At 59.0% G+C, this 69,394-nt stretch overlaps 1 protein-coding gene and 1 long non-coding RNA gene across 9 annotated transcripts; one reads left to right on the forward strand and one right to left on the reverse strand.

The window, feature by feature from the left end:
- Nucleotides 1–439: 439 nt before the first annotated feature.
- On the reverse strand, nt 440–45,006 carry SLC38A10 (solute carrier family 38 member 10). 8 transcript variants are annotated; one of them, XM_023244287.2, is made up of 17 exons: nt 44,624–45,005; nt 40,016–40,133; nt 35,335–35,380; nt 34,483–34,576; nt 34,123–34,266; nt 32,776–32,900; nt 29,876–29,978; nt 28,776–28,958; nt 24,847–24,955; nt 23,667–23,773; nt 12,459–12,615; nt 7,056–7,223; nt 6,298–6,753; nt 5,542–5,658; nt 4,354–4,377; nt 2,127–2,288; nt 440–1,905 (listed from the first exon to the last, which is right to left on the reverse strand). In XM_023244287.2, the coding sequence occupies exons 1-17, from the start codon at nt 44,720–44,722 to the stop codon at nt 851–853; spliced, it is 3,267 nt and encodes a 1,088-aa protein (XP_023100055.1). In that variant the 5' UTR covers nt 44,723–45,005; the 3' UTR covers nt 440–850. The 8 variants fall into 8 exon arrangements, with proteins under 8 accessions (XP_023100055.1, XP_023100057.1, XP_023100054.1 ...); XM_023244289.2 differs by having other exon boundaries at nt 6,439–6,753; nt 24,847–24,958; nt 44,624–45,004; XM_023244286.2 differs by having other exon boundaries at nt 24,847–24,958; nt 44,624–45,004.
- A 94-nt stretch (nt 45,007–45,100) lies between these two features.
- LOC102899128 lies at nt 45,101–47,525 on the forward strand. Its single transcript, XR_002738162.2, has 2 exons — nt 45,101–45,352; nt 46,959–47,525. It is a non-coding gene; the product is annotated as an uncharacterized LOC102899128 (long non-coding RNA).
- The last annotated feature ends 21,869 nt before the right edge of the window (nt 47,526–69,394 follow it).

Genomic DNA, 69,394 nt, shown 5'->3' on the forward strand with positions numbered 1-69,394 from the left:
CTGAGCTTGAAGGTGGGCAGCCCACCGCACGTGCCAGTCACACCTGCCCCCCGACCAGCCTCCGAAAAGCCGGGGGCAGCCTTGGGCTTCCGTTGCCTGAAAGTCTCCCCCAAACACCACCCCGCCTGCTCACAGGGTCTTTCCGGGGCTGCGTGGGGTCCAGTTTCCGTGTCACCCGTGAGGTCTGGTCAACAGGGGTTCTCCGGCCGCCTGTTGCAGCTCTGCGCTGGCCACAGGGGCTCCTCGACGCCAGCCCCGCTAACCAGACGTCGCGCCGTTGGTTATGTTTAAAACCACTTTCTGGTTTGGGAAACCGCAGGGACTGGAGCACGCAGAGCAGAGCTCGAAGGGGCAGGGGCAGGTGTGCACCCGGGCAGCTCTCTGACCCCGTGGGCAGCCCAGCCCCGTGCCCGGTGCCCCACAGACACGAAGCAGCGTCCACTGAGCAGCCAGGCGGTGGCAGTGTGTATTAGGGTTTTCCACAACACTCAGAACATCGCGTGAACAATGAACAGAGCAACTGGAGTCGGGCAGACGGGGGGCTCTCGCTCTCCCCGAGCCCCTGTCGGGGCTGTGGTCCCCAGCCGGCCTCTCTCGAGGCCCCAACCGGACGCTGCATCGTCGGAGTCTTGGCGAGTGGCTGTTTTTCCTCGAGGCCGCAGCGAGCTCAGTCACTTGGACAAGAGGCGGGATAGCACAGGCACAAGCTGTCTGGAAACGAGGCCGCAGTGAGAGGTCTTTCAGACTCCCACCCAGGGTGTCAACTCTGGAACTCCGCACCCACCCCACGTGGTCCCGGTGTGGCTGGGTGACACCAGCCAGCCAGGAGGACGGTGGCCATCAGGGGTGCTCAGGGATCCTCCAGGGCCTCAGCCAGCTGCTTAATCTGGCGACCATGGACCACCCGCAAAGCACCCCCTGCAGCCTGGCGGAGCTGGGTCTCTAGGGCACTCCGGAGATCGTTGACCTGCACATCCGGGAGAGGGTTGAAGCTGATGATGACCCTGTCCTTCGGGGCTGGGGCTCCCCCTGCCCCGGGAGCCACATCCCGCCGTCTCCTCCGAAGGTCAGAACCAGCCTGGACTTTCAGGTCTCGGTTGGGTTTGGCGTAGTCTGGCTTCTGGGCCCCGGGGATGGCTGGTTTGGGCCCAAGATCTGGGTCTGGCCTCTGCTCAGGTTCTTGGACGGCAGCGTCCTCCCCCTGAGCAGGCACACGGTCCCCGCCAGGGGCCTCCCTTCTGGCCTCCAGGTGACCGCCCTGCTGCCCAGCCTGACCCAGTGCGGAAACAGCCCGGTGCCCCAGCTGCCGGGTCTCGGCCTGGGCCCGGGGGGCCGCTCCTCCGGGCTTGCTGGCCAGGCCTGCAGGCCCCTGGTCTCGGATGACTGGCTGCGACCTCACACGCGGGTCCCTTATCTCCCTCGCCTCCAGCGCATCTGCCTCCTTCCGAACCCCGGCACCAGTGGCTGCCACCTCTTTTCTGGATTTCCTCCTTTCGCGGGAGCCTCCGCCAAAAACGTCCTGACCCTGCTCCGGGAACTCGCCGGCGACGAGCTTCTCTGGGCTCCTGGGCGCCTCAGCAGGGCCCGGCACGGGCACCCGCTCCCGCATGCCGGCGCCCGCTGCCTCAGGCACGACGCCCGGCCGGCCCTCCCTCGGCTCAGCCGGGGCAGCCCGGGGCTCCGCGTCGGCCGCGCCAGGAGGACCGGCCGGAGCTCTGCCCGCGGCCCCCACGGGCTCCTCTGCGGAGCGCTGGCCGTGCCCCTGGGGCGGAGCAGGGGGTCGCCCCGGAGCTCCGAGCGCGGCTTCCAAAGGCTGTTGGGGGGGGTGCTCCACGGTCTCCTCACCGGGGGCCTCCAGCTCCTTCCCCCTGGGCACGGCCACTCCAGGCTCGGGCGGCACTTCAGCTGCAAATGAAGGAGGCCACCGGTTTGGCTACAGAAGTGAGGAGCCGCTGACGAAGGGACTGGAAAGGAGAACTGGCCAGCGGAGCCGTGTCAAGAAACACAAGCCCCCAGGGGGACTCCAGGCCCCGGAGCCAGGCGCCCAGCCACACGGGGACGCCGGGAGACACTGCCGGCATCCTGCGTCCGGGGACCACCCCCTTCCCGCTCCGGCCCCGACTTGCCCTCCTCGCCGTCCTGCCTCTGCTGGTGGATCTCCTTGTGCTGCTCCTCGATCACCGCCAGCAGCTTCTCCTGCTGGTCCAGCAGCCGCTTCTGCTGCACCTGCTGCTCCTTGATCACCTGCAGCAGGACGGCATGGTCCAGCATCTCCGCCCGGCCAGCTTCTGTTGGGAGAACGCGCGGTGAGAGCCGGCCCCGCTGCACGGGGGCTGTGCCGGCCGGAGGGGAGTGCGAGACGTGCGGCCACACCACCGGGTCGCCTGCGGGGACACACCCCAGCACACCCTGCACCGGTGCCGGTGCCGGTGCCGGCTCACGTGGGCCTGTGGTTTAGCCACGCCCGGCGGGGTCCCGGCTGCTTCGATTGTCACTTGCTGGGAATAAAGGCTGAGAAAAGCCCAGAGAAGGTTCTGGGCCACGATGGCAGTGACGGTGGCCTTCTGGGCTGGGTGATTTAAACTGCAGACTGTTCTACAGAAACAATACTAATTCTCTAAGCGTCCGCCAAGTTGAGAACTTCAGAAACAAACAGAATTTGGGGCTCCCGGGGGGCTCAGTCAGTTAAGTGTCCGACGTCAGCTCGGGTCATGATCTCACGGTTTGTGGGTTCAAACCCTGCATCGGGCTCTGTGCTGACAGCTCAGGGCCTGGAGCCTGCTTCAGACTCTGCGTCTCCCTCTCTCCCTGCCCCTCCCCCGCTTGTGCGCTGTGTCTGTCTCTCAAAAATAAAGATTTAAAAAAAAAAAAAAGGCAAACAATTGCCTTCCTTTCCAGCAGGGACCAGACCTGCGACCTGACGGACCAGAGGCCGGCTGCTGGCGCACAGGGGTCCCGACGCTGCCCCTGCCTGCCGCTCTGGAGACGGGCTGCAGGCCGGCCCTAGAGGAGTGCCAGGCTGGAATGGGAGGAGGCCAGAGCAGCAGGTGCGTGTAAGAGGGCCCGCCGTGCTCTCTTTGTACCACCAACGCATAACAAGGGCCCGGGAAGAGGCCTGGAGTCCGCGCGCCAGGCAGCCACCGGCGGGCACACGGGAGCTCGTGTCCGCTACGAATGCTTTGGCGCTGGGTCAGCTTTTCGCAGCAAGCAGCCACAGCTTATGCGACTTCTACAACACGCGTGTCTCTACAGAGGAGACACGTGGAAGATGATGTGAGCGGTTAGAGCCGGTCGGGGGGAAAGTTCGGAACGAAGAAAAACGTTCTGTGGGTGGTCATGCAAACATTCCGACCAGGCCCCACAGCCGGGCACACGCAGATGTGCTGGCCCGTCCTCCCCAATGGTGACCTGTGACGTGCTACAATAGCACGGGGTTGGCCTCCTCCCAGGGGCCGCAGTGGCCTTCCCCCAGAGGCCAATGAGGAGTATGCTGAGCCAGACCCTCAGGGAGGACAGGAGGACCAGGTGACACAGAAGGCAGGGCCAGGCAGAGGACAGGGCCCCTCAGCAGCCCCCGCTCCCCAGGCGCCCATCCAGACACCCTAAGGTCATGAAGACGCCTGCCCGAGCCACATTCCATAGACCGACGCGGGGCTCCACACGCCCCGTTTGCGTGAAGGAAGTACTCCGCGCCATCTCCACTGGGCTCTAGACCAGCCACCTGAGCCGTGGGCCTCGCTGTCACCCTGGGTACCTGTGGCTCATGGCCACATCATGGTCAACGGTACAAGGACAGCCTCACATGCTGCCCAAACCGCCCGTCCGCAGTGCTGGAGGAGGCAGGCCCCATCCTTCGCGGCCCCTCGGGGGACCGGACGGATGCTGGAAGAGGAGTGAGGTGACCCCATGTCATGTCCAGCCAGAAGCAACACACAGGGCAGACGTGAACCGGAGTGGTGGCAGGCCGTGCCCACAGGCCGAGCCCGGCCCCGGGGACCACAGGGACTGGCCTCACAGATGCAACGTAACAGACATGCAGACAGAGTCACACGGGGCCATGCACGCGGCAGGAGTTACACGTGGGCCCCGTCCTCAGGGGACGCCGGAAGCAAATGGCACTTACAGACAGCACCCACTGCCCTCCAGGGCCGGGCCGTTTGTGAAAAGCCGTGACTTGGGGCACCAGGGGGACCCCAGCTAAGGGGCTGGGGCCAAGCCCGGGGGACAGGCTATGTGTGTGGCTCCCGGGGTCTGGCTGTTACGGGCAGCCTGCCCGTGGCATCTCTGTTCCTGCAGCTTTAACACCCTCCGCAAGCAGGCTTTCTATCAGGACGCGCTCCTCTGGGTTCATACCTGCTACTATCTTTTTGATTTCAGCTGTTCATCCCATTGAGAGGCGTACGGAAGAAAGGCAGAATAGGAAACTGTGAAAATTCTCTTTTCAGAAAGAAAAAAAAAAATCAAAAGAATCAAACAGGTTTAGGCAATAGATTATAAGGACCGGAATCAATAAACACAGGGAGACTAAAACCAAAGACAAAGCAACACGTGTGAAACTCCGAAAGCACCCCCCGAACTCCAGTGCCTCTTGGTTCGGGCGTCTGGCTATTCAGAGGTTCAGCAGACATTCCCAGGCTCAGTGCTTGGAGCTGGCTGACCCCACGAGACCCGCTGGGAAGCAGCTGGGGCGGGGGGGGGGGGGGGGGGGAGGCGAGGCATGTGTACCAGGAGCTGCCCCCAGTGCTGCTCCAGCGAGATCCCCGCGCAGACCCCGGGAGCACAGGGAGAAATGTCCTCGCAGGGCTCACGGGGGCCACGCCTCAGACAAAGTCGGTGAGGCCAGGGCTGTGTTCTCACCGGGCGAGCACATGCACAGAGGGCCCCTGGTCACCAGGAGATTGCGAGCCGGGAAGGCTGCCCCCACCCACGCTACAGAGGCAGTGTCCAACGGGGAGGGGCCGCTAGGAGGGGGTCACCCCCAAAGAGGCTCGAAGGTCGAAAGGGAGATGAACCGCCGGAGGAAAGCAAGACAGACTCTTGTTTTGGGACAGGTGCCAGTCTTCACTGCGGGTGGCACAGATCTCCCCCTGAGCCAAGGGCAACAACAGCCCCCTGCCCAAGTGGGTCACGGGGAAGACACATCCTGAACACGAGCAGCGTCTGGGCGCTCAAACTCGCCTACGCCTGGCGGCGCTCGTCACTACACGCGCGTAGCTGCTTTCAAGGAGCTACAAATGGGAACGGAGGACCGTGTGACAGGGCGACAGATGTTCTCTTAAGGGGAGAAAGAGACGTAAAAAACCGTGCCTCGGGAGGGGCCGGAGAGAAAGCTGCTGGTGGGGAGGGGGTGGTTCGAGTCTCTCCTCAGGGGGACACCAGGAAGTACCGAGGTGGGGGATGGGCTGGGGACGCCTCGAAAGGACCCCCCAGGAGGACAGGCACCGGCTGCGGCTCCTTCTCCGTCATCGCCGTGGGTCTGGGAGGGAGGGGCAGACGTCGCGGGGCCCCAGGGAGGATGCGGCAAGAAAGCGAAGGCCTTACCCTCCAGTTTGCTGCCAGCATGGCCTCCGCCCTGGCCCTCCGCGTTCCTCTGTTCTCGCAGCTCTGCCTGCGGCCCAGGCTCGGGGGCCAGCTTCACCGGGAGGGGAACCTTCCCACCTGCACACACGAAGATTCTGGAGGTTTGCAGAGAGTTCAGAGGGAAGCGGCAGGCGGGTGGGGAGGGGGTGGAGGCAGAGGGCGGCAGAGGAGGGACAAGGAGGGGAGCTGCTTCCGAAAACCCCCCTCCACGCGGCCCCTCTGTCAGCAGGCTCATACCCAACCTGCCGATCACCGGGGAAGTCGTAAAAACATATTTAACAGGCTCACGGGCTCGTGGCAGCGAGCCAGCGTTAACCACCTTCACCAATTAACATGCGAGAACCGTCCCAAGCAGCACTCAGACGGCACTTAACAACGTGGTACCTGTCAAGCGCTCCCCGCCCGTCCCCCGTGTGTGCCCACACACCCAGGCACAGCGCGGCACCTGACATCTAGTGGTCCGGCAGACAGCTGTGTGACAGATACCACGGTAGCTGTCAAGCCACCAGACTCCCAGGTTCCCCAACAGCTGCTGAAGGGGCCGCTACGCTCACTTACTGACATGCCGGTCTCGGGACCCGGGCAAGAGAGTAGGGACTAGTGACGACAATCAGTCCCCACGGCCCCGCCCCAGCCCCCCTCCCCCCCAGCGGGGCCGACGGCACGGGAGCCTCTCGAGGGAGAGGAGTGTGCCGAGACAAGCCCACTGACACCCACCGGGCTGACTCTTCTCCGCCAGCTCGCCCGCCGCCCCTGCAGCCCGGCCTGGCAGCGGGATCCCGCCTGCTCGCTCCCCTGCGCCCGCCGCCGGGGCGTCCTGCCCCTCGGGGAGCACGGCCTGGGGCCCCGGACGCGGACCCCTGTCTCCTGGCCCCCGGTCCTCCTTCGCAGGCTCGACGGCTGGCTGGCCATTTTCTTCTGGAACCTTCTGGGGCTCTCTGGGGAGACCACCTGCTGCCTCCAAGCCCTGGTCCTGTCTGGGTCTCTCTCTTTCTGAATCTGGCAGAGGTGGTGCCATCTGAGCCTTGCCGCCCACAGCCTTTTCATCCAGGTGCTTGGACGGACGCTCCTTCTCCTCTGCTTCTTCTTGGTCCTCCCCCTCGTCCACCACCACCTTGTCATGAGGGACGGGGGGCTCGTGGCGGTGGGCCTCGCCCATCGGGAGCACAGCGCCTGGAAGGAAACGGGTGTGTCGAGGAGCAGGCGGGGGAGGGTGGTCTCCATCCTGGGGGTGGGGGTGGGGGTGGGGGTGGGGAGTGAGTTCTAGTGCCCGACGGTGGCACACGGGCTGGCAAGCGCCACCTTTTACGGATCGGACTTTTGTCCAAGCGCTGATATTCCTCCTGGAAAACTACAAAAGGGGCCCGGCTGCTGTGGCCAGGGGAGGAACAGCCACTTGGATCAAAGAAGGAAGGAGGCCGAAAGGACCAGAAGGGAGGCAGGCCCCTCCCCCGCCCTGCCGGCGCGCACCCCACCTTGGCCGGGGCGGTCCAGCTGCACCTCCTCCTGTTTGTTCTTGGCATCCTCCCTCTGGGGCACGTTCACAGGGCCCTTAATCTGGGCCTGCTCCGTCTCCTCTTTGTTATTCGGCAGCTTCGGCTTGTCTCGGCCGTCCTCGGCCACGTCCACCAGCGGGTTCTGGCCTGTAAGCACGGCGCAGCTAATTGAGCAGGGTTTCCACATGGCCACACCGCCAACAGGCACGGGAACCGGGCGGTTTTCCCTAGATTGTAAGTAATCACATTTCCTGGCCGAATGGCAGAGCCTCAGCAGTTATCTTTCTCTTGCTCCTTCGTTAGCAGCTAAGTAGCACAGAAAGCCGTCATTTTTCCCGTGTATTCGTAACAAAAATAGGTCAAGATGCAATTTACACCTAACTGGGTGCAGAAGAGCAACACTCCACGTAACGCTGGCCGTCACCACCAGATGGCAGCACGAGCCCGCGCTTCACCGGCATCGGCCCAGGGTCCCCCTTTCTCTGGAACCACCACCCTGCCCTAACTCAAGCCCTTGCGGCAGGCCAGCACGGAAACGGGAGATGCTTAGGGAGGCCGATGTGCCATCTGTCAACGTCGTACTGCAGACGGTGAAAATTAGCGTCCAAGGAAGATGAGGGCAAGCAGCAGAGCCTGGGAAGCGGCACCCCGGCCCGGCCTGAGTGCCGCGGCCTGTCCCCACACAGCCGTCCTGAGCCACAGCCCACCTGCACAGCAACCGCGGGGCCCACACGCCGGGGCCAAAACGGAGCCTCTTAGGAAATGGTCTCCACTGAAAACGTTAGGCAAATGTGGCAGAAACTAAACACCCTGGGAAAAGAAACTTCAAAAAAACCCAAAAAACCCGCCATGTCACCCTCTGCTCCCCAACTCGTCCTCTGCGGGCAGCAGTGCCGCTGGCCTGAGCAGGGTTGGGGGGAGGCAAGGCGGGGAGGCTGGGGTCACAGCAATCCTGTTCAGACGGGGCCCGGCCTCTCCCCAAGGAAATTACCCAGGCCGACCCAATGTGCCAGCCAGGGGAGGCACGCTCACACAACAACTTGGGATAGCGCCCTCACCAAACTGGGGCCCTGCCAGGTGGCGGGGGCGAGCCGGCAGGAAGCAGACTCCGAACTCTACAGTTTAACCAAGTGGCTGATAACAGTAAGCTTGTGAAGTCGCCTGGGCAGGTGAAAATGTTCTGGTCGCCGGCACACAATTAACCCCTTCCCGGGGCCCCATGCTCCAACAGGAACCGCCAATAAATCAAGGTGTCTGACCAGTGGATTACAGAGCTAAGAGAAAAGGCCAGGAGAGGAAGGAAAAACACGGGAAAGCAGAGAAAACTGCCGTGCTAGCACGGGACCGAGCAGCCTGTGCGTGGTCCTGTCTCAGCAGGGAACAAGGTGAGTCCGCCACGAGAGCAGGGAGGGCCTGGCGTGGTCTGGGCCGAGGGGAGCCCTGTGTGGGCACCCCCCCGCCAGCTGCTGGCCTGACCCCCGGCATCACTGTCCACAGCAACAACCAGTCCTTCCTCACCTAGAACGGGGCTCTTCGTAGGGCACAGCTTGCCAGCCACGCCTCCTGGCGCAGCAAACAAACCCTCGGATTCAGTGACTGAAAAGCAGCCCGTGCTCACCAGTCTGCTGGGGCCGCACACACAGGAAATGGCCCAGTGAGCAGAGAGGCACCTTGGCTTCTCCAGCGACCCCGTCACTCAGCCTCAGGGTCGTGGCTCCCGGTTACCAGCGACCACTGACGACCCAGGAAAATCCCGTGTCTGTGCCTCATGCTGCCCGGGGCGGGGGCGGGCTGGTTCTCAGGGGCCTTGTGCCACACTTAGAACTGCGCCGCCTGGTGGCAGGGACCCGCGCACCCTCCTGACTGTGCTGCGGGCTGGGGGCGCCCCAAGACAGGCCGACAGACGGTTACCCGTCCGACTTTCCTTTCCAGCGTCCAGCATAGGCATCGAGTCCGTGATTCTGGCTCAGTGAGCTGGACGCCAGGAGCTCCCGGAACTGTGCCCTGGGCTCTGTGTTTGGAATCGGGGACACAGTCTGGGGGGGCCCAGCCCCCAGAGCAGCCCTGCCCCCTGCCCCCAGGAAGTCTGCACTCGAGGACCAGGGACTGGGGGTGCCTCCTTGTTGGCTCTCCCCTCCAGAACCCCGTTCTGAGTTGGGGTACACGCTGCTGATCACCGGCATCACAGGCCTCTCTCCGGGCACTCAGTGGTCAGGATGGAAGGCAATCACCTCAGACCATCAAGCACCAAAGTAACTGGACCTTTCCAATCACACCCGAGTCCACAGACATGGGGTCCCTGTCAACTGGAGGGGAACCCTGATTCAGGACACGCACAGGACCCCGGGACCACGTACTCATAAAGCAAGAGCAGCTGCCTGACGGTGCTTGAGGAAGCCGGGCCCCGCTTTTAGGGAACTTTCTGGTGACCGGTTGCCAGCGCTCCTTGGAAACACCTGCCTGGACGTTGCTGTGAGCGGCTTAGCAAGCGCTTCTGTCTGAACCGCACTGTCCTGGACTTGACCGCGTCGCGATGACGGCCTTCTCCCGCCTTCCCAAGGGTGCAAGAACCACCATGGGCCCGGTTCTCCCGGGAGAGCAGCTGGAGGGGGGACTCCGAGGGCAGGTCCAGGTCGCTCAGGGCCGCACACCGGGGGCAGTGCCCTCCCTGCCCCACGGGTCCCCCCTGAACCTGGCACAGCGGGGCTGGCGGAGTTATCTCACTGCACACTGCCGTGTCCCACTGCGGGCAGAAACCATGGGGGCAGCACAGCGGCCGGGACCCGGGAGAGCCGAGGTGGGGCCCCGCTGCCCTTGCTGAGAGAAGGCAGACGCGTGTGGAGCCACGTCCCCCTCACACGCACTGGCATCTGTCACAGAGTGCACGCGCTTTTGCGCCTGTGTGCAGGGGCGAGTCCTCGGGCGACAGGGTGTGGGGCGAGGGGGCCCGGTGGCGAGCTGCCACTCGGGCCGGCGGTCATCACCCTCTGCTGCCTGAGTCCACAGGCACGGCCACCGTGTGGCCCGCGCTCCGGCCCAACACCCGCAGGGCCCGTCCTGGCCCTTCTTGTTCCTCCCCCACAGAGCAGAAGCCAGCCGTGCCCCCGCAGGGCGCTGGCGGGGACAGTGTGGGCCAAGGGGGCTCTGACACATACACAGTGGGGACGCGGGGCGGGGAGGGAACGCTGGGAGGGGAAAGAGGAGAGGGGACGTGGTGCATTCAGAGGAGGGAGCCAAACAAGTTACAGAACCCGACCTGCCCAGCCAGACCCTCTAGGGTGCCATCAGATAGAGGAGATAAATGGCCTAATTAGCCTTTTTAACAGATAATTGCCTCACGGGAATCAGCAACCTCGTTCCTCCACACTCGCTGTTTGCCACACCTGCGCGTCCGGGGCTCTGCTCCCCAGGGGTGCCCGGCCATGGGTGCCGGTTACGTGTGTCCCCAGCAGGGTCAGGACCGCCATCATCTGTCCCGGGGCCCGCTTGGGGCTCTAAGGAAAGCCAGCACCATTCTGGCCTCTCCAACATCAAAGAGACGAATAAAACCCCACTCCGGCTGACGGGCAGAAGTCCGACAGGGTGTGCACACGGACGGGGCAGGCCCCGCGGTCCCAGCTCTGCTTCAACGAGGCAACCCATCAATTACGGGGGAGGCCGGGGCGAGAAAAACGGAGAACGCGCTAAAAACAAACGGCATGTGGTTCCAAGGGGGGCCATGTGTTTCGTTACAGCCTCGTGGAAGAAATGGAAACCAGATGTGCCCTCGGCGGGCTCCAGGTGAGCCAAGGGCCCACAGCCCGCCTCCATGACAGGACGCAGCTGCTGACACAGGCCGTGGACTACGGCGGCCACGGGGACAGGCAGCCGAGTGCTGACGGATGCTGGAAAACCCACAGCCGGCTGAGATGGGGACACCGGTGCCCGAGTCCAGTTCTGCCAGGATCATCCCCAAAGCACACAAGATGCCTGGCGGTGAGAGACCCGGCGGGCTGTCAGCGTGGCAGGTGCAGGCCACCCACTTCCCTCTTCAAGTGGACTTTCTCCATCCAAACTGCCCAACCCGTGCAACTCAGGGTGGGACGCTCAGGCAGCTTCCGACCACCCTGATTTGTTTCCCTGGCAAACGCTGCCATTCTCAGGGTCCTCTCCGCAGGGATCCCAGAAGGGGAATCTTTCCGCCGGCCCTCGCCACCCCAAGAAGGCAGAAGAGAGCAGAGCCGGATCCTCTGAGCCGCAGGACGGACTGTTCACTCCCGTAGGGGAGTCTGTGGGCTGCACTGACGCAGCCAGGGGCTCTCAAGGCCAGAGACAGACACGGCAACACATCCAAGGGCCGTGTGCCTTCAACTGCTGGCAATTCTCTCGCCAGCCCTTTGGGACCTTCTCTTTTATCAGTCACGGTAGGTGGGGAGACCGGGGCTCCCACCTAGGGCAGGCACTCCTTAGCTATCAGCGTCAACAGACACCTGAAACCCACGAGCAAACAGCCTCCCCTAGGGGGCCTCCTCCCGAGGGGTAAGCCTGGCAGGCAGCCTGGCGAATCTCAATCCAAGTGGGGGTCTCTTTGCAGGGGAGGGGAGTCAGACACGCACAGGCGCACTGCTAGCGCGGATGCATACAACTGTCATCAGAGCAGGAGCCCCCAGAGTGAACGCTACCACAGAAGCACAGCCCACCGGTGCCCAAGCCTGACGCCCCGCAGGGCCACCGCTGGGGGTGAGGGCCCAGCACGGAGGAGGTCCTCCCCGCACGCCTCCCAGCTTTGCCTGGAAGGACCACAGGCTCAAAGAAACCTCTTCTCTTCCAACCGACTCCGGACACAATGGACCCCCTTCTGTACCCTGGAAAGTCACGCTCAGAAACCACCCTGCACCCCACGGGCACGGCCACAGGTGGGGTGACAGAGCCACAGCCCAGCGGGCCTTCCGAGGCCGGCCCACGGATGTAGCAGGCCGCGTGGGTCATCACCCATCGACGTCAGGGCGGAGGCGGGAGTGCCGAGAGCAATGCGGAACATCAAACAAAGCCAAGGGCGTTGCTGACTTTGTCCAGGCAAAACCTGGCTCGAACCCTACAAACTCACAACAGAGCAAGCAAATGTGGTCACACCCACTCATCCGCTTACCTGTGGGCGCACCGAATGGTGGGCAAGGAGATCTCAACCCTGCTGTCTGCTGCCCACCATCTGCCATCTGTCCCCTGGCAAGCAGGTGGCCGTACCCTGCCCTGGAAGCCCCCCGCCCCACTTATCACCCCAACAGGACAGGGGCAGGTGAGACAACCTGGAAAGCGCCTTCTGCACACCGCGACCCTGAGGTGATGCCGCCAGGGTGCCCCGAGGAGGCTGCGGGGCCGTGTGCGCCCCTGGGAGCCGCCTACCTGGGAGCCGGGCTGCCTCTGCCTTTATGATGCCCTCGGCCTCTTCCAGCCGGCCGGCCGGGGCTTCCTCGGCCAAGTCCACGGGGGCCTCCTCGCTCACGGACAGGGTAGTGTGTGTGCTGACCACCAGGATGCCCAGGCCAACCCAGAGCACCACCTGGACGAGACAAAGACCCGAGAGCAAAAGGGGTCAGGCAGTTCCTGCGGCCCTGCCCTGCGCAGGGGAGGAGGGGGCGAGTGGGCACAGCACACAGCAAGAGGGGCTGGGGAGCACAGGGCACACGGGCCATGGTCCCGCCAGCCTGCCGGCCACTCATGCCGGCCGCTGGGAGACGGTGGCTCCTAACTGGTGAATGCGACCGAATCGTCAGCGAAACCGGCTTGAGCCATGTTGGCGGTGGGGGGAGGGAGGGCTGGGGGCCGCGGGAGGGCAGCTTGAGGGCGGCCTGCAGACAGCCGACCCCCAAGCCGGACCCGTGCACCGGTGGCTGCAGAGGTCAGGCCCCGCACCGACTCGAAGGGGCCCCCTGCGCCTCCCACCCTTCACCCAACGGCCTTGCAGAGGGCCCAGGCCCCTGGGGGCCCGGCTCCGCACAGCCCGGGTGCGATCGTCCGCCTCCAGCGTCACCCACTGAGCTGGACGAGCCCAGGGCCGCTGGCACAGACAGAGAGAAAGCCATGGAAGCGGCGGCTCCGCGACCTCTTCACAGAGGAGGGTGCCATCGGGGCCGCCCAGGGAGCGGTGCTGGAGGCGCTGCCGACCGCCGGGGGGGCCTCGTCCCCGACCCCGTCCCTCCCGTGAAGGAGCCGCGGCTCATCACAGACGCTGCCCTCAGTAATTCAGTACGACAAACCCCACATTATATAAGGCCGTCTCCTCCTGCAGCTATTTTAAGACGCGCACACGTCGGACCAGCGCTGCGTTATTTGTGCCGCCACAGCAGTGGATGCTGCTATTTCTGCCCTGCCTGCGCCCGGCCCACCAGGCTCTCCCCGGGGAGCAGGAACTCTGGTCCCGCAGAGTCCGCAGGGGAGGAGCCCGTGGGGCGACCTGCCCCAGGAGCCAGGGAGAGCCTGCCACTCACCTGCACGCACTCTGAGCCTCAGAACTCAATACCTTTTTCTGAAGGGCACGTCCGTCGACTCTAAAATGTATCCGTTCAGAATAACCAGTGAGCCTTTCTGGGTCCAACACAGCTGGAGAAGGGGCGGTCCCAGGAGGAAAGGCCCCCACTCACAAGGCTGGGCGAGAGCGACGGGAGAGCCTCCAGGACAGGTCCACCTCTGCCCCGCTGCTCCAAACACCCTGCTGGTTCGGCGCTCACACAGGCCAAGTGCAGGCCATGCTTCCGAGGTCGGCTGTGGCTCGGGGGGGGCCTATGGATTCCCAGAGCCCCCCAGAAGCGACCCCCCACCCACCTGCCACAGTCAGGTGCAGTGGGGCTACCCGAGGTACGTGCAAGACCTGGGAGGCAGGAGAAGCCATCTGCGGACCGGGGTCAAGAGGGCCTGACCGTGACCTCCCTCCCCCCACCCCCGCCAAGTATGCTCATACCCTGCTTGAGCATGCTCAGTTTTAGCACACGACATCTTTCCGGGAAGGTAAGATTCGTGGAGCAAAGATGGTGTCCAGAGATGACCAAAGTCATTTCCCCCGTGACTCTGAAGGACTTACTGTAACACTCTGCTTTCTAGGCTTAAAAGACAAATACCCCACACAAGATAAAAAACATGGGCGCCTGGGTGGCTCAGTCGATTAAGTTTCCCACTTCGGCTCAGGTCGTGATCTCACAGTTCGGCTTGTGAGTTCAGGCCTCCCGTCGGGTTCTGTGCCGACAGCTCGGAGCCTGGAGCCTGCTTCGGATTCTAGGTCTCCGTCTCTCTCTTCCCTTCCCCCATTTGCACTCTCTCTCTCTCTCTCAAAAATAAATAAGCAGTAAAAAAATTTTTTGGGGGGGGCACCTGGGTGGCTCAGTAAGTTGAGCATCCAGCTCTCGGTTTCGGCTCAGGTCACGATCTCATGGTTTCGTGAGTTCGAGCCCCACGTCGGGCTCTGCGCTGATGGTGCAGAGCCTGCTTGGGATTCTCTCTCTCCCTCTCTCTCCCTCCCTCCCCTGCTCACTCTGTCTCTCTCAAAATGAATAAATAAAAAAACTTAAAAAAAAATAAAAAAAAATTTTTATTGAAAAAGATAAAAACCAAAAACATAAAAATAAAAATAAAAATAAAAATAAAAATAAAAATAAAAATAAAAATAAAAATAAAAATAAAAATAAAAAACGTCAACTCCACCAGTACCGGGAGACAGCCGAGCTTCCCAAAGAAGACTGGCAGGTGACAACTTAAGGTTGCTTTATAAAGGAGGGCCTGCATGGGACCAAGAGGTTCCAGAGAACAAGCTCAGCTCCACTGGGTCCCAAGCAGACGCCTGCCCCGGCCACCGGCCTGGACGTCCCAAGTCCCCCCCTCGTAGGACATGGCCCAAAGCTCCACCCATGCTCCCCACCCAGGGGCAGTCCCTGCGCCTCCTTCACCGAGACCCCGCCTGTCTCCTGACACACCTGGTTTGCACGCCAGCCCCGGGCCCTGCGGGGCACTCGCCAGCCGACTGCTGTCCCCAGCGTGAGCAGCCCGCGGGACCAACCAGAGGCTCTGTGAGGAGCCGCACGTCTCAGCTCTCTACCCTCACCTTTCCTCTGGAGAAACACCACAGACCCACAGAAGCCCCGGGGCAGGGAAGTCAGAGCCGCTCCCGCTTCGGGGAAGCCGCGAGATTAATGGCACACGGGTGCCAGTGAGGACACTGGGGGACCACACCGGACACCAGGCAAGTTTTGGTCCACAGGGTGATGGCTCACATGGTGACCAGACTGCCATCTGCGAGCAGGAACGTTGGAGGCAAGAGTCGGCCGGAGCCAAGGAAGGAGCAGGAACACGGCCACACGACGGTGCCGGGCGCCCCAGGTGGGCCGGGCACTGGGAAAGGGCACAGGTGCCGCCCAAGTCCCCCGAGGCAGCCGTGACAAGTACGTGCTGACCACAGGCCCACGAGCACAGCCTGGAACTCTACGAGGCCCAGGGCTCCCGGGGCCTTTGGAGGCTGGATACGGAATGTGCAAACAGGAATGATGGCGGGTGCTCTAAAGTCCCGGATAAGGGGCCCTGCTCCTGGAGGAAGGAGCCGAGCTCTGTGCCATCCGGGCCAGGAGCGGAGAGACAGGGAGCAGCGGTGTAGGGGTGCACGGCCTAAGATGGGAGTAGGGAGTTCCAGTCCCTGGAGCTCAGCCTCAGCCTCAGCCCGGAAGCCCCAAGCCCAGCCCCTTCCGGGTCTAGCCCTGTGTGCGTCCAACAGGATAAGGCTCACAAGTGTGCCCAGTGGACCAGCCTTCTGACTTCACAGTCCCCCTGCCGGACCACCAGGAGGAGACAGACACAATACATTCTGAGGGCTTGGGGCGTCTGGGTGGCTCAGTTGGTTAAGCGTCTGACTTCAGCTCAGGTCTGATCGATCTCACTGTTTGTGAGTTCGAGCCCCGCATCCGGCTCTGTGCTGACAGCTCAGAGACTGGAGCCTGCTTTGGATTCTGTGCCTCCCTCTCTCTCTGCCCCTCGCCCACTCGCACTCTGTCTCTCCCTTTCAAAAATAAACAAACATTAAAGAAAAATAAAAAAAAAAAAAAAAAAAAAAAAAGACATTCTGAGGGCTTGGCCCAGGCTTGGCAACACCAGGGGCTTGGCCTGGGGGCCACACGTGACATGATGTCCCGGAGCACCCCTCAAGCCGTGACCTGTAACCTCCAGATCTGCTGAGGTCCCGGACTCAGAGAGAAAGGCACCCAGGGGCACAGAAAAGGTTCCCTTTCGCTTCGCACACGGAAGCCTATGTGAACAACACACAGGCTCAAATTGTGCACCTCAACAATGAACACACACCTGGAGACGGGCTCGGGCCAGCCTGCGGCCACACGCCCTGGTTCTGGTCTCCAGGTCAGCACGGCCAGTGTCTGACCGGCACTCCGGCCCCAGCCCACAGACCCCAGCCGGAGGGTCTCCAGTGTCAGGCTCCGGTCGAGGTCAGCAGGCAACGTGGGGTGACTCACTAGAATCCAAGACTCGGTGTGCATTGACTCACTCGCGCCCTTCCAGGAGCACAGAGCCAACCTTCAGGCCCTGCCTGGGTCAGCTGCTTCCGCTGGGCGCCCGGAGAACGGCTGCACCGGTGAGCTGCACAGGCCGTGCCCTGGGCGCCCGCAGAACCTCTGCTCTCTTCCGGGGGCCCCTCCCATGGCTCCTGAGCCCCCTGCTGGCTTCCAGGACGCAGCGCGCCAATTCCAGAACCCTCCACCTAGGTCAGGACCGGACAGACAGTCTAATGTAGTCTCTGATTCTCAAGATAAAGAATGAATGCACTATGGCAGATAATGTTCCTTTTCGATTCACTAAGGGCTCATGGTGTTTGCACAGTCCTTGCTCCTCCTTCCAGAATGTTTCTCAGGACACTCCTTCTTTTGGGACTTTCTGCAGCCCCGCCCCGACACACCCATCACCCACGCACCCCCAGTCCAGCTCCTGTCCAGGCCGGTGTCCAGGGACAAGCACTGTTGTGTCAAGGAGCACTCAGGTGGGCTGGGGAGAGTGGACCCTGGGCCTGATGCCCAGTCTGTGCCTTTGACAGGAGCAGCACCTGGAGCTCCTGGGACAGAAAGGAGGCGGGAGCCAAGCAGGTGCCCCCAGGGCCCCAGGTCTATGCGCACCGACCTCCAGCCACATTTCCAAGTGTGTCCCTTGGGAGATGTTTTCCTCAACATGTGAAAGCTACATGTTCAGAAATAAAACGCAAACAAAAGGCAGCAACAGGTGAAAGGTAGGCCACGGTCAGATGGTCCACTCCAGAACTGACTTGTGATACAACTCACCAGGGCACTAAGTCAGAGGGAGAAACTTAACCACCTTCTCCACAAATGGTTAATACAATTCAATGTGCTCTCTAGATTTAAAAAACCATACCCTCCCCTACTTGCTGGCTCTCTCTCTCTCTCTCTCTCTGTCTCTCTCTCCCTCTCTCTCAAAAATAAATAAACATTAAAAAAAAATTTATCATGATCTCACAGTTCGTGGGTTCAAGCAGCACATCAGGCTCTGTGCTGACAGCCCAGAGCCTGGAGCCTGCTTGGGATCCTGTCTCCCTCTCTCTGTGCCCCTCCCCTACTTGCTCTCTTTCTCTCTCAAAACTAACTAAATATATAGATGTTAAAAAAATTAAAAAAACACAGTAAAGCAGGCACAGAGAGGGGCTTCTCCGCCACGATTCCGTGTGTGTTTATGTAGGTGTATGTGCAGAGGTGTGTGAATGTATGGAATTCTCCATGCACGAAGCCACAGACAGCACCAGGCTCATGGGTTAAAGACCAGGAGCTGTCCCCGCTGAGTGAGGAGGCCCCTCCCACTGCCACTCCTCCCACTGCCAGCCCCTCCCACTGCCAGCACCACGGCCAGAGGGGCAGGACACGCACACGAGGAAAGAGAAGTCGTAACCCCTGGAAAGGAGGAGGTGAGATTATCAGAGACCCTGTACGGTGGGTAAAGAGCTGACATGTGAAGGAGACAGGCCCCTACACACAAGCAGGGAGAAGAGCTTTTGCAGAAAAGCAGATCCCGGTGGCACAGACGCACGGGACAGCCTGGGAGAGGCGGACAGGACACCACACCCTAGGAAGCCCAGGAAGGCTGCTCCGTACACACTGCAGATCAGCTAGAGCGGAAAGATGGCACTTTCCAAATTAACCTACAGTTTCAGTGAATTCCAACTCGACCAAAAACCAAAAAGCTGGATTTAGTTTTGTTAAGAGTCAGATCGGCTAATTCGAACATTCATATGGAAAATGCACAGGCGAGCACATCCAGAAATGTCATTAATAAGAGTGAGGACAAGAGATCAGAACTAAAACGTTTCCAGGGCAGGGTGCCTAGCTGGCTCAGTCAGGAGGCCAGGGGGGTGGGCATGTGACTCTTGATCTCAGGGTGGTTGAGTTCAAGCCCCACACTGGGTGTAGGATTACTAAAAATAAATACGCCTTAAAAAAAATAGTTGGATCCAAATTTTAAAAAAAGTCTCCAGAACGATGCGTCACAGTGCAGGGGCCCCTGCGCTACCACGGGCCATGGCAGCAAGCAGCGTGGACGGCTGCACGACAGGGCAGGCCAGAGGTACTTTTTTTTTTGTTTTTAAAAATTTTTTAATGTTTATTTATTTTTGAGAAATAGAGAGTGCGCGCGCACATGAGAGGCGGAAGGGCAGAAAGAGAAGGAGACACAGAATCCGAAGCAGGCTCCAGGCTCTGAGCTGTCAGCACAGAGCCCGACATGGGGCTCAAACTCACAGACCATGAGATCATGACCTGAGCCGAAGTGGGAGGCTTAACTGACTGAGCCACGCAGGCACCCCCACCAGCGGTACCTTTGAATGCAAGTCCCACGTGAGGCCCATGCACACGCAAGCATCTACACACGTGGGAGCAGTAACATGGCACGTCGGGGACAGAGCGACAGCTAATGAGTCGGCTTCGCTTCTTACCCCAAAATAAGACACAGATGATCAAAGATTCAAAGGGGAAAAAAAAGAAGTCATGACAGTACTAGAACCGAGGAAAAGAATTTTTAAAAATCATACTGAGAGGTGGGCCTTTCTAACAATGACTTTTTTCCCTTATAAGAGTCTGAGGGACTAAAACTCTGGGACTCGATGAAGGAAAAAACGTGTGCAATCTGGCAGTCATGGGCTAGTTAATTCCCAGAACTCACTAAAATCACTGAGTTGAAGATAGCGGCAGACAACCTGGGCCACTGAGACTGCCCGTGAGGATGGAGGCCAGCACAGAGGCCCCGGCTCCTCCCGACCCGTGGCACTGAGCACCAGGCAAGAGAGCAGCAGCCTGGAGCTGGCACAGCATGCAAGGCAGGCACCAGGGGCTAGGGGTGTGGGCGCTCCAGCATCCAGAACTCAATCGCCACCATCCTTGGAGAAGGGCACCCACACCCCGTGTGCAGTTCTCCCCAAGGCACATGCCAGCTACCAGCTACGCAGAGAGGCGCAAGGAGCACCTGCCAAGAAAATCAAAGCTAAGCAGAGAATTTAGCAGTGTGAGGGCGATGGCGTTGAACTGAGACCCTGGAAGGGCTGTGCCCTAGGAGTGAGGCAAACCACAAACAGACTCACCTCAACTGAATACAGGCCTCCTGCCCATCCTCTGTCTGCTGGAAGGCAGCATCTTTCAGAATCTCTACCAGTTCTCAAACAGAAACTACCAAGCACACCAGAAGACAGGACCAAGTGACAGAAAACCAAGAGGCTGCAAAGGATCAATATAAATAACACTGACAACTTAAAACAGTAATGGTATCTTGTGATGTTTAAAATATATATGTAATTAAAATACACATAAAAAAAGAAGTTTTAAAACTAAAATACACAAAAACAACAGCACCAAAGACTAAAGGAAGATAAACAGAGGCAAAATATCATGGGATACGGTCTTATCCGGGAAATGGTAAAAATAATTTATAGCCAACTCTAAGATCCATATTAAACTGCCTTGTATAACCATTAGAACAGAAACGTGCAACTCCAGCTAAGAGAAAAATAAAAAGGTGAATACTTAAGGGGCGCCTGGGTGGCTCAGTCAGTTAAGCGGCTGACTTTGGCTCAGGTCATGATCTCGCAGTCTGTGAGTTCGAGCCCCACGTCGGACTCTGTGCTGACAGCTCAGAGCCTGGAGCCTGTTTCAGATTCTATGTCTCTCTCTCTCTCTGACCCTCCCCCGTTCATGCTCTGTCTCTCTCTGTCTCAAAAATAAAATAAAAACGTTAAAAAACAAAAATTTTAAAAAAAGATGAATACTTATCCAAAAGTCAGCAAGAAAGAAACAAACAAAAAAAGAACAGATAGGACGAATAAAAAACAAAGAGTAAGACGGAAGTTTTAATCCCCCCAAAATCAGTAATTATATTCCCTATAAAAAAATCTTGGGGTGCCTGAGTTCAGTCGGTTAAGCATCCGACTTCAGCTCAGGTCATGATCTCATGGTTTGTAGGTTCGAGCCCTGCCTCAGGCTCTGTGCTGACAGCTTGGAGCCTGGCGCCTGCTTCGGATTCTGTGTCTCCCTTCCTCTCTGCCCCTCCCCTGCTCATACTCTGTCTCTCTCTGTCTCTCAAAGATAAATAAATGTTAAAAAAAAAAAAAATCTTACCCTTTTTTTTAATCTTAAATACTCTTATTAACAAACTGGATAAAAACAAAACACTACAAAAGCCAACTACATGCTGTTATCTAAGACATACCACAAATATAAAAAGCATAGAGAGATCAAAAAAGGATAGAAAACTATACTGTGTAAATATTAATCCAAAGCAAAGTCAAGTTAGTCACGCTATATCAGACAAGACCAACTTTAAGGACAGAAGCAGTCCCAAAGATAAAAAGAGACATTTCACAGGAAAAAGGGTTAGTTGGGTTTAAAAAAAAAAATGTTAAATGTTTGTTTATTTTTAAGAGCACAAACAGGGGAGGGGCAGAGACAGAGGGGGGACGGAGGATCCCAAGCAGGCTCTGCACTGACAGCAGAGAGCCCAACGCGGGGCTCGAACTCATGAACCTCAAGATCATGACCTGAGCTGAAGCTGGTTGCTCAACTGACTAAGCCACCCAGGCGCCCCAAAAAGGGTTAGTTTTAACAAGAAACAACCAGCCTAAAACGATATGCTCCTAATAACATAGCTTCAAGATAAAGAGCAAAGACTGATACACCTAAAAGGATAAATAAACAAACCTACAATTACAGCCTGACTTGTCCTATCTTTCCCCTAACTGATACACGAGGTCAAAAAACGAGCAAGACCATGTAAGATCTGAAAATCGCAGTTAGTAAACGGTCTAACCACCCACAGGCCCTGAGCATCCACTGGAGAAGACCACGTGCTGGGACACAAAACAAGCCTCAGAAATGTCAAAGCGCTGAAATTCAAGTTCTTCAGCGTATGTTCTCCAACCACAAGGGGATCGTGCTTGAAAACAGTAGTACAAAAGGTTACCGGGAACCCCAAAGGTCTGGAAATCTAAAGAGAAACCGTGGGCAAAGAAGACAGAACGAAAATGAGGAAACAGAGGGTGCAATCAGCTAGAAGCCCTCACCCTACCTCCCCATCCGTTCCAGACAGAGTGTGCATCTGAATGTGAATGATAAAAGCTTCCAGAGTCTAACCCGGGAGGCTATCCGTAGGACCCTGCAGTGGGCAAACGTTTCTAAAACAGCACATAAAAAGCACCCAGCAAAAGAAGGGTGACAAACTGAAGTACACTAAAATGAAGAACAGCTGTTGGTCAAAAGGTATCATGAAGGAAGTGGAAAGGTCGCCAAGAGCGAAAACATCGGCAGTAGGTATTTCTGAAAAAAGATTTAGATCCGGAATCTTCTACGAACTTCCACAAAATCATTAAGAGAAAGACAGCACGCCTGGGTGGCTCAGTCGGTTAAGCATCCAACCTCAGCTCAGGTCGTGATCTCACGGTTCGTGAGCTCGAGCCCTGCTTCCGGCTCTGCACTCTCTCTCCCTCTCTCTCTGCCCTTCATGGGATTCTCTCTCTCTCTCCCCCTATGTCCCTTGTGCCACTCTTTCTTTTTCTCTCTAAAATAAATAAACTAAATTAAATTTTTAAAATTAAAAAACAAAAAGACTGTTTATAAAAAGAAAGACCAACAACCCACTAGCTGAAACGGGACAAGACGTGAAAGGCAGTCACAGAGGCTCCCACGGCGGACATGCCCATGTGAGGGGGCTCAACACCACTAGTCATCTGGGAACTGCAAATTTGTTTTTTAATTTTTTTGATGTTTACTTATTTTTGAGAGAGAGAGAGACAGAATGCGAGTGGGTTGGGGCAGAAAGAGAGGGAGGCACAGAATCCGAAGCAGGCTCCAGGCTCCGAGCTGTCAGCACAGAGCCCGACGCGGAGCTCGAACTCACAAACTGTGAGATCGTGACCTGAGCCAAAGTTGGTCGCTCAACTGACTGAGCCACGCAGACGCCCCATGGGAACTGCAAATTAAAAGCCAGACGAGGTGCCACCGCACAGCCCTCGGAAGGACTAGCATCTGTGACCAGGACAGCAGATGCAGAAGCAACTGGAATTCTAATGTGGGGCCAGAAGACCACTTTTGGAAAACCGGCAGAAGTTTGGCAAAAGCTGCCGAAGCTGGGGGGACTTAAGCCCGGGACCCGCTACCCCTGCCTCAGTGAATCACCGACGTGCTGCACGCACATCACAGAAGAGTCTCGTGGAGGGCCCCACCGTCTGCCCTGGGGGAACCATGTGATGTCACGCAGCAAGAAGAGGCAAGCTGCCCGACCCCGCGGCGACACAGCTGGCCGCAGATGTGACGCTTGGGTAAGGAGGCCAGACGTACACAAACACGCATTGTTAGACTCCATTTACCCCAACTCGAAGACAGGTGAAGTTTTTCCAAGAGATCAGAAGACAGACGAGCAGTAACCTTTGGAGGGGAAACTGTGAGGCACCCCAGGGAGCCTTCGAGTGCTGGAATGTTCTAAACCTGCCATGGACGGTGGCTCTGTGGCTGGGTTCACTTAGCAAAGGGTCAGGCTGTGTGCAGAGAATTAGGGGCTCTGCTGTATGCATAGTACACGGTACTCCTGAAACAGTCACCAAACCACACCGGGGGGGGAAGAACTCAGCAAGCCCCTACCAGGTTGGCAAGAGGCAAGTCTATCCCAGCACTCGGGCACACACACAGTCGTCACAGTTGTCTCCACGCAGCAGAGGGCACCCCATCACGCGGTCCAGGGAGACAGCGGGGGCGCCGTGGCGGGGGGCGGGGGGAAGGGGGGAGCTGGGGGATGGGTGTGAAGCGTGCAGCGCACACGCACTCACGGAAGCGCCACTCACCGTCCAGACACACGGTCGCACAAAAGCACTTCAGTATTCGGCCCTCGGCTGAGGAAGCTGGTGCGCGACACACACACCTGGCCCCCGGGAACCTCCCCACGTCCGCATGGCAGCGGTGTGGCCTGACCCTGTGCCTCCTGCACCATCCGGACCAAGGACCTCGCCTCCTGAGAAGCCCTCGTGGGACAGCACGACCCCCCGCCTCGCCCCGAGCCCAGACCCAGCCCGTGGGGCCGAGCCACACTCACCTGGGAGGAAAGGGCGTTCTTGTGGATTTTCTTATGGATCAGAGCCGGACAAATGAAGCAGATGAGGCTTCCCATCGTGGCGCCCGTGAGGCCCAGGATCGTCTCCACTGTGAACAGGAAGCAACAGGGAGGGGTGAGGGCCAGCGGCTCCGGCGAGGGACCAAATGAAAGCTCTCGGCAGGCCCAGGCGATCAAGCCCCTTGCCACGAGGCCCCTCCACGCACGCCTCCAGAACACGAGTGGGAGCGGAGGCACCCCTCCCGTGCCCACAGCCACAGTGAAGGGGACGCCGTCCGAGGCTACAGGGGGGCACGGCGTGGGGCCGGCGGCCCCAGGAGAACCAGAGGCCAAGAGGCCACGCCTTCCCGGCCGTGGAGTCTCAGCCTAGCTCCATGCTCCCTGCACCTCAGTTCCTGGCCAGTGAAATGGGGCCAACGCGGCTCCCTCCCTCGACCGTGTGGGCCTTGGCGAGGCAGGAGCGGGCGTCTCCCCGTAGGGTCCGGCCCAAAGCGAGCCCCGAGCGCACCACCCTGATTCCTCCCAGAGCACGTGGGCGTCCAGCAGGGGCTTCTCGGATGGCTCATCTTAAATCACCACCCCCTCCGCCCCGCTCGGCGAGAGACGGAGCAGGACGGGTCCTCGGACGTGTGTGGAAGCCAGGACGCGTGGGGTGCGGACGCCTGGCCGGTTACCTGGGGGGAGCGCACGCAGGCCCCGCCGGGTATCTGATGGCAGGAAGCTCTGCGTGTCCGGGAGAACGCGTTTGAGAGCTCAGACCCCGCTCGGGTCCTCCCTCGGTGATGTGTCATCAAAACCGGGAGTCAAGAGCACAGGAGCTGCCATAGCCCCTCGTTTTCACAAACCGGCCCCGCGTCCCCGCACCTCCGTCTCCACCCAGGGCTCAAGTGCTCAGGTTTCTGCATGTGCTTGTGGTTCCCTGACGCTGAGACGTTCGTCCCACGCTTTTCTTGGGGTGCCAAAGATTCACTGAGGGTGTCTAGACTGTTCTAGGACACCAGGGAGGTGGCATGAGACTCTGGGAGGTGTCCTGGTTGAATGAGACTCCAGGCAGGGACGGCTCCAGGGTCCCTACGCGTAACACAGGGACGCAGGAGGACGGGGGACAGGCAGAGGGCCGGCAGGAGATCGGGCCCCGAAGCAGCCTCCCCCCCCCACTCACCGTTTGGGATCATGATTCCACCGACCATGGTTCCAAAGACGACAGAGAGGGTGAGCGCTTTAAACCGCAGAGGGGGCATGTACCCCCCAGCGGTAAAGGTGCCATCTTTCTGCTGGGTGAAAGAAAACAAAAACAAAGGTTTCAAGATGACTGATCTCCTCCCCGCACTCCAGCCAGGACGCCCTCACAGGGCCCTGCCTTGTGCCGCCAACGGGCGAGGGCGAGGACGAGGCCGCCAGCCGCGCTCCAGACGCGGCACCGCCCGGCTCGGCAACGTGACTGGGAACCGGAAACCCAAACCGGTGAGACGCCAGGAAGGCACAGGCTGCGCCTCACGTCCGGCGGGGAAGGGAAAGCGGAGAACTCCGTTTCTCGACACGTGAGCGGCAGATCCTTCCGTCTTCCTTTAGAGCAACCCGCGGGAGAGACGGAGAACAGCGCCGCGTGGTAGCAGCACGGACACCAGAGCCCAGCCCCAGCCCCGCGCACACCGGCTGATGGCCTCAGAGCGCAGCGGGAGCCCCGGGGCGCCCACTCCCGGCACACCCTCGTGCCACCCGGTGCCACCCACTGTCCCTTCCAGGCGCTGGACACGCAGCCCGAGAGGAAGGAAAGGACGCCGCGCAGCGTAACCAAGGCCCGTGCACCAGAGCAGCGCTGGGCACACAGGAGGGGCTGACCGCGGTTCCCGTTCGTGGGCTGGGAAACACCCCTCCGGGGGAGCCTCAGAACCTTCCATAACCAGAAGTTCAAAGCACCCGATTTCCAGAATAGACCTTGACGCAGGCGGCTTTCTTAGGACGGCCGCAGCCCGAGTTTCTGAGCGGCTTAGGAGGACGGCTCGCACCTGGTCTGGCGGGGGGGTAGTGTTAGGGCTACCCCTCTGGACCCGAGAACTCCTGCCTAGAAACCTACCCGGTACTCCAAGATGAGGGGGGGAAGGGGAAGCTCCATGTGCGGAGGAGGTCGAGACAGAGTCACCCCCGAGAGGTCACGCGTGAACGCCCCGCAACGACCGGAGCACCCACAAGAGCTGGGACCCAGAGCAAGGGCGGGGAGGTGCTTGGGGACACGTTGGAGCCACGCACTCGCAGACGGAGTGCACTCAGGGAAGGACTCTAAAGAGACACACACTTGCCACGTCATCTGTGGGAGGACGGAGAGACACAGATGAAGTCTCTTTCTTCATTTTTAAAATTTTAATTTTTTATTTTAGAGAGAGAGAGAGAGAACATGCAAGTGGGGGGAGGGGCAGAGGGAGAGAGAGAATCTTTTTAATTATTTATTTGTCTTTATTTTGGGGGGGGGGCGTGAGCACAAGCCAGTGAGAAGGAGAAAGAGAATCTCAAACAGGGTCTGTGCTCAGCATGGAGCCCAACGTGGGGCTCGATCCCACGACCCTGGGATACTGACCTGAACCGAAATCAAGAGTGGGATGCTCAACCGACTGAGCCACCCAGCCACCTGAGTTTTTTTCCTTGATTTACTATTTCTTCTAATGCCACTATGGATTTTACTTCTTAAACGATAAAAATTGGGGTGCCTGGCTGGCTTAGCCGGTTAAGTGTCCAACTTTGGCTCAGGTCATGATCTCACTGCTCGTGGATTCGAGCCCCGCAACAGGCTCTGTGCTGACAGCTGGGAGCCTGGAGCCTGCTTCGGATTCTGTGTCTCCCTCTCTCTCTGCTCCTCTCCCGCTCATGCTCTGTCTCTCTCTCAAAATAAACGTTAAAAAAAATAACGTAAGCGATAAAAATGCATTATATACAGAGGCACAAATGCCGCTCATACACTAAGCGTGTGTTGGCAACAGACCGTGAAAGATGGACGCGAGCAACTCACAGTGCAGAGGTGGGGCGGGGAGCCGACCCAGCCACCACCCCCAAGGGACAAAGTGCGACGTCATGCCATGCCTGGCGCCCAGGTACCCGAACGACGGGGGGTGAGGGGGACAAACTGGAGGTGGAAGGACAGCCAGTCCTTCAGGACTCAGCCTCTGCCACGAGGTGCCGTCTCTGGTGGCACCACCGGTGGGGGCGGGGGGTTGGGGGGTGGCCGCCTCGAGCGCATGCCAACCACGTGGACAGCAGGCCCCACTCTAGCTCTTCTGGAGGCCCCGGCAGCCCACCTACCCAATCTGGCTACTGGACCCCCCGTCTCCTGGAGTTCAAGACCCCAAACTCCCCACCTGCCCCGCGGCCTCAGCAGTTCACGTGGAACTCGTGCAGCCACCAGGAGTCCTGGCTGACACCGCAGACCGGACTCAAGGACCTCAGGCCAGAGTCACAAGACACGGCCGCGGAAAGAAGCTGCGAAAGAAGCCGCGAGGCTGTGGGCTCCCGAGAAGGACGGGGACTCCCACAACTTGGGGCACGAACTGTGACACAGACCTTCTGTTTTTGACTTGGCAACACAGAGCCGAGAGAAACTTCCAGTTCCAACCCATGCATGGGAAAATGTCTCATAAAGGGCTAAGCAGGGCCCTGAGTGCACACGTGAAAGTGAACGAAACTCAGCCTCTTCTGGAAGCTTCTGTCAAACTGCTGAAACTTCAAGTTCCGCCAGCACGGAGAGCACCGGGCGCCGACCCCAGTGCCGACCTGGCCATCGTCACAAAGTGGCTCTTCCACGTTCCCACACATTTCACAGCTTCAAGGGCCCAGTTTCCTGCTGCATCGCTGTTTTGGGGATGACAGCAGGGGACCGTATAGTCACGGGAGCGGGCCTTCGCTGCCCAGACACTCTCCACGCGCCCCACGTGAACAGACCCCTTCGTTCCAGCTCTTCTCTCCAAAGTTGGCTTAAAAAAGTAATAATAATAATAATAATCCCAAGATGCCTGGTCGCTCAGTCGTTTGAGCGTCCAACTTCGGCTCAGGTCATGATCTCCCGGTTGGTGGGTTTGAGCCCCACATCAGGCTCTGTGCTGACAGCTTGGAGCCCAGAGCCTGCTTCAGATTCTGTGTCTCCCTCTCTCTCTGCTCCTACCCCACTCACGCTCTCTCTCAAAAATGAATAAACATTTGGGGTGCCTGGGTGGCTCAGTCGGTTAAGTGTCTGACTTTGGCTCAGGTCATGATGTCATGGTTCGTGGGTTTAAGCCCCACATCGGGCTTTCTGCTGCCAGCACAGAGCCTGCTTTGGATCCTCTGTTCCCTGCTCTCTCTGCCCCTGCCCTGCTTGTGCTCTCTCAAAATAAGTAAACCTAAAAATTGGTTTTTTTAATTAAAAAAAAAAAAAGAATAAACATTAAAGAAATTCCGAGGTGCCTAGTGGCTCAGTTAGTTGAGTGCTGACTCTTGATTTCAGCTCAGGTCACGATCTCACAGTTCGCAGGATAGAGCCCTGGTCGGGCTCGGTGCTCACAGCACACGCCTGCATAGGATTCTTTCTCCTGCTCTCTCTGCCCCTCTCCTGTGCACGCGTGTGCCTCCCTCTCAAAATAAACATATAAAATATATAAAAAATTATTTTTTAATTAAGATAAGTCCCTATAAAAGATTTCACTTTAATCAAAGCTTTTCCATTTTTTTAATTTAATTTTTTTTGAGAGAGAGAGCAGGCACACGTGCAAATACATGAGCTGGGGGGAGGGAGGGGGTGGGGAGGGAGAGAGAGAGAGAGGGAGGGAGGGAAGGAGGGAAGGAGGGAGGGAATCTCTAGCAGGTTCCACGCTCAGCGTGGAGCCCAATGCAGGGCTCGATGCCATGACCTGGGACCATGGCCCAAGCTGAAATCGAGGGTCAGACGCTCAACCACCTGACCCACCCGGGTGTCCCAAAGCTTTTCCATTTTCAACTAGGAAAAGCTCCCCCTACCACCACCCAGAAAAGAAAAGACCCACCAAGAGCCAACAAAAGAGAACACGATTCAGACCAGGAAAGCATTTCCCCGGCCAAGTGCGGTCCGAAGGGCCTCGAGAGCCTCACCTGCTGCTCGAAGAGCAGTGTGTTCAAGGCCTGTCGGCACGGCAGGATCATCATGGGGAAGCCCACGGCCACCGACATCATGAAGCCCACGCGCATCATCTCCGTCACCAGGTTGGAGGGAAAGTGCATCAGCACGTTGCCCGCGGTGGCCTCGGTGAAGCTCACGTAGCCGAAGAAGCCCACCTGTGGGAGGACAGCAGCGGAGGGCGGGCGGTGGGGCCGTGCTCCCCACCCCCGGAGGCGGCCACGGGCCCCTGCACAAGCAGCTCCGGCAAGCCCACGGCGCACGTCGGACTCTGGCTCGCAAACCGCCCCCCCGCCCCCGCCCCGCGACCGGAAGGCTCAATTCTGCCGAGGCTCCGGGAGCTTCCCGCGGGGACAGCAGGCACCGGGGAAGCGGAGCCGCCCCAGCGGAAGGAAGCCTCCGGACGCCCCGCAGGCCCCGCACGGCGGCCGGTGTTCATCTGGCGCAAAACCCAAACCCGGGAGCCGTGGGGCACACCGTGCTCGCCCGAGGACGGACACCGCGTGGACGACAATCCGTGTGGACCATCCGCAGAAACCGACACGACGCAGAGGCCGCGAGGCTCGGGGAAACGAGCTGGGATCTCGGCACAGCGATGATTTTGTGTGCGATGCGAAAACCAGAACAAATGGGAACACTAGGAAGTGTGGAAAAAAATCCACCAAAATGTCAACTGTAACGGCACCTGGGGGCTGGAACCGGAGGTTATTTTCTTCCTCCGCGATCTTACGCTTTCTAGTTTCTGTTAACAGACACGCCCCCTTCCACAGCTGACTGGCAACGGTCTCGGAGAAGTCGAAGGAGCCTCCCAGCCAGTGCGACCTGGGAACGGTCCGTGCCCAAAGCCCCCCGGAACAGGAGCGACGGCAGCGCCGCCCAGGGCAGAGCGGCCTCGCGGGTGGCCGTGGAGCCGAGCTGAGGGGGTCTGTCCCGTGGCCACCGGGCACTGGGTGGGAAAGGAACAAAGGGCAAGCCTGGTGGCGGGTGGGGGGGACGGGGGGATGGGGGGGAAGGGGCCGAGAGCCAAGTCCGTTCCTGACGTGGGAGACGGGAGAGGGCGCGAAAGGGCTCCTACCGTGACGTAGAAGGTGGTGACCACGTTGAGGGAGGAGGCGAATATAGAGCTCATGGTTTTCACCGACGGCTCGTCCAGGCTGTCGTAGGTGGGCAGAACCTGGCTGTATAAACGCAAGCCACTTCAACAAGCAGATTCCAGAGAGACACGCCCCGTGGCTCCCTAGTTCCCAGGTCCGAGGTCGAGTCTCCGGCACCTTCCAACCGCACCCGCCACCACAGTAAGTCGGGGCCGCGGCTGACCACGGTTTGGACGGCGGACTGCAGACACTTGCACCCGGAGCGCCCCCCCCCCACCGCCAACGAGCTCTCTGTAAACATTTCACAAGTGCCACAGGACGAAAGGCCATCTGTCCTGCTGGAGCAGGAGTGTGGCCCCTGTGCGGAGTGCTGGGCTGCGCTGGAGAGCACGCGCCCGCAGGGGAAGCAGGAAGCGGTTCAGGGCACTGCCGTCAAAAGAACAGAAAGTTAAACAAACATAAGCGGGGCCGGGCCGCCTGCCCTCGCCTCAGTGCCGGTGACCGGAGCCGGTCCAAGGGCCAGGAGAGCAGAGCTGCTGGGTGTGAGGGGGACTCGTCCGGGCTCCGTGCGAACAGAGAGTCACTGAGGGAAGCAGGTGGGGAGAGGCGGTGGGGGGGGGGGGTGCCAGGGAGGTCTGTGTGTGGCCCCAGGAGGGGAGGCTGCAGGGCGGGGGGGGGGGGGCGTCCAGACAAGGCGGCAGGGATGGAACTGTCCTGGGGGTGAATGACGGAGAGGCGGCCACCCTCCATCCCATGCACTGTGGCGTAAGGATGGGGGCAAGGGGGCCACGGCCAGCGGTCACGAATGCAGGATGCCAGCTGGCAGGGGTGCGTCGGGACACAGAAGATCGTCGCCAATGAATGGACAAGCAGAACCGTCAGTGGAGCCAACCCCCCAAACCACCTTCAAGAAAGCGAGAGGAAACGTCACCGAAAAGCCAGCGGAAACCAGCGGGAAGGCCCGGCTGGAGTGCACCGTCCCGTCAGGGCACCCACGGTGGGCAGGGGCACGCTGTACAGCCGCCTTCCCCTCCGCCCGGCTGCACGTGCCGTGCAGCCCACCCACATGGCAGAGGACACGCGGGGGCCACCACACAAACGTCTCGGCGCCGAGCGGGCGAGTGCTGACTCGGGGGAGCGGGGTCAGACCCCCGGACGGGGACCTCCCTTCCGCGGCCCCCGGCACACACCAGGAGCTGCAGGGACTGTGCGGAGGGGCTTGTGCCCGGCACGTGGGCACCAGCAGGTGTGGGAAGGCCAAGGCGGTGGCCCCCTCTGATCCCGCCTGTGCCCCAGAAGCCCCTGGCAGTGGGAGCCACAGACACCCACGGCGCCCCACCTCGGCCCTCCACAGAGCACCGAGACCGCCCGCCCCGCCAAGCGGCCTCCACGGGCACCGGGCCTCTCTGTGCTCAGTGTTCTCTCGGCTGCTTCTCCGGGCCCCGGAGCCTAGTGGTGCTGCACCAAGTACTCATTACTGTGAAGTAAGACCAGAAAGGGCCAGACAGCAAGGGCCAAGCACAGACCTGGCCCGTCCCTGCAATAAGGAGACGAGTCACACAGCAAGGGCCTGGTGGTCCCCTAGCGGTCACCTGGCAATGGCGGGCAGGGGCCCCCGTCCTGCACGCGCTCTGGTGCACAGACGCAGTGAGAGGGGAGAGCTCTATCTCTGCCCTTGGCAGATGCGCGTGTTATTAAGGATGGGGACGTCGGCAGATTGGTCACGCCGAGCTCTAAAAGCGCCATGGACCCCCCCGCCCCCCAACAGCCGCTCACTGCGGAGAATGTGGGCGTATCTACAGGCCGCCGCCCTCTGCAAGCAGCAGAACAAGATGGGGGCCCACAACCCTTCCAGAACCTATAATCTGACCTAAGAACCAAACCCAAAGGATGTGCGCCGGCTGCTACGTGGCCATCACCAAAAAGCCCAACCACGGGTTTATTTTTTAAAAAGCAAACTCACAGACAAAAAGGACAACCGGTAACTAGGTACGCGGTAAGAGAACGTAACTTCTGTCACCGATTATAATGGGGACATTAAACAGCAAGAGTGGAGCACGTTCTGGTGGGAAACCGAGCTGCCAAGAGAGACAGCAAGCGGGAAGTGACGATTTGGATCCCGCATGTGGGTGTAAACACAGCAGCACGAGCAAATCTATCTGCCACGTTAGTTTACGATTGGCACAATACATGCCCAGCGGAGCTACGGGGGGGTGGGGGTGGGGGGCTGCTCCGCCAGCCCCCCACCCCCGCCCCCCCACCCGTGCACTGATGGTCTTTTCCCGTCCGTGCCGGATTTACGCCTCTCTTTCGAGCGGGTTACCGTTCCGACCGGGCATGAATCACTGGCTCTTGTCATCCGGGGAGGACGGTAATGCTGCTGGAATTCTGGAAATCGCCTGATCTGCATTCACAGAGCCCCGCGTGCCAGAGAGAAAGCACGCTCGCGCACGCGCACACCCCTCCGAAGGCGCCCCGGCGGCAGTCGGAAGTCAATGTTTGTGCAATTTCCTTTTAAATATTCTCACACGAACAGCTCAGTTTTGGCAAAATGCTTGGGACTGTGTGAATCAGATGGTTTTGGGCTGTTCTGTGTTGCCCACAGCCAACTCTTCGGGGAGGGGGGTGGCGAACTGGGCACTGTCCCCAGTGCTGCCAGCAGCACGTCTCAGGAATGAAGTCGAGTTCCCTCTCGATAAAAATACACACAGCTCTCTCCCTCAACTTGGAGGGGGGACAAGTCACAGCGAAACGAGGCATTACAAGCTGGTGGCCCGCGTCACCGATTACAGAGAGCAGACGACGCCCACTTCCTGCATCGGACCCCCGCCCCACGAAACACGCTGGCGCCTGGGGCCCCTTGGGAGCGGACGGCACTTACGACTGGCAGGCGAAGGACATGCCGAAGATGGGGATACAGCGGAAGACGCCCTCCCAGCGCACGTAGCTGACCCGCTGCAGCCACTGCCCGCCGAACAGGCCGTGCTTGAGGGAGGACAGCACGATCTGCACGAGGACAAGAAGGGAGGGCTCAGGACACACGGACGACCGGGACGGGCCCCGGGACCCCCGGGGCCTCGGCCACGTGCTCCCCTGCAGCAAGAGCTGACACTGCCGGCCGGGGCCCGGGGTTCCCAGCCCGCTGCCCCCCGCTGGGCCACGGGCTAGACGCACGCAGCCACCAGGAGCTCTCGCTGCAGGATCCTCCTGGGCCTCCGGGCGGCTGCCTGCACTGGGGACTCGGCACAGACAGGACACGGCGAGGCCCAGATGGTCCCCGCAAACTGGGCAGGTCCCTCCTTTTTTTTTTTGTTTGTTTGTTTTTAAAGTAAGTCCTACACCCAACACGGGGCTCGAACTCACAACCCGGAGATCGAGAGCCGCACGTTCCACCAACTGAGGCAGCCGAGTGCCACCCCCGACCCAAACAAACCTGGGGCTCCTGGGTGGCTCAGTCAGTCAAGTGTTTGACTCTTGATTTCGGCTCAGGTCGTGGTCTCAGGGGTTCATGAGTTTGAACCCCATATTGGGCTCTGTGCTGACAGCACGGAACCTGCTTGAGATTCTTTCTCTTTCCCTCTCTGTCCCTCCCCCGCTTGTTCTCTCTCTCTCTCAAATAAACAAATTTTAAAAAAGAATAAAAGACAAACACATAGAGGACAGGGCTGTCTGGAGAGCAGGGGCGACCATCACCGCACTGGCCGCACCCCCCCCCCCCCCCCCCAGCGCTCGGAGTCCCGAGGAAAACCCACTGCAGTATTTCCACCCCGTTCACTCAGGAGCGGGCGCTTCTGACCTTCGCTGTGAACGGGCAGGTCTGGGGCTCGGCTCCCAGGGGCCTCCGGGCACTCATAGGAAAGGAGCATTCTAGGCGTGAGCTCCACACCGGACCCCCCAGAGCTGGCCGGCTGTACACGTTCATCGAGAAAACAACTTGCCCCTCGTGACTAAACACTGGCGCCAAGACTCCCGATCCCCAGCTACACAGAAAGTGTCTTTCCGTAAAACGAGAAGCATCTACACTTTGTCTCCTGGGGAGTCGGCCGCGCCCCCCCGCCCTGGAAGACTCCCCTCCCCCGCCGTCGATGGCCCCCGAGGCCAGGCGGCCCGTGTGCCCCACCGGGGCTCACGAGGATAACTCCAACACCTCCCGGCTGCCAACCACGTTCCCGTCGTCCCCAGAAGGCGGCGGGGGGCCAGCCCGGAGCCTCGGGCGGCCTCCACTCACCACGAACATGAACACGGTGTAGAAGATGAGGGCCATGGCGCTGAAGGACTGGATGGAGGCCATCATGTTCCTCTGCAGGCTGAGTGGGAGCACGATGCACAGGGACACCGCAAAGAGCAGGAACACGCGGAAGGTGCCGGTCACCTGGGGGGAGCCGAGCATGCCGGGAAGGCCTCGCCCCGGGGGACCCCCAGCGTCACGAACCTGCGAGCCTGGAACCAACCCTGGCCCATCCCGCCTGCCCTCCCGTCCGCACGGGGCTGAGCAGCGGCCCCACGGGGGCGCCACGCGGAACCGCCACAGGAGCGGCCACGGACCCTCCAGGGTACCTCCAGGGTACCGGGCCCGGGCGTGTCTTACCTGAAACCCGAACAGCCGAGCAAAGAAGTTGGACCCCAAGTCGCCAATCACAACGTAGAAGGCCATGCAGGTCCCCAGCATCAGCCCGATCATGCTGCGGAGAACGCGGTGGGGTTGAGAGGGCACCATCCTAGCAGGAGGCCAGGGGTCGAGCCCCGGGAGTCCCCGCCGATCACGGCTGGCCGGCGACCGCCCGGAGCCGGGCCCCATGGGAGATGCGGTGCCCAGCGTTCACCGGTCTGCGGGGCTGGGGGGCGCAGTGCGCTCTATCCCACGCGACGAACACCGAGCAACTAAACTTCTCTCCCCACGGGGGGCTGCACACACTTTCCGGAGCTACCAAAACGCCCCGCGATGCTACTCAAGTTAAAAGAACAATCGACTGCTTTCAAAGAGACTCGTTCTTCCGCGTTCACGATTCCCTGATTTAGAAGTCTAAAGGGGCAATTTCCCGGCAACTTTTTCTTCTCACAAAACTTCACTCCAAAGGGAGAAAGATAGGACATTTCCAATCTGATGCCGCCTTGAGGCGACAGCGTGCGGGGCTGGGGGCGCAGGGGCTTCGGGAGGGGTGCCGAGGAAGGGGCCCCAGCTAAGCGAGCGCCGCTGTGCTCTGTGTTCTGAGCTGTCCGGTCCTGAGGCTTAAGTAAGACTTTCACCCTCGACTCTAATCATTTTAAGAGAACACTAACTTGAACTCTCAACTCATTAGTAAGCGACACCTCAGAACAGGGTAGCCTTCTAAACCAACGCACGTCTGAGGCACGTGGCTCACGCAGCAGCCGTCCCCGGCTTCTCAGCACGGGCGACGGAGGGCAGCGGGCGTCAGGTCGGCGAGGCCGCTCCACCTACCTGGTCTCCACCAGCATCTTCCCGGCTTTCCCGTAGGCGTGCAGCGCTAGGGCGGAAACAGAGAGTCAGCTCCCGGCCAAGAACACGAAAAGCGCGCCACCAAAAGCGCCTCTAAAAACGAGGTGAGGACGGCCACGTGACAAGGACCCACGGTCTGGAGTTTCACGGGTGTGAGGAGAGCGTGCTAGGATTTTGGGTCCGTGCTGCTTCCGGTCTACCATCAAGGACAGCACAGGAAAAAGAACAAAGCAAAGGAAAGACACAGGCAGTTGACTTTTCTCATTCAAAACAAAACAAAACAAAACAAAACAAAACAAAGGAAAGGAAAGCTGTCCCTGCAAAGTGGCAGTCTCCCACACGCAGCCCTGAAGGAGGCCGGCCCGGACCCGAGGCTGCAGGTGCACACGGGCGGGGGAAGGGCGGGGACAGGGCGGACAGTGCCAGGCGACCCCGCTTCCCCGTCACCCCAGGGCGCCGGTTCTCCAGGCTCACGCCAAAGGGACCTGGTTCAGGGCTCTTATGTTCACTCTCTGTGATTTCAGAAGAAAACTCTGAGAATCCTTTCTGGTGGGGCACTTTGGGTGGGAGGGGACAAGAGGTCTCAGGCCTGCCCCTTTTCAGGATGGTGAACAGCGTGTCCCACGGTGGAGGGGAGTTGCCTGTCCTTCCTTCTTGGCAACAGAATGGCTTTGAGCCGACGAGAGGTTAAGAGCTGGCTCCACAAGGCCCTTCCCAGGACTGAACAGCGGTCCGGGAACCCCGCATCCCCCGCCGCCCAGGCAAGTCCCCATCCCCTAGGGGCAACCGGAGAGGGGGTGTGAGCGCACAGCCCAGCTTCCTGCTCCGAGGGACTCAGAGAGCAGGAAACATGCAGGCCAGTTGGTGTCAATGAGTCCAAACAGCACTCGTCCCTTTTAAAAAAATGACTTCGGAAGAGGCACAGGGCTGCCAAGAGCAAGGGAGCTTGGCACAGGCGACACAAGCTACGACGAGCGGGCCTCCCTGGTTTGTCGACTCCCCGCCGGAGACTCAAGGCCAAGCTGAGGCCTTCACGAACGAAGGACTCCAGACGGCAGCCAGTAGCTGAAGGTCTGCTGTCACCAAAGGGAGGTGCTCCAAGGCCCCCAAGGACGGCCGGCAGGCAGCACAGCCCTGGACGTGACCCGGAACTCAGTGCCCCGCAGAGGTGGCCCCGTTCCTGGCCCTCCCAGTCCTTCTCCTTCTGCACAAGGAGGTGGAATGTCTACAGCATACTCCAAATGCTCAGAGCAGCTGCCAGAAAAAATTCCAGGACGCGCCCGCAGCCTGGACAGCAAGAAAATGGAAGGTACTCTAGGAAGCAGAGGAGCACGGTGGGAGGTGACCCTCTTCACCCAGACACTCAGAACGACATCCTGACCGGGCCATCCCAGTTCCCGGCCTCCCCACTCACTCCTTTCCTTACCTACCCCGCCCCTACTTCAAGTGCAGATCTCTCAGCAACCTCCAACCCGGAGTCTCAAACAGAAATGCCCAGCAGCCCCCAAGCCCCAGCCTCCCGCCTGGCACGGTGCTTGGAAGGGCAGAGGGGGCGCAGGACTGCCCCTCAAGGGTGGAACCACAGCGCCAGACCGGCCCCATTGGGCTGGCAGGCGTCCACAAGAGGGTTTCTGAGCAAGTCCCATCTGGTCTGGGTGTGGACCAGAGCTAAGCCAGGCCGTTCCCCCCCTCACCCCGCCCCCGCCGGTGATGGGCACTCTGCAGCTAACAGGCCGGGCCTCATGGGGACAAGCAGTAGGCATGGCCCCGTACCAGCCTAACCAGTGCACTCGTGCGGAGCTAGGACTGGTGCCGGGAGGCTCTCCCAGTCCTTCCCTGGGAGACAGGGTGGCGGCTCCTCCTAGGAGCCCAAGGCCCTGAGGCTGCCACGGACACAGAGCTCTCAGACCACCGGGCTCAGTGCGGGAGCTCTCTCCGCCAGCTGTCCAAAGCCTCCTCTGGACCACCGCCCAGCATCAGCAGGGCAGAGGAGGTGATGCGCACCAAACTGTGCCGTTCAAGACAGGACGGCGACCGCAACCCGGCCATCCCCAGAGCCGGGCCTCGGACTGCATTTGATTCCCCAATGCCACCTGCACAGAGGACGATAAAACATTTGTTGCATAAATGAGGGTGTAGAGACCCCTGGGCATCAGGAGGCTTGGCTTTATAGCCCTCGTGCCCAAGCCACGTACCCACACGTGTGGGTCACACATCTGAAGACAGGCAGGGAGAAAACTGGCCGGACAGGCCCCCTGCAGGCCCCACCCGGGCCCCGGAGCGGGCAGCAGGCTGACCAGGCCCCCGGGAGGTCGGACGACGAGACCACGGACACAGCACCAAAGCATCTGGTGCTCACAACTGAGAGCTCGGAAGCACCGGCCACACGCCACAGGTCGGGGTGCGGGCTCAGGGTGGCCTCACGGGGGCGGAGGCCACTGGAGGAGGCGGACTGGCCCGCAGGTCTGTCTTCTGAAGGCAAGGTTTAGAAAAGTCTACGTGAAGCAGGCTACACAGGGCGAGGAAGCAGGAGGTAAGAAGTGGAGGAGATTCGCCAACACGGCCCGTGAGCAGCCAACGCCACAAACACACAGAAGTAACAAGAGCAAAAACCGGCCGGCGCTCTAGTTCCCGGCCAGCCGAGCTCCCTGTCCAGCAGCCACCTGCACACAGGTCACAGGGAGGGGGCAGCACGTGACCACCGCGGGGGATCACCACACTGCAAAACCATCGTAGACTCACGTCTGGGCGAGGCAGACATACCCTTGAAAACGGCCCGTATGCGCCCCCCCCCCCCCCCCGCCAACAGCCGTGGAGCATTAGTGCCTCAAACGGCCTATTTGTTTGAGCTTCGCCCCCGCCCCAGCCCTGCAAGGTCTCCAGGTCTGGCCGAAGGCCATCTGTCCACGTCCCTGTCCCCCACGGCTGCCCGACGCCCACGGACCCAGTGGACGATGCACACCGGGGCCAGGAGGTCTGCTGACAGAGACGGTCCATCCTGACCCCGTGGCACCAGGATGTGGGGCGCCTCCTCGAGGGCCACCCTCTCCAGCCGTGGCGCAAGCTCTCACGTCTCTTCCCGGAGGCGGAGGATGGAGAGAAAGACCCTTCAGTAGGTCTCCGCCCAGGTGTGGGTCCGAGAGACACTCTTCTCCTGTCGAGGACTCCTCTCTGAGTGGCGGGATCTCTGTTTCTGGGAGACAGGGCCAGGCCCGAGGCTGGACACCAGGCGGCCGAGGCCGCAGGCGGGAGCTCACCCAACTGAGCCACTTTGCTGAATGAAAGACACCACCCACAACCGAAGACCAGTGGTGGTTTGGGGCCTCTTCTGCTTCTAGCAGTGGAGCTGCAGTCGCCCCAAGCATGTAGAGGGGGAGGGCCCAGGCAGCCACGTAGACGGGCGCCCACTGTCCGATTCCCTTTCGGCCTCTCATGTGCCACCACATCGGTTTGCCTTCTCGGGGACTTTCTAAGAATAATCAGACGGACTGCTGTCAAACCCACAGCCTTCCCGGGTCTAGGGTCACACGTCCTCTTTCAGGGCACAACCAAGCACCTCGTGGGCCGTCTTCTCGGGAAACCCCACCGTATGCAGACCCTCAGAGAGGAGAGAGGGGACCCCGAGGCCAGGGCCCTAGAGGCGGGGGAAGGGATCCCCCGGAGCATGATTCATCCCGGCGCGGTCCGTTCACCTGTCACTATCACTTCCTCAGGTGGCTCCGACGACGACGATGGCCTGAGAGCACGCCTCTCTTCGGGGAGGAGAGAAGGAGGCGCCCCTTCTGCTCTGAGGTCAGAGCGGATGCTGGCGACTTGGTGCCGACGCAAAGCCGACGAACTGGAAGGAAACCCGAGGTGGAGCCGCCAAAAGCCCACACGCGGACCCTGCAGATGCTTTTATTTCGTTTGGCCCCCTGGAATCTGCACTCCACTTCCTCTCGCCGCCTCCTCTCGGCCCCGGCGCCCCGGCCACACGCTGGTGGGAGGTGGGGGAGGCCGGGGAGGGGCTCTGGTCCGGAGCCCAGGGACTCTGCCCAGCTCTGAGATCCCCCACACCAGACATCCGCGGTGCGGAATCCACACCAGCCCGAGGACGCCGGGAAAGTAAGGGGCCCGCCCTCAGAGCCAAGTGGCCTAGGAAACAGTCCAAACCAAAAGGAAGCAGAAAGCACAGCCTCCTCACCCTCGCCCTCGCCCTCGCCCGAAATCCAAGGAAGACAGAACTAAAGGACACAAAATTACAACCATGAGCATCGGGGAAACAGCACCGCTAGGGAGACAGGTGACGGGCCGCCACCGGCCCAAGCCCATGACCATCTCCCCCATGGCATCCATGGCGCGGAAGCACAGCAGACCCCGGGCCTGAGGACTGCGGGTCCCGCCGGAGTTCAGAAGGGAGACTCCCCACGGGTATTTGCACAAGTCGGGGACGGCGGAACAAGGGTCCCCTCGATGGTAATGCATGTGTTTCTGTTAACGGTTTTTGAAAACTGAGTTACGCTTTACGATAAGGAAAAGAAATGCCGTTCAAGGGAGTCCGGAAGCATAAAGTGGACGAAAAGCAAACAAACGAGGGAGAAAGGGCCCGGCGCCAAAGCGCGTGCTGCCTGCCTAAGAAGGGGCTTCGGGCTGGGGCCACCGCGCCAGGGGCCAGCGCTCTCACCCAGGCCGGCGTACGTTCTCCGCTTGCTCAGGCTGGCGGACTTCACCAGGAACATGCAGGACTGGTGTGTCATCCAAGAGCAGAAAACCAAGAGCAGGGCCCCCAGGACAATGCCACACTGGAGGGTTGGGAGAAAAAGAGACAAAATAAAGCCAGCCGGTACTGTGGCCTCACGCGCGTGGCTCCCGAGAGCCCTCCCCGCCTCCCTCCGCTCTTGCTGACCCAAGACCCCGGCTCTGCCTCGCTTCTCTGCCCACGGGTGGCAATTCCCAGCGCTGACAGGGACCGATTCCCCACGTGTGGCGGCCACATGCGTGGTGGCCCTGAAAGAGTGCCACGGACACCACTTCCTCGGTGGCCTCTCCGAGTCTTAATGAACAGCCAGGTGCCGCCAACGAGCGGCGCCCCCAGTTCTCCGCGTGCACCCCGCAGTTCGCCACCTTCTAGCCACTTACATCAGCAGCTATGAGTGGTGACCACATTCCGGAAGGAAGAGATTAAAAATGACATTGACACCTTTCTTACGAGTTCCAGAGACACCATCTGACCCAGCGATCGCACCCCCCGCTATCTTCCCGGGAGAAATGCACACATACACGTTCACTCCAAAACCTGCATGTACGGAAGATTTATCCGTAATCGAAAGCTGAAGAAACAGCTCCAGGGCAGGGACTAGGAAACCTTGGGGAACGTCTAAAGGGCTAGAGCATTTTTAGAAATAAACACAAGGTCAAAACGCCTGGGTGGCTCAGTCAGTGGGCATCCAACTCTTGATTTTGGCTCAGGTCATGATCCCAGGGTCATGAGATTGAGCCTCAAGTCCGGTTCCACACTAGGTGTGGGGCTTGCTCAAGATTCTCTCTCTCTCTCTCTCTCTCTCTCTCTCTCTCTCTCTGTCTCTCTCTCTCCCCCCCCCCCCCGCCCCTCTACCCCACTCGTGCTAATAAAAAAAATTTAAGCAACTGAAATAAACACAGGGTCTTGGGACTGGGTTTTGAGGTTGAGTTGAGAGCAGGGGAAACAACCCGGAGGTTGGTGCCCCTACAGAGCAGACCAGTAGAGAACCTCCGTGACTGTATTTCTGTTTTATCCAGTCGTCTTTCCTCTCTGACTTCCGGGTCCCCCGTGTCAGGTGAGGAACCAGGGGTCCCTGTTACAAGTCAGGAGCCCTGCAGAGCGAGCCCTCCTTTCTTTCGTACAAGTGCCTGAATGCTGGAACCAGCAGACTTTTGTAAAATTTTCTATTAGTTCCTAACGTCAACGGTGACTCGGTTCCTGGGGGCTACACCCAGCCTCAGACTTTGGTAAGAATTTGTGGGTGACTCACTTAGATGTCGTTTCCTTCTCACTCCCTTTTTTCCCGTGTAATCTAAGCGCATTACCCATATTTGCAGGGGAAAAAAAAAATAAAACAAAAAAATAAAAGCTGAAGAAACAAGTGTCCTACTGGTGTCGACCAGAGACGAACATACAACATATCCTACAAATCAGCGATTCTACTCGAAGATAAACACCCCAGAGAAACGCACACGTGCCGGCAAAGCCTGCGCACAGGTGCCCACAGAGCTCCAGATGCAGGGAAGGGAACGAATTGTAGCATATCTGTATAACAGACATTAAAATGCACAGGTAGGTAGGTAGACATTAAAACGCGCATAGCAGGGGCGCCTGGGGGGCTCAGCCGGTTGAGCGTCCGACTTCAGCTCAGGTCATGAGCTCACAGCTTGTGAGTTCGAGCCCTGCGTCAGGCTCTGTGCCGACAGCTCGGAGCCTGGAGCCTGCTCCGGATTCTGCGTCTCCCTCTCTCTCAGCCCCTGCCCTGCTCGTGCTCTGTCTCTCTCAAAAAATTCAATTAAAAAAAATTTTTTTTTAATTTAAAATGCAGGATGATTCTGTGTCCATAACGTCAACACAGAGGCACCACCCACGGACGGCCCTAGAGGTGAGAGGGTGGGCCGCCAGTGGAGGGGACAGTGTTGGCAAGGCTGTGTTCCTTGACGCGGGAGCTAGTTACCCGTGTGCGCTCACTTTCTCACAACCCGGCACGAGGACACCTAAGAGGGTGTTTCTTTGTATGTATGTCTTGCTTCGGCAAAATGTCCATTTTTGCTTAAAGGACCCGAGTAACTACAACCGGACAAAAAAAAAAGCCCCAGACCGACTTTTTTTAAATGGCATGGCTGTCGGACACTAAGCACACACATCCCCAAAGTGCCTGCTGGCCTCCTGCTGCGCTCCAGCCGAGGGCCGCCCACGGAGGGGATGCCATGGCCAGACGAGAGTGGCTGTCCCAACCCCGCCAGGCCCTCAGGACGGGGGAACCACTTGCGGTTCTGTGCGTGCACGTGGGCCTCCACCACTCAGCTGTGAGCTCCTCCTGGGCCAGTGAGTCTGGCCCACGTTTAAATGCTCTGGCAGGGCCTCGTGCCCACCCCACAGCAGACTCGGGGACGGCTGAGTCACCTGGGTCCAAACGCGTGCCTCGCCAGAGCCCTGCCACGGTGGCACCTCACCGACCGATTTCAAGGATGGCAGCCGGGACTTGCAGGCACGCAACCACACGTGTCCCAGGAGGCCGGGCCACGCCAGGCAAGTCACAGTGCACGCTGGGATCTGTAGTGCTTACACACAGATGGGCGCCGTGGGCTCTGGAGCAGCAGGTGCAGCGTGGCCTGTCACCTCGGCAGGCAGGGCCCCTGTCCTCCCGCCCACGTGTCTGTCAACAGATCAGTAACCCACACGGGAGCTCTAAAGGAATGCAGGCTGGTAGGCCCTGGGTGGGGGACCAAGAATCTCCAGGGGCACCTGGCTGGCTGGCTCAGTCGTAGAATGTGCACTCTTGATCTTGGAGTCGTGAGTACGAGCCCCGGGTTGGGGCTAGAGTTGACTTTAAAAATAAATAGATTGGGGCGCCCGGGTGGCTCAGTCGGTTAAGCGTCTGACTTCAGCTTAGGTCGTGATCTCGCGGTCCGTGAGTTCGAGCCCCACGTCGGGCTCTGTGCTGACAGCTCGGAGCCTGGAGCCTGTTTCAGATTCTGTGTCTCCCTCTCTCTGCCCCTCCCCCGCTCACGCTCTGTCTCTCTCTGTCTCAAAAATATAAATAAAGGTTACAAAAAAATTTTTTTTAAATAAAAATAAAAATAAATAAATAAAGGGACACCTGGGTGGCTCAGGTCATGATCTTGCGGTCCGTGGGTTCGAGCCCCGCATCAGGGTCCACAGGGACAGTGCAGAGCCTGCTTGGGATCCTCCCCCTCCCTCTCCCTCTGCCCCTCCCTCACTCGTTCTCTCTCTCTCTCTCTCTCTCTCAAGATAAATAAATAAACATTAAAAAAAAATTAAATGCGGGGCGCCTGGGTGGCGCAGTCGGTTAAGCGTCCGACTTCAGCCAGGTCACGATCTCGCGGTCCGTGAGTTCGAGCCCCGCGTCAGGCTCTGGGCTGATGGCTCGGAGCCTGGAGCCTGTTTCCGATTCTGTGTCTCCCTCTCTCTCTGCCCCTCCCCTGCTTGTGTTGTGTCTCTGTCTCTCAAAAATAAACACTCTTTTAAAATTAAAAAAAAAATCTCCAGATTAAAAACATAAATGTGCTATTTTTATCCAAAAGATGCTCAATATGAAAAATGCAAAGTGTCTGTCACTCCAAAACCAAACTACTGATGCCCACTTTCAGTTCCAAAACGTCATTTTATTTTCATTTTTCTACCTATTTGGTTTCATCACGCAAGACTGGTATGTGTGGCCTTGTGGGCCACCTGCCCTCCCCCTCCCCCCCACCCCCTGCCAGGAAGCAGCTCTCTCCAGTGGGCAGGGAGAGCCGCAACTCCATCCACCAGGCACTGAAGCTGAGAAGTTCATTTTTAGGGAAGAAGTTGCCCAATTGACAATTTCACCAACGTTCCTCTTCTAAAGTCCCAAACACCTATTTTTTGTGCATTATTTAAACAGAAGCCAAATGAATCCACATCTCAAAAATGGTGACTTTTTTCCATCCGGTCGTTAATGCCCGACACCTATTTTTAAATAGATTCCCGATTTTTTTCAACCGAGGTAAGATTTACATACGGTGACACCACAATCTAGCCAATTCTGTAACGACTTTGGAACCAACACCCCAATCTAGTTCCAGGACCGGAGGACTTGACTTGTGCCCCCCCCCCCAACACACACACGCCCCCATTACAAACGCAGTCGGGTCAGAGTTTTTAAAAATAATAATAAAGAGGGGGCGCCTGCCTGGCTCAGTTGATCTCAGGGTCCTGAGTTCGAGCCCCAGCACCCAATCTCTTGGGTGCAGAGATTACAAATAAAATCCTTAAAAAAAAAGTTATAGTCCTAAAGAGGAATAACACCGAATCCTGTGGCCACTCCCCACCTGGGAAACATCACTCCGCTTTGCCGCGCTCTGCACTGGGGTCTCAAGCGGTTAACCGGGAACTCTCCGGCCGAGGCCGAAACTCCGCTACCGCGCGCCTTTTACGGAGGGAATCCTCTGGGGCTTCTCCCGCACATCCACCCGGCCCTGGCTCCCCGCGCCCCGCCAACAGCGGACCCTGGGCCGGGTGAGCCCGCGGCGGCGAGGGGGCGACCCCCTGTCCCGCTGGACTCACCTGTTTGAAGCAGAAAGGCATGGTGAGCACACTGACCCCTACTATGCTGTTCACTATGTTGGTGATCAGCCCCCAGTTGGAGGCGGCGGCCGCCGTCATAGCGCGGTGTCTAGGGCCCGGGAGCCCCGGTCCCAGGCGCTGGACGACCGCAGGATGCTAGACCCTGAGGGGAACGGACGGCTGCCTGGAGGCGGCGGCCTCACGGGAAGGCGGCAGGGACAGTCAACCTCCAGACCTCGCCAGGCTTTCCGGCTGCCTCATGGCATCGCCCCCCTCCCCCACTAGCTCTCGCTGGCCGCCTCCGGGTCCCCGCGCCCACACGCGGCAGAGTAGCCAGGGACCAGCCAGGGACACCTCAGCCCGACTTCACGGCCGCCTCTGCGAGAACACTTCCGCCTTCCGCAGCCTCCTCTGCCCGGAAGTGACGGCAGGAGGCGGGCTCTGAGGGGCGAGCACCAATGAAAGGCGGGCCTGGAAGGGTAGGCGGTGTCTTGCGGGGCTGGCGTGAAGGAAGAATCGACGTGGCCTGGTGGGGCGGGCCTCGGCGAATCGTGAGCCAATGAGAAGCAGGTGCGGGCTTCCGGGGCGGGGCCTGGGGCCTGCCGTCGGCGGGTTGCAGGCGGGGCCTGCCGTGTTCGGGGTGAGGGTCCGCGTCCGTCCGGAGCTTCAGGCCGCTTTTCCCGCGGATCCGGTTTCTTGAGCCTCGCCTTGCAGGGGCTGGAGGGCAAGGTCAGTGGCGGTCAAGAGAGAAAGGGCAGCGCGGCGCCTTTCGGGGAAGAGCGGGGCTTGGGGGGTTCAGTTTCAGCGATTACACTTTGGGACCGATTTCGGGGCGTGTGCTGGGTACCCTGGCCGCGGGGACCGGGGCTTAAGTGTTGGAGCTGAACACCTAACCAGTGTGGAGGAGCTAGCACCTCCGTTTTACGAGTGACACGCGGAGGCACAGAGAGGTTTGGTGGGCGCACAGCTGGTAGGAGAGGGCGTGGGCGTCGGCTTCCTGGGCCGGCGCCCTTTAGCACTACACGCGGATCAGTGCAAAGAGAGAAGCTAACATTGTAAAGGGAGCAGAGGAAATACTGTGAGAGGACGAGAGAGGTAGAGACCAGTAGGACTCCTGAAATCTAGGCGGGCTTCAAGAAGGAGGTAGCTTCTAGGCCCGGCCTTGAGGGACAAACAGGAATGGAAGACTAAGGGAGAGAATGGAGAGAGGCCCTGAGACATCTGTGAATTCCTGGCACCTGGCGATGCTCACTATGTGTCTGCTGACTGGATGCATAGAGACAGGAGGGCTGGGAAGGACCTTCTCAAGAGGAAGCAAGTAAATCGAAGCAAGCTGGAACTGTGCACAGGAAGAGTTACCAGCTGCTGGGAGAGGATATAAGGCAACCGCGTTTGTGGACACACCAAGGACCTTCTGTCCTAGAGCAGAAGATGATTCTTCAGCTGCACGCAGGGCAGCCACTAGATAAGGCTCTCCCCCCGCCCCACCCCACCCCAGACACGAGAGGAAGAAGAGGGAATACCAGGTAAAGAGTACTTAACTTCAAAGCCAAAACAGGAAATGCCATTTGTTTCCCTTTATAGAAATCACACATACATTCTATAACCTTTTTATTACTTACGTAATTTTTGTGAGATGTTAGCATGCAAGATAGGATATGAAACTCAAATGTGTGTTTTCACAGAGAGTAATAAATACTCATGACCCCACCGTTCGGCTTTAAGACAGAATACTAACTTAGAGATTCCCTTTGGCCCCTCCACATGTCTACCTTCCTGTCCACTTCCCAGATGTGGACACAGCTTTTCGGGATCATCACTATCCAGATTTTATCATTTCATTACTTTTCCTTTTTTTCAATAGGCTTCGTGCCAGGCGCAGAGCCCGACACAGGACTTGAACTCACCACCTTGAGATCAAGATCTGAGCTGAGGGGCGCCTGGGTGGCTCAGTTGGTTAAGCGTCTGACTTTGGCTCAGGCCATGATCTCACGGTTCCTGGGTTCAAGCCCCACATCGGGCTCTGTGCTGACAGCTCAGAGCCTGCAGCCTGCTTCAGATTTTGTGTCTCTCTCTCTCTCTCTCTCTCTCTCTCTCTCTCTCTCTGCCTCTCCCCTGCTTGTGCTCTGTCTCTCTGTCAAAAATAAATATAAAAAAAAAAAAAGATCTGGGCTGAGATCAAGAGTTAGATGCTTACCCTACTGAGCCACCCAGGCACCCCCTCATTACTTTCCTTTAAAGGTTTACCACATATGGATATATCCCTAAACGATTACTGGGAAGTTTACTATTTGTCTCTTAATATTCATTTTTTCTGTCTCCCCAATTTCGCCAGCACATACGGCTGCCTAGGATAAAGAACGCACTTCCCAGCCTCCCTCGTGTCTGGTGACGCTTCATCCTACTGCTTGTAACATAGAGGTCATGGGCGGAAGCCGGCTCGGGCCATGCGGACCGTGGCAGGAGTGGAACAGCCAGCTGCAAGGAGCCTGGATCCCTGGACAACGTGAGATTGCAGAGCCATCATCCCAGCCCCTGACTGCCTCCTCCACACTGCTCCACGGAGTGGAGACAAACCTCCCGTTTAAGCCATTGCTACTTTGGACTCCGTTGCATGAAGCCCAAGTTGTAGCCTAACTAATTCAGCAGCGTATGGGGGTAGAGCATTCGGGCCTTTTTGATGTTTCTACTCGTGGACTCACATGTGTGTATTCTTCTGTAACTTCCCTTTTGACTCAACCGTTGGCAAGATTCACTATCATACTGCAGCTCTGAATCATTCCTTCTTGCTGCTCTCTGGAAGTCTACTGTTCAGATAGCCCAGAATACATGTGTTTATGCTCCCGCTGAGGGCACCTGACTTGTTTCCGGTTATTTGCCATTATAAACAGTGATACAGTGACGGTATTGTCTCTTTCCTCTGTTAGAGTTTCTCTAGAGCAGGAACCTACGAGGGGAATTGTAGATTCAAGAGTATGCGAGCCTTCGATGTTCCTAGATATGGCCAAACTGCTTATACTGTACTTCAAAGTACTTATAAGAGTTCTTGCGAGTTTACGTCGGAGGCTGGAAAACTTGCCTGCAAAGAGTCAGATAACAAATGATGTGTTCTACTTTGCAAGCCATGTGGACTCTATCCCAGCCATTCAGTTCTGCTGTCGTAGCTCAAAAGCAGCACTAGACAATACGTAAACAGAGGAGTGTGTCTGTGTTCCAATAAAGCTTTATTTACAAAAATATTGGCTGGCCCAATTTGGCCTGAGGGCCATACATTGCGCTCCCCTGCTCTGAATTGTCACCATCACTTGGTATCATCAATGTGGTCAATCTGGTGACTAAAATGAAATCTTCCTGTGGTTTTAATTTGTTCTCCTTACTTGTAGGTCAACCACCTACTCGTATTTTTTATTGTCCATTCGTATTTCTTCTGTGGAATGCCTGGTCCTTTTGACCCATCCTTCCAATTAGCTTATGAATTTTGAGAAGTTCTTTCTATGTGCTTGATAACTAACCCCATGTCCCTCATACTGGGCCTGTCTGATGTCTCCTCATTGTATTAGTTCTCCATTGCTGTTGTAGCAAATCACTGTAAACCTATCAGTTTACCCAACATAAATCCCTTATCTTACGGTTCTGTAGGTCAGAAGTCCAGTATGGGTCTCAGCAACTGAAGTCAGGGCCTGGGCAGGCCACCCCCTTTCCGGAAGCCCTAGGGGAAAATCAGTTTCCTGCTCCTGAACGCCCACAGAATTCACTTCCTTAGAGTGGTAGGCCCAATAGCCCTGTTTTCTTGCCAGCTGTAAACAGAGGGCCGTCCCCAGGTTCTGGAGGCCACCTCTTGGTCCCCTTCCTCCACTCTTAGAGCTTCAACGGAGGGAGGGGTCAACTTCCCCTCAATGTGCATTTCTCTGACCCAGTCAGGAAAAGTTTTCCAGTTGTAAGGAGTCACATGATTAGATTGAGCTCATCAGATAACCCCGGATAATTTTCCCATCTCAAGGCCTATTACCCTAGTCCCTTTCTACCAAGTCCCCTGGGCCAGATGAGGAAACATTCACAGGTTCCAGAGGTTAAGGGGTGCACATCTTTGGGGAGGCCTTTGTGCCTACAACACTCATTCCGAGATTTAAGTTACGTTTCTTTGGCAGGAATATCTTAGAAGTGATGACCCGTTTTCACGGAATCCTAGCGGATGCTGCCAGACTTTGCTTTGTCCAATCACGGACGATGTTCTCTGATGGCCTGATTAGGTAGGCTTCTCCACCGTAAAGTTACCTCTTTCTCGTTTGTAATTAATGAGTGTTTTGGGGGCAGGTAATTCGAAACTAAATATCCCGGTCCCTATCAAACTTCCAATTTATCAACTGATCGATATCCGTGCAGACTCGTGGTTTCCTATTTTATTCAGCGGGTTGTAATCCGTGACTATCACTGGTTTTCTTCCCTGTGTTCTGGTGTATCCCAGATTTGCACTGTCCCTCGGTGTGTCCTCGTCATGATCTGAGGACTTCTGCTCTCTTGCTCAGTAAGATGTCCCCAGCTCATCTCGTACTTCTCCTGCAATTAGTCATTTCTCCAAGGATCCCTGAATCTTTCCAATGGAGAATGGTAATAGAAGCAAAGATCTGGGCCCTGGGTGTGCGCTCAGCCGTGGGATGTCCCTGCTCCCGGGCCACTCAGTGACAGAGCTAGGAGGTCAGGGTGCATACACCACACACTCACGGCCGGACTTCCGCGTAAGCCCATCTGTGCGTGTTAAAAGCCACGAGTTCGTGGCAGGACCTCCAAACGCCCGTGGAGGTCCAGGGCCATGGTGTTCATTCTAGAAGTCCCTCTTCAGCATTAGCAACTCCCTGGCTCATGCCCACCCACGTCCTTTGGGCTCCAATCCCCTGCCCCCACCTGGATCCCCTCCCCATCCACGTCAGTGCTGGGTGGCCTCCCCCCCCCATCCAATCCCTGCTGGCACAGACACCCGGCTCATCCTGCCCCACCTGAAGTTTTCAGGACTGAAGTGAAAGTCAGTGGCCATTTTTGACCCTGTGCCCCCTCCACACTCACCTCCCACACGTGAGATCAATCACCAGAACAGGCAGGGTGCCGATGTCCCGTGGGAGACCTCTGTGGCTTTTCCAACACAAAGGCTGTGTGACCTCAGGCACGTTCATGAACCTCTCTGAGCTGCTCTGGGGCATCCAGAGGATGAGGTGAGGATCCTTCTTCTCCCCTGCTAGGCAGGGGCTGCTGCTTTGCCAGGGGTGAGTCTGTCTCACCCCATTCCCCTCCAGATCCCCCCGCCTCAACCATCACCGAAGAAATGCGGGGGCCCAGCCTGGGCTCGGTCCACGTGGGAACCGCAGCCACTTCTGAGAAGGGCTCTAGGGGAGCCGGTGGCAGGCAGAGCCCGGGCCAGGGAACAGGATCTGTCCTGTGTGTGAGTGGAAAATGGAGCCAATGACCCCACCTGTACACGTCCAGGGAGGGCTGGCCCCTTCTCTCCCAGAGAGCATCTTTATTAGGCAAGTCTCTGCTTTTTCATCCGGGTCTCCAGCTTCCAAACTGGAGGCATGATGGGAGGCCAAGATAGCTCTTCGGAAATGAGTGTCAAGGACCCCGGCGGGGGGGGGGGGGGGGGGGGAGCCTGGGCTATGTGGGCGTCGGGGAACCTTGCATGGGGCCTGGCAGGCAGGGGTTACATGCCCACTCCAGCCCAGTGACCGCACTGTCCAGAAACGAGTTTCCATCCCCCTTTCTGATTGATGCTCCCCCGGTCAGACCGCCTGCATCAGAGCAGGGCCTCGAGGCTACCCCAAATCCAGGGACGTGTCTCGGGGGGGAAGCCCAGGGCCTGGTGGCTCCATCCCTGCCTCCCGCTGTTTATACAACCCCACAGCCGTAAACCTGACAACAGGTCCGGAACACAGGAATAGATCTCATTTAGCATCCCCTCGATGGGTCGCCCCTGGAACCCACCAACCCCCTACCACAGCCAGACACGCCAAGGGCCACGTCACGGGGGTAGCGACCACATGAAATGCCCAGCTGCGCAGGGAGTCTCAGGATGCAACCCCCCAACACACGCACTTGGCCTTGGCTTCTTGGGTGGGGGCAGGGCTGGGGGCAGTCAGGCCTCGATGAGGTTGGAGAAGCCAATCGAATCTGGTCCCTTCCACCAGCCCTGGGTGTTTGTCCACATACTCTCCTCCGACTGTTTCACTGGCCCCCTTGGGAGGGGAGGGGAGACCCAGGCTGGCCCTAGCGTGGACACATGCCCTCCTCCTCTGTCAGGATCCCCAGCTTGGAGCTACCTGGGGCCAAGATGGGGTTGGGTGCAGGGGGCTGGGTGGGCTAGGAGGGCCCAGCTTTGGGGGCCCGTCCTTGGGCCCAGACCCAGAAGCCACTACCCAAGGGTTTTTCCCAGACCTTAGACTGTGGTCACCCCCTGGTGGCTCGGATACAGGGAGGGGGGCTACGGGCCGAGGCTCAGGCTGTGCTGAGCAGGCTGGGCTCCCGGGAGCTATTCTGGACCCCTGTGCTTGGCAGGCCTGGGAGAGCCGGGAGTGGGGGCACAGCAGCAAGGTCTGCCCTGGGTCTGGACGCTGATCACTCTGCCTCCAGAGACCTCTCGCTGGCGAGGGGCTGGGGAGGGGCATCCCATCTCCTCGGAGCCTGGCCCCTGCTGCACCTCCCCGGCTCTGCCGTCCCCGCCCCTGGCCGCCTTAGCTGCCCAAGCCAGCTGCAATTCATTCTGGGCTGGGTTCACCCACCACCTGATTGGCCACACTCGCCCTGGAGAACCCCGGGGATTTGCCTGATGGAAGCGTGTGCAGAGGAGAAACCTGCCTAATTCCAGCAGATGCCTGCAGGTGAAGAGGGTGGGGAGCCCACCACGGACCCCGGACCCCTCGCCTTCTCCCCCTCAGCTCTGACCTCTGCTGCTTCCCGCCGCCCCGCAGGTGGCCACTCTGATCCTGGAGCCCCAGACTCTGTCCTGCCCTTGGGGAGACGCTTGGCAGGAGCCTAGCTTTCTCCAGCCTCTCCTCCTTCCCTCTGCCCTTCTCTGTAGCATCCGCCGGCCCCAGCGCGCATGGGTCCCGTGGATGGATGGGGTCCCTGCCTGGGCTCCCCTCATGCAACAGCACCTCCAGGTCCTGGCGATCAGAGGCCCCAGAGCCCTTTTGCCCAGGGAGAGGAGCTCACAGGGCTCTCTTCTCCGGGAGCAAATTCTAGAACTAGAGTGCTCACGCCTGGGGCGTCCACAATGGCAGCCTCCCGTGTTCTCAGAGCTTTCTCGCCCGCGCTGCTCACTTCCAGGTGCACGGCGTCTGCTCCAGTGGGTGGTCTGGGCAGGCGGCAGGGGCTGCGGTGACAGGAGCTCGGCCCTGGGACTGATGTATGGAGGCAGCCCCTCTAGACTGCTTGGGGGTCCGAGGCCATCGCTGCATGGTGGCCCCACAGTCTTCACGGGGGGAGAGGTGGGGACAGGCCTGGTCAGGACAGCACAGGGGCTGGGGACCCACCTGCCTCGCTATCCCCCCCCCCCCAGCACAGGTGCACCGGGCAAACAGGACCCTTCCCTCTCAGCTGCTGGACGGCAGAAATGAGAGTCCCCTCAAAACCTCTCATTCCTTCCTGTGCCCCAAGAGCGGAAATGATGCTGCTCCTGGAGTCGGGACTTCTGTGTGGCTCTGGGTTCAGGGGCGGCAGGACCCTGGGTAAGTCACGCCCTCTCTGGCGGCCTCAGCTTCCTCACCGCTAGAAAGGCCATCGGATTAGGAGGTCCGTGTGCTGGGAGCCACCCAGCAGCTCACGCTCAGTGTCCCATCCCGGTTCGCCCAGGCGCCTGGGTGGCTTTGCAGACAAGCCCACAGCCCTGCCGTCAGACTCCCTCCCTCCCCCTCTGAGTGACGCACGGTGCTGGCCCTTCCCAGAGGCCCCGTCCACGGGGCCTGCCGCCCAGCCCGCGGTCGTCAGTACCCACTGGCAGCTGACTCTGGGCTAAGTGGGCCTCGAAGTGGCCCTCTGACCTGCATCCACGCCCCCCTTTCCTTACTAGCAGCGTCCCTGCCATTGCCCACAGCGGGCGACCAGCTACAAGATTACTCTTCCCTTTTTCCCTTTGCGGCCAGACGTGCTCATGCGACTAAGATCTCACCTGTGTTAGCTAAAGGGTTGAGCAGGGTTCAGGAAAGGCTTCTCAATAGTCCTTTTTACCTCCCCCCTCCTTCCTCATCCTGCTGCCTGGAATGCAGACGTGATGGCTGGAACTCCTGCAGCTACCACGGGGCCATCCTTGGCTTCTCCCTTTCGACACATCTCTCCCATCCAGTCTGTCGGGAGACCTTGCTGAATCCATGTTCAGACAGTCTCACTCTGGACCACCTCTCACCACCGTCTCTGTTTCCACCACGATCCCGGCTACCATCATCCGTCTCTCTCCTGGGTCCCTACAAGGTTCCCCTCGCTGAGGAACTCCTGCCCTGGCCTCCCCACAGTCTGCTCTCCGCACAGCGGCCAGAAGGTCTGACCTTACCTGCTTCTGTTCAACCCCTTCGCACTCAGAGAAAAGCCTAGGCTCTCACTGCGCCCACACGGTCAGCGCCCCACCATCCCCTTTCCTCACTGTTCCCTTGCAGCCACACTTCTCCTGCCGGGGACACCCCCCACCCCCCACCACCCAGGCCTTCGCCCTGGCTGTCGCCTCCGCCTGGAGCATGTCCTCAGATACCCCTAGGCTCTCTTCCCTACCCCCACGCTTCTGTCCATTCCTTGCCTCCCTGGAGGCCATTCTGCTCATCCTACTTAAAATGGCAGCGGCCGGGGCGCCTGGGTGGCGCAGTCGGTTAAGCCTCCGACTTCAGCCAGGTCACGATCTCGCGGTCCATGAGTTCGAGCCCCGCGTCGGGCTCTGGGCTGATGGCTCAGAGCCTGGAGCCTGCTTCCTATTCTGTGTCTCCCTCTCTCTCTGCCCCTCCCCCGTTCATGTTCTGTCTCTCTCCGTCCCAAAAATAAATAAACGTTGAAAAAAAAAATTTTTTTTTAAATAAATAAAATAAAATGGCAGCGGCCATTTAAGGGCCCTCTGCCGAGCCCTGGGTCTTCCCATGGAACCTCCCGCCTTCTGACACACCCTTTAATTTACCAGTATTTATCGTAGTAGTAGAAGTATCGTAGAAGTCTGCCAGCTTCCAGACCATCTCGCCTACTAAAGGGCAAACTCTATAGCATTTGCTGAGAAACGTATGATGCTCGGACCCCGAGGAGGGAGGCCGCGGGAGGCGGGCACTGCCCAGCTCGGGGCCACCCACCACCGGCAGAGCCTCTGGTGTTGAAGCCACTTGTTTTGGGTCTCCTGATAGAGGCAGCCAACGGCAACCCCTGTTAGCCGCTCCACTTTACAGATGGGGAAATTGAGGCTCAGAGAGGCAGAGCAATTTGTCCAAGGCCACATCACTCCTGGGTGCGGGGCTGAGATGTCGGACGCATTGTTGTGGCTCCAGGGTCCCCTGCACCCCAGGGCTGTTCGCCTCTGCCCCCCGCTGAGCTGAGGGCAGTTTCTTCCTGCTGATGCTGGAGTCCCGCACAGCGCCTGTGGGACTAACCCGTGGGGACACTTCAGGACACGTTAGGAGAAAGAGGGTACAATGAACACTATGATGCACTCTAGACCTGACCCCTGGCCGCAAGCTTTAGGAGCCTCGTGTGGCCCTCACGGGGCCCTCACGGGGCCCCCCTTTCCCTGGTCTGACCGGGTCCAGTCCAGCGGCCAGTAGAGGTGCGTCCCCAGTCCCATCAGGTGTGGCCAGGCTGAGGAGGAGGGACAGCGTGAGCCCTGTGAAGTTCCCCAAAGCTGCAGATTGTAGTCCTGGTCTGTAGGAGGAGACGCCCCCGAACCTCATTATCATCTTGTAATTAGAGGGGTTGTTGAGATTCAGCGAGATGAGAAACCTGCCTCTGTCCGTCCACATGCTTTTCCCTTTCCCGAAAATTCCAGGCCCGAGGGTGGCGCTGCCTGGATGCACAGGTGCACAACGCCCGCCCCGGACGAGTGGGCCGCGTGCACGAGCCACGGGCGCGCTCTCCACTCTGCGAGTGTGGGCCGGGTCCTCCCTGCAGGTCCCGGGGGAAGTCACAGGTCGTGCCCCTTCCTGTCAGGGCAGGAGGCAGGCCTGGGGGCACAGGAAAGGCGGGGGTGACTTCCGAGCACGTTCTCCACCTGATTTCATTCTCCCGAAACACCAAACGGGTCAAGAGCTGGCACTTGACCCCAGTCGCCTGACCCGTAACCACCAGGCCACACAGCTGCCCCCGTCTGCTCTGGGCCTCAGTCCTCCCTAAGCCGGGACGGCCAGGATGTCCCGTGGCCGCATTCTGCCCAGCCTCAGCCCCGTAGTTTGGGACAAAGCCGGGGCTGAGACCGCCGCACTGCTTTCTACCCCAGGGACCCTCTGCCAGGCAGGCCGGCGAGGGGGCACAAAGCCTCACGCCTGCTCCCCAGGCTGTGTCTAGGGAGGGGTGTTCTGGCAGCAGAGGGGTGCTCCCCAGGCTAGCCAGGGTGAGATCCCCCGAGGCTCAGAGAGAGAGGAGGGAGAGGTGTGGCCTGCAGGGGCCCTCGTCTAGCACCTCCTGGTCCTGGGGGCCCCCTGCCTGCCTTCCTCTCCAGCCCCGTAGGTGGGAGCTGCCCTGTCCACACTGGCCCACCTGGGCCGGCCCCCGAAGTGGGGAGACCTCCCCAGAATGGACCCTCCCCCAGGGCAGCCACCCAGGGATCAGAGAGGTGTCACCCTCCCCCCTGAAAGGTGTGCCCCAAGTAGGGTTTGTCCAAATACCACAAAGCCCGTGCACCCTGCCCAAGGTGACTCACAGTGGAGGAGGGGCGACCCTGGAAAGTCACATGGTCCTGCCTCTCGAGGGACATCCCCCTCCTGGGGAAGGTTTCCCTTGCCCTCAGGATACCCGAGCTCCTCCAGGTGGCCCCAGTGGACCCCCAGTGATAGATTACTGACTTCTCTTTGCAGGTTGGAGGATGAGGCTGGGGGGGGGGAGGGGAAGGGAGACACAGCTGGGAGCCCTGGGGCGCAGTTGGGCTGTATCCAGGCTCCCCCATCCAGCAGCTGCAGCCCCCCAGGCTCCCCATACCCGTGGCTGCCCCACAGTTGAGCAGGACAGTGGCCACGGGGAGGTATGCAGGAATGTGACATGCCCAGACGAGGGAGGGACAGAGCTTCTAAGAGCGTCCCCAGCTGTGCAGAGGCCAGGGCAGATGGAAAGATGGAACCCAGGTAATTAGAGCCTGTGACAGCCTAGAGGAGAGGGAGACAGGGAGCACGGGTGGGAGGTGTAGGACAGGCTGTCCCTGGGGGCCTAGGGGACCTGGGGGGGGTGGAGGAGGGATGGGGCCCGGTTCGGGGTGGGGGGGACTTCAGGGGCGTGGGGGGCAGGGCCTGGACAGGCCCTCTGTGTGAATCCTCAGGTCCCTCCCGTGGCAGGCTGTGGTCTGTGCCTCTGACCTGCCGCAGGACCCCCGCCCGCGTTGGGGGAGGTGGGTCAGCCCTCCTCTCTGCACACCAACGGCTCAGAAGGACGGCGCGTTCCAAACAAGGTTCCAATCCTCTCCCCAACATCCAGCCAGCAGTCTGGACCAGGGACTTCACTGAAATGCAGTGCTAACCGCCCCCCCTCCCGAGACTGAGGCAGGAAGTTGAGTGTCACAAAGGGCCTGGTACACAGCAGGTGCTTAATCGACAAGGACCCCCGCTCGCTCCCTGCACTGCCCACCCCTTCCTCTGCAAGTGGCCACAGCGGGCCCCGCTTCTAACTCTGCCAGGGAAAGACCATCCTCCACTTGCTGGAGCGTTGGTGGCTCACGGGCGCCCTGGGGATGCAGAGGGCGGTCACAGCACCTGCCATGTCGTGTGTCCAAGGTCGAGCAGCAGGAGTGTTCCGGACGCGGGCACCATCACTGCCACCTGGTGTCACTGTCGTTGTTGGGTGCCCAGATGAACACAGAAGAAGTTTTCGTATAACACGGGTGGGTTCGTGAAATCCCAGGCCGGGGGGTGGTGGTGCTGAGGCCAAGTTCAGGCACCCATGGCACAGCCGGGGCCCTGCCAAGGTCAGGACTAGTAACAAAGGTCCCCCAGACTCGGACTCCCGGCCGAAGCCCCTCCAGCTGTCCTCACCCTCCTGGTGCAGAAGGCGGGTGGTCCCACCCACCTGGGGGTGTGTCTGGGAAAAAGAGGACCCCTCCTCTTCCCCCCATGCTGTGCAGGCCTAGGCGTGGTCACCAGCCTGGTTCAGCGGGCAGGGGGGTCAGGGTGCCCACCCTTTTATAGGGCGCGGTCCAGCCCTGTGCCTGTCCACTCCACGCCCATGGCAAGTTACCCTGGGCTGGGCATTCTGGGGGCCTGGCGGTGAGGCGCAAGCGAGCGAGAAGCCCCCCGGCTCTCCTGGGGACGACAGTCACAGCATGCGGCCGCAGGAAGCTTCCCCCACACTTCCTGGGGGCCCCCAGCCTCTAATGGGGGGAGGATCTTAAAAGGGGCCCTTTGTGTGGTGAGCTCCTCCCTGGGGGCTGAGCCACAAGGTCACCTCAGTTTCTCAGCTGACGGGGGATGGAAGTCACTAGAATTCAAGCCTGTGGATGGGAGTCACCCCAACAGGTGGCTCCTGAGAGGTGCCCAGACCAGGACTTCCTAATGCTCCCCCCGCCCCCAGGCCAGGCCTGTCACCTGTGGGACCTACTACATACCCTGTGGGGCCCGGCGCAAAACGAGAACATGTACCCCGTTCAAAAGGCTGGGAAAATGCCCCAAAATGTATGAGAGCATGAGACGAGCTTCCTCTTCCTCCGTGGTTCCCCATTTGTCATGGTGTTTTTATTTATTTTTTTATTTTTCATTTTTAAATTTATTTTTAATTTATTTTTAATGTTTTTATTTATTTTTGAGACAGAGACAGAGGCAGAGCATGAGCAGGGGAGGGGCAGAGAAAGAGGGAGACCCAGAATCCGAAACAGGCTCCAGGCTCCGAGCTGTCGGCACAGAGCCCGACGCGGGGCTCAAACTCACGCACCGCGAGATCGTGACCTGAGCCGAAGTCAGACGCCCAACCGACTGAGCCCCCCGGGCGCCCCGTCATGGTGTTTTTAACGGCCATTTGATGTCATTCTAGTAAAGAAAAATGCAAACCAACGACACGCGTTGTCCCGGTCACCGTCATGCTGGGCAATGCCAGGCTGCACCCTAAACACAGACAGAAGCACCGAGGTCGCTCGGTCCGCACAGGACCGCCGGCACAGGCTCCTGGGTCTGGTTATTAGCAAGAGAGCGTAGACTGTCTCCGCTGCTTTCATGACACTTCCTCCTCGTCCGGGAAGCAGGAAGCCGGCGGGGGAGGGCCTGGGTGCGGGCCTGGCGCCCGGGGGTCCCTCCCCTTGCCCAGGCCAGCAGGGTTTCGGTGGGAGGGCTGGGCTGACGAGGGCACCAGCGAGCGGGGGTGCGGTGGCTCTGTCGGCGGGTGATGCTCCTCACAACACGTTCGAAGGGGTCTCCGGTTCTCAGGGAAGCGTGGCCCCTGGAGGCTGTCGGTGCCCCCCCACCCCTCACCGCTGCCTCGCAGGGGACACGCCTGTGCTCGCTTTGGGGCTCCCGCATCGTCGGCCCCCACATCTGCTCACAGGGCTTCCTGGACTCAGCCCACAAGGCTCATGGCACAGCCGGAGACGCACATAGGACACCCGTCTCCTCGACTCTCGCACACGCTCCGTTGTCCCACGCACAAACACAAATGGAAAGATGAATTTACTCAGAATTTCAAGACAACGGTAAACCACGGGCTCTTCTGAGCATGGCCCCCCCCCCCCCCCGGCTGCTCCTCCGTGAAGCCAGCCCTGTCGCTTGGTGACTTTTGCTAAAATACCTGTTTCGGCTGGTGGGTTGGGGGCCCGGCTGGCAAAGCAGGGGCCTGGGGCTGGAGGAGGGGCTCCCGCTGGACCCCGGGAAGTCTCTTAGCGCTGGGTGTTGGGGCCCCTAGCTGGTGGGCGTGCCCCATCCTATCGGATCCCCTGCCCCTAGTGCAGCAGCCACAGCCACCAAAACACGAGACTGTTTGTGCCTCTCCCATTTGTGGACAGACTGGGCATGAGCCCCGTCTCCCCTGCTCTGCGGCTCCGGGCCCACCTCCTGGCCCCCACCTCTGTTCCTCGGCTCCTTGAAGAAACCAAGCCTACCTGGCTCCTGCCTAGTGGGCCCGTCTTCCCCACCCATCTCAGAGCTCCGTCTCCTCCTCCTGGAAGCCTCCCTGGCCCTCTCCTTCCCCCAGCCGGGTCCTACGTGCCCAGGGCCCCCCAGACTTACACGCTGTGGTCTCTTCCTGCAAGGGCTCGTGTGCCCTTGTGGCCTCGATATCTAGTACTGTGTCCGGAACATCACAAGAGCCCTCTTCAGGAGGGTGGATGACCACGGATAGGAAGAGATAGATAAAGATGGACGGGAGGACAAACGGACAGACGGATGGATGGGCAGGCGGGCGGGTGGGTAGGTGGACGGATGTGTGGGTGACTGGACCAGTAGGTGGGTCGGTGGGTGCGTGTAACCAGTGGAGTCTCAACTCCTAACTCTCTTAGCCTCATCTTGTGGGTCCTGTGTCAGCCCAGAGCTTTCAGAGGTGAGAATCAGGAGGCACGGCCCGGACAGGGGACCTGGGCGGCCGCACCCTGAGGACCCTCTCTGTGCCTCCCCCTGGTGACCTCGTCAGGAGTCAACGCCCAGAGCCAAGCGGAGTCTGCTGGCCAAGGTCTGGGCTGCCAGGGGGGTGGAGCCCAGCGGCTGGGTTTCCCCGTGGGGACGGAGCCCGCAGAGCTGCGTCGGCCAAGAATTACGCGTGGCCCCTGCTAGTCTCGCGGCACAGAGCCCACCGCTCAGGAGTGGGGAGTGCTGGGGAGCAGTCTGCCCCGTGATGGCCCCCCAGAAGGCCGTGTTCGCATCTCCACCTGGCAAAACCATGCAGAACTAGTGGGGATACAGAGGAAGACCCCAGGGTCCCAGGGTTCTCTTTGGCGGGGGGGGGGGGGGGAGGCACAGTGGCAGAGCTGGGGGCGGGGCAGGGGCCATGTGACATGGTTTTTGCTCGGAAGGTCCCCTGAAAGCTTCCCAAATACGGTCCATGCCACTTCATAGAAGATTGCAAGCTCCTCCCTTGTGCACAAAAGACCCTCTTTATTTCAGGCGGCAGCTGCGAAGGCAACGGCTCCCTCCTCCAGAGGGGACCTGGTGAAAGCCGACCCTTGTCCCCAGGTGTCCCGTGAGACCTCAGCTACAACATCAAAGAAGAGCTCAGTTTGAGAAACAAAAATGGACTTAACTCGTAAAAGACACAATTAGCCTGGTCACTCGTCCCTTCCAAACGGAAGGTCACCTGCCAAGGGACAGCCCCTCCCCCCAGGTGTGTCCTCCCCCCCCCCCAGGAAGCTACCCCCAGGAGCAGGTGGAGAGGAGGATGTGGTGCCCACGGTAGCCCTTCCGCCAGGGAATTCACACTCCCCCCCGGACGACAGCCCCCCTTCACGGTGGCCGGCTGGTTCCACGTCCGCAGGTGAGCCCTGGGAGTCAGCCCCCCGGCAGGGGCCGATTATGGGAACCCCTTCCGGGAGGAGACGTCCTCCGGCCAGGGCCTGGACGCCCAGCACAGCCCTGCAGAGGGCAGCTCGTGAACAAAGACCAGGTAAGGACATAAATCAGCCCCCGGATCACATTTCCTGCTCTGAAAGGTTCTGTAAAACATGGGAGAAAATTGACCTGTCAGGGGGGATAGATGGGCCGCGATAGTGGCCGCCATCTGGGGGCCCGTTCTCCATCCTTGGGGGTCCCACCTGCACTGGCCGCCCTCGTCCTGCCAGGGGCTGGGCTTCTGTGGCCTGGGCCGCCCCTGGGCAGAAGCCAGGGAGGGGAAGGGGTGGCCCATCTACCAGGCCACCCTGGTGGCGGTGGGAGGGGAGGGGTTGGCTCCTCACCCCTACCCCCGGCACACCCTGAGGGAGGAGGCCCACTGCCTGAGCCGTCAGGCTATAAAACGGATGAAGACCAGAGATGGTGTCGGCAGACAGCTAGAGTACCTTTTAAAAAATGTAATCTCTTTTTATGTCCCCTCCCCCTCCCCCCAACCTCCCAGTCACCCCTCCCCCTTCCTGCAGCACAGGCTGGCGGTGACCTTGATGCCTGGACCTTGGCGTGGGACAGCCAGAGCCCTCAAGGACGCCCTCATCACCTTGGGGGGTTCTGTGGTGGAAACGGGACGTGGGGCTGGAGTGGGCGGGGGCAGGGGGAGCACAGAGCCCCAGCAGGCTGTGGCCCCGTGGCCGGGCGCCACCCCTGCCGTGGTGACCCCAGCACCTGCAACTCCCACAGGCCCGGGGCTGAGACGGGACCAGCCTTGGGAGGCCTGGACACCCCAGACCTCGGCGTGTGGCCGCCTCTACTGTCCCCCCACGGTCCTCGGGGTGTTGGGGGCCCCTGGTCTCCTGGGAGCAGGGCCTCCTACACGGTTACAGCAGTTAACCGTTGTCTGAAGCCCCGGCTTTGGCTCTGGAGAGCTCCAGGGCTCACCCGGGCTTGGGCCGCCCATCTGGCCCCTTCTGGTGCCGGACCATGGCCACAGAGCCCCCAGGGCCTGACGGCCCCCCTCTGAGGGGAAAAGCCAAGAAAAATTAAGGGAGGGCCCTGGAGCCGAGCAGGAGGGAGAAGACAGGCGGAATCAGGTCCAGCAACAAGCCACTGAAAGGCGCAAACACCCTCACCTCCAGGGGCGCAGCGCCCAGGCTGCGGGGCCAGGATCGTGGACTCGGGGGCCGCAGCCTGCGTGGCTCTCGGTGGGGTGACCAGGTGTCAGAGGGGCAGCAGCTGGAGAAGGCCAGGGAGCAGGTCAGGGTGCGGGGAGGGGGCGTGCGGGAGCCAGGGGTCCGTGCAGGCGGGGACTGTCAGGTGAGGCACTTGTCCTCTGTCCGCTTCGGCGGAGGACAGGCTGCTGGGGGCAGGATGGGAGGGGGTGCCTAGGTGGAGAGATACCCAGAGACAGAGAGAGACACAAGGAGAGAACATGGGGACCAAGGCCCCACAGCACAGAGCGTGCAGGCCACGCGGCTGTGGGGCTGCCCGGGGACGTCGCCCCCCTTCTCAGCTGGACGGACCAGAGGCTCCGGGGACTGGGGCCCTAGACTCACCACACAGGGCATGAGGGCCTAAGAACAGGGAAGGTGGCCTCTGATTCAGGCCTCACTCAGGCACTGCCCTCTCCCGGGTCCCCATGGGCTGCCCAGGCACCACTGGCCCCGAGACTGGCCCAGCCCAGCACCTCGGCTCTGACCCTGTGTGGCTGGCTGACAGCTGATGGGTCTCCGCACCCTTCCAGAATCCCCTCTGGAACAATGGCCCTTTCAGGCCACTCGCTGGCAAGGGTAGGCCTGGCTGGAGGCCTGTGGCCGGCAGTGAGCAGACAGATGACTGATAAGGAAAACAGGGCAAGGAGACACCCAGATCCAGTCCCGAGGGAGGTGGGGTCCCCCCAGTTCCCCAGCTCCCGGGGATGCCGGGCCCCTGGGGGACGGAGGGCTGCTACGCAAGGCCGGCTCATCCTCTCCCTCTGAGCCGTTCTCCATCTTGAGGGCTTGGGGGCAGAGAGGAGGTCCCTGAGGGCCGCGGTGGGGGCACAGTGAGCCTGAGCGGCCGATGTGGTGGTCAAAGGGCACGTGTGGGGAGCTCGTGGACGGGCAGGGCTGCGGGTGTGGGTGGGATGTCCCCACCACCTCACAAAGCCCTCTTTGCAGGGTCTCCCCTAGCACTCGCCTGCCCACCCCACCCCTGCACTCCCATCGCCTGGACGCTGCCTCCCCCCCAGCCCCCTGTCTCCCCTGGGAACGCCCCCCCCCCCCCCCCCGCTGTGGCCCCAGCTTTGGGCACCAACTCTCCACCCTGGGATTCTCCAGCCTCAGCCCTCACCTGCGCATGCACTTCTGGGTCCAAGAGCACACACGGCCTCAGCCTCAGGCTCCCCGGGGCGTGGGGGTGGGCAGTGGGAACGGGGTAGACGCCTCCTCTTACACACGCCCACACTCGTGCACACACATGTCCGTGTACACGTTCCTTCCCACCCTGTGGATCCCTTACCCCAGGCTCTCAAATGGGGGGCTGAGAGTGGCCTGTCTGGCAGCCGCACGGGCACAGCGAGTTTGGGGTGCTTGTGGACGATGGAAGTTACGAGAGGCTAAAGTTCACACCAGTGTCCCCACGGTGCCAGGTGTCATCACCCCCTCCTCCCTCCAGGTCACCAGGGCGCATCTCTGTCTCTGCGCCTTCTCCCTCCTCCCTCGTTGCTGCTGCCCCCACGGCCCCTGGCCAGTTCGGGGAACCTGCGGGGGGCCAGTCCGTAGAGCCTGTCCTGAGCGGGTCCCCTCGCTGCCTGGGTCTCATGCCCCAAATGGCAGACAGGGGTTGATTCTTTGGGGCTCTTGTCTGAGTTGTCTAACCCTTCACTGTACCAGCCCCAGAGGGGCCCTGGATTGTGCCTCAGGGTGTCTCCCACAGCTCGGCGTGAGTCTCTGCTGGTTTCGTGTTCTCTGGCCTGGGGCCTGGCCCTGTGTCCCCGGATGTCTTGCCTAGTTATATCCTGTCTGGCGGCCCCTCCCCCCCCCCCCCCCCCCCCCCCCCCGTGCCCCAGCCTGCCTCCTCCTCCAGTCTCCACCTGAAATCCTTGATATTAAGAGCTACATCCCGGTTGGCCCAGACACAGGCTTAAGTAGGGCAGGCCTCGGCTCCCTGGGGGCAGGTGGCAGAAAAGCAGGTTACAGCCAGCGAGCAGAACCCATCAGGAAGCGAGGGTGGAGGGTGGAGGGTGGGTGGGCTTTGGGCGGTACGCGGGGCGGGGTTTTCAGGGCCTCCCCAGTCCCCCTGGGCAAACCGAAGGGTGGTCCGCGGTTGGACAACCACTTGCCCAAGGTCACTTAGGGTCCCCACGTTCAGGGACACTGCAAAGGGCTACCTGAGGGACAGGCATCGAATATATCCCCATTTAGTCCCCGGTTTTGATGGTGATTTTTTTTAAAGGCGACTTTATTTTTCTATTTCTCAAAAAAACTAACTTTTCCAACTTGAATGAGACAGAGAAAGCTCCTGGAGCCAGCGAGGTCGGGTGCCCACTGTGGAACTGCCCACGAAGGGCCACCTGCTGGGGGAGGTGGAACAGTGAACACAAATGCAGGGGTTGGGGGCAGAGGGGGCTTGGAGGCTGCGACCACCGGGTCCAGGGGGCTGGCGGCACCCCCTGGCTGTTCCTGGTACAGCACATCGGGGGAGCCTGTGGATTGGGGGACCCCTGTTTTGCAGGATTGGGAGCCGGATGCCCTGTCCACTAACCCCCCCCCCTCACAGCTGACCCCAGCCCCCCAGCCCCCCTGGAGCCGGACAGGACCACGGCTCCCCCTCCCCAGACACACCTCTCTCTCCCACAAAATAATTTAATGCAACTTAATGGCTTGAAGTTGATGTAAAAATTACAGGCGTGTGGGGGTGGGGTGGGGTGGGGGCCTCGTAAGAAATCTTTTTGAAAATATAATTGAGTTAATGGAGCCATAACTGTGTCTCGTTTTGGGGGTAATTGGCCTGCTTTTTGTCACTCTGTCCATTTACATACTCCTGTTTTCTTTTCTCTATTGATTTTTTCTTTATAAAGTGGGCCACTTTACTGCAATTTTTAAAGCCCCAGTGATGAATAAAAACCTTATCTTCCCACTCATTAAGACACAGGAATTAGCTGGGCTCGGAGCCCCACCAGCCAATTTGTGTAACAATCCTGGGCTGCCTTGTTTTGGCTGAGGCTGGGGGGGCTGTCTGCCTAAGGCCAGGCCGAGGGGTTCAAAGGCAGCTAGGCTGGCTGAGCCAATTTCCGGGAGGCGGATCCGGGGTGAGGGAAGCCTCCAGAGGGGGTCCACATCCAGAGGAAAGAGGCGGAGGACTGAAGGCCTCCCAGGAATCTGGGTCCCCTAGACTGTGACCTTGAGACGCCCTTCCCCGGCCCCTGCTGAAGCGGCCTTGGGCCCCTCCCTCATCTGCACCTGCCTCCTGGTGGCTGAAACCCAGAGGCCCCACCCACCTGCCTTTGACTGCAGACCGAGGTCACATTTCCTAAAGGAAATTTTGTTTCAATTATAAAATCTATACACACACAAAATAAATGAAGCCAATGGCACGTGGGACACAAAGCAAAAGTAGCAACCCCACAGCTCCCCTGGTCTCCAGAGGCGACATCTAGGAGCCGCTTGCTCGTGCCCCCTGCAGCTTGGCCGTTTTGTTGAATCTCACTCACTGGGGGGTTTCCCGGGACTCGGGATTTTTCAGTCCTAATTCCGGGACGGTCCCGGGGGAAACTGGGACAGATGCTCAGCTTATGTGAATTTAGCCAACCTCCCGCTGCTGGACGTTTGGGTTGCTTCTGGTGTCTCAACGTAACAAATGTTGCAGCAGAGGACATCTCTGTTCACACATTTTTGTGCTCTTGTGCAAGCGTCTGGAAGACACAGTTCCTGGAAGAGATGCTGCTAGGGAAAAGGCAAGCGTGTTTCAAATTTTGATGGCTATTGCCAAATGGCCCAGCAACAGCGGGCCAACTTACACCCCTACCGAGCGTGAGAGCTTCCTTCCCGCCATCCACCGTTTTGGCCTCCCTCATCCGACAGGTGACAACTAAGGTCCAGTTGGATTTTTATTTTAATCAGTTTTATTGCTACATGATTTAGATACAATAAAAGGCACACAGTTTACAGGGTACAGTTCGATGAGTGTGGACAAATGTATAGAGGCATATAACAGGCCCCACAATTGAGACAGAACATTCCAGCACCCCAGGACAGTTCCTTCGAGGCCCCTTTTCGGTCTGTCTCACACCTGATGGCAGTCCCAGCGGCCGCGCCACGGATTCCCTTCCGGTCACTCCGGGATGCTTTCGCCTTTTCCAGAATTTCGTACAAAGGGAATCATGCGGAATGCACCGAGCCAGGCGACGGTCCGCTCAGCACCACGATTTTGAGACTCGTGAGGATCGTTCGCTCTGTGCACGCTCTTATTGCTGGGTAGTGACCGCGGCCTGGCTGGGTTTGTGGCGTCCACTCTGGTTGGACGCTTGGGCTGTTCCAGCGTGGGGCTCTTCGTGAACGTTCGAGTGTGAGGCTGCAGGTGGAGGCGTGTCCTTGTTAGGAACCAAGTTCCTTAGCCCTATGGAACGAGATTTGGCGCGAAGAACCACACGGCACTCCGACTTCGGTAGAGAGTCTTTACTGGTGCACCAGGGGTCCCCAGTGTTAGAAAGCGGGAGAGCCCCGATAAACGAGGTTACAGGTCTTTTATACCATTTGAGTTACATTTGCATACAGGCTGGTGGTAGGCTCCCTTCCCGGTGGTGGTTAGGGGTGTGGGTAATTTTGTCCTGGGGAAGCTTGGGAAATGAAGTTTCCTTCGGCTGATGCAACTTGGAGCCCGGGTTGCGAAGCGGCTGGGAACTTTCCGGTTAGGGTTGGGCGCGTAAGCAGGGTTACAGAAGCGAAATGAAAGCGGTTATTCATGCAGTAACCTGTACCTGTCTTGCGTAGGGAAAGGTGGGGGGTACAGCTCTCCCGGGGTCCGGATGTCTAACGGCAGATATCCTGTTTGCCAACTGGTTTTGTTACTTATGTGGAAGTACAAGCCCTGCAAGTGAGGCGTTACCGAAACTGAAGATAGGGTGGGGGTGTGTTCTTAAGCTAAGCAGGGGTCTTTCATTCCCCCATTTTCTTTTGGCGTCGAATGAAACCTTTCATTCGATTGTATCTGGCCTTTCTGTGTCAAATTGTCTTAGTTGGTGGTACTGTTGAGTTAGGACCAAGGCCTGGATGACAGAGAGTCTCTCCCTTATGAATTGTACCAAGCGGTTGAGGATGCAAGGTCCGAACAACAGTATTAATAGTAGGAGTATTAAAGGGCCTATGAGGGAGGAGACTAGAGTGGTAAACCAGGGGGATTTGTTATACCATCCCTCAAACCAGCCTTGTTGAGATTCGAACAGCTTTTGTCTCTGTTTGAGTCTTTCCCTCAGCTTGGCCATGCTGTCTCTCACTATTCCTGTGTGATCAGCATAGAAGCAGCACTCTTCTTTGAGGGCAGCACATAACCCGCCTTCTTGTAAGAACAACAGGTCAAGTCCCCTCCGATTTTGTAAGACCACCTCTGAGAGGGAGGTTAGGGATCTTTCTAGTGCCGAGATGGATTCTTCTAGTGCCTGTATGTCAGAATGCATAGCAATTTGTAATTGCTTGAACTGATTAGTCTCTATGAGAGCTGCGGTGCCTGTCCCTATGCCAGCTGCTAAACTTCCCATAGTTAATCCCCCTAGGAGCAGTGCTACGGTGAGGGAAACTGGTTCTCTCCGGAATCTGCTGCCGGGTTCGTAATGGCCATAAATATATTCTGAGTCATGGTAGAAGATTTTTGGCCAAAGTTCAATTAGGATGCAATAACCTGTAGTAGTATTGAGTACCTGGAGTGAGATGCATGGCGTGAGTCCGGTGTTACAGACCCAGTATGTTCCGTTGGGAGCGGTCAAATAATAGGGGCCCTGCCCGACTGATGTTACGGTCTGGCTGCAGAGATTCTGGTGTGAGGGTGGAATTTTGCCAATACATAGGCCTTGGCCGGTGACTTCAGTTAGAGTGAGGCCGTGTCGAGGTGTAGTGCTACATTTCAGTGGGGCATTAGTGTGGTTAGTAAAATTTCCAATTATAGCAACTCCCTGATAGTAAGGGGGTTTAGCAGTTAGGCAGAGCCAACAGTTCTGAGTTTGATTTGGGGCCGTGAGGTTGAGAGTTAAGTATACCCCTTGTACAAGGTTTAGGAGTCTGTCTCCCGTGCCCGGTCGAGAGGGGGGGAAGTTGAGTATCCTAGATTAGGGCTTAGAGTGGAATTAGCAGGGTTGACCCTCGGTGTCTGAGTTGGGGCCCTTGGTGGCTGGACTGGGATGGCTAGCTGGACCGGGGCCTTTTGATCGGCCAATACTAGGTTGGGGCCTACGGTTTGGGTGATGGTATCTATTTTTAATTTTATTTTTAGAACAACTCCTCTATCTTTACCCGGTAGATACCATCGGAGTCCCCATGTATAGCCCGTCTGCCATCCGAGAGCCCGTTTTCCTGAATCTGTAAAGATAATTTTAAGAGGTAGGGACAGGGGACTTTCCCAATGATGATACCCTTCAGTGCCCTTTTTATAGTAGCAAGTGTGTCCATCGGGGTCAGGTTTGGTGTAATTTCTTGTAATGGTAATTAAGTCCCAAGAAGAGGTTGGTTGCCAGTAGGCATCGCCAGTAGTTTCGCAGCCCCATGCCGAGCAGAAATATTCTTCATATCCCCCACATCGGTGTGCAGTGGCCCTATCTCTATTGTCTCGAGGGCAGACATAGAATTCTGCCTGGGCTAATCTACATCTGGCAGTGGGACTACTGCATCCATGGGCAGTCATCTGTTGGGTTCTTTCCCCCATGTGGGACTGCAGGTCCTTGGGGCTTTTAGTCGGGATATCCCAAGTGTCTAATCCAGCTGCCAGTTGGCAAAAATCAGGGGTAAGTGGGGGCCACCAAGTATTAAGTGCATGGTTGCCTTGGACCTCCCAGACAACTTCCCCACTCTGGGAGTAGACTTGCCAAGTCAAGGTATAAACCTGGTGTGGGTTCCCCTCCCCGACATTTTTAGCTCCAATTCCTGCCCCCAAGCTTGTGAGGGCCCACAGAAAGACCATTCCTGTTGGGGGTTTCATTTTGGGTTTGCACAGGGACAGGGTGGATTAGCAGTCAGACACGGGAGAGTCTTATCTTAAGAGGGTTCTCCGAACGGTGGAGCTTCCAGGTTTCAGGAGTTTCCGGTCCAGGGGTCCTTGGGGCTGCCTTGGCGTGCGATGCATGAATCCAGGTGGCGATCCCGTCAACCTTTATGGCGGTGGGCGTGGTCAGCAGGACGATGTAAGGTCCCTTCCAGCGAGGCTCCAATCCTTGAGAGCGGTGCCGCCGGACGTACACGGAGTCTCCTACCTGGAATGGGTGGCTAATTTGTGGATGTCCTGGTCGGTACAGTTCGGCCAGGGGGGTCCAAATTTGGGCCTGCACCGCTTGCAGCCCTTTTAGTCGGGCCTGTAAGTCAGTCTTAGGATCGGAGGGGGAGAAGGAATTGAGCAAGGTTGACAAAGGGGGGGGTCCTCCATAAAGGATTTCATATGGGGTGAGCCCGAAACGGTTGGGCGTATTTCGGGCTCTTAACAAAGCCAGAGATAGGAGGCGTCTCCAATCTTTTAAGCCAGTCTCTAAGGTCAATTTAGTTAGGGTCTCTTTTATTGTTCTATTCATTCTTTCTACTTGTCCTGAGCTCTGGGGCCTATAGGCACAATGTAATTTCCAATTAATCCCCAGTGTCCTGGCGAGCCCCTGACTTACCTGGGAAACGAAGGCCGGCCCGTTATCTGACCCAATTACCTTGGGAAGTCCAAATCTGGGGAAGATTTCTTCTAAAATTTTCTTGGCTACCATGTGTGCTGTTTCTTGTCGGGTGGGGTAGGCTTCTACCCATCCTGAAAAGGTGTCTACAAACACTAGTAGGTACTTATATCCCGCATAGTGAGGCTTTACTTCAGTAAAGTCTATTTCCCAATAGACTCCCGGGCGGTTACCACGAGTCCGTTTCCCTTCTGGCACTCGGGTAGCCCCAGC

The sequence above is a fragment of the Felis catus genome, chromosome E1 (assembly GCF_018350175.1).
Source record: "Felis catus isolate Fca126 chromosome E1, F.catus_Fca126_mat1.0, whole genome shotgun sequence".
Classification (NCBI taxonomy): Eukaryota; Metazoa; Chordata; class Mammalia; order Carnivora; family Felidae; genus Felis; species Felis catus.

What these genes read in the sequence shown, in the direction of transcription:
- SLC38A10 (XM_023244286.2), bottom strand. Translation starts at nt 44,722, where the DNA reads ATGACGGCGGCCGCCGCCTCCAACTGGGGGCTGATCACCAACATAGTG. An exon ending in ACACCGTGTTCATGTTCGTG is followed by an intron (nt 32,901 to 34,122) that starts GTGAGTGGAGGC and finishes GTCCTCGTGCAG; the next exon opens with ATCGTGCTGTCCTCCCTCAA. An exon ending in CACTGCTCTTCGAGCAGCAG is followed by an intron (nt 24,959 to 28,775) that starts GTGAGGCTCTCG and finishes TCTTTCACCCAG; the next exon opens with CAGAAAGATGGCACCTTTAC.